Source organism: Nothobranchius furzeri, chromosome 13 (assembly GCF_043380555.1).
Source record: "Nothobranchius furzeri strain GRZ-AD chromosome 13, NfurGRZ-RIMD1, whole genome shotgun sequence".
NCBI lineage: Eukaryota > Metazoa > Chordata > Actinopteri > Cyprinodontiformes > Nothobranchiidae > Nothobranchius > Nothobranchius furzeri.
This window is the reverse complement of record NC_091753.1, coordinates 5,052,668-5,122,647: the sequence shown is the minus strand read 5'-3', so window position 1 is coordinate 5,122,647 and position 69,980 is coordinate 5,052,668.

Genomic DNA, 69,980 nt, shown 5'->3' with positions numbered 1-69,980 from the left:
CAAGTTGCGCCCAAAGGAGCGTCTTGCCACATGTAAACAATGGGTCTGACTCAGGGCCTCCAGGAGAGAAGCCCAAGCAAGACGCGCCCCGAGCAGCGTCTTGCCACATGTCAGCACTCGGTCTGACTGAGCGCCTCCAGGAGAGAGGCCCAAGCAAGACGCGCCCCGAGGAGCGTCTTGCCACATATCAACAATGGGTCTGACTGAGGGCCTCCATGAGAGAAGCCCAAGCAAGACGCGCCCCGAGGAGCGTCTTGCCACTTGTCACCACTGGGTCTGACTGAGCGCCTCCAGGAGAGAGGCCCAAGCAAGACGCGCCCCGAGGAGCGTCTTGCCACGTGTCAACACTGGGTCTGACTGAGCGTCTCCAGGAGAGAGGCCCAAGCAAGACGCGCCCCGAGGAGCGTCTTGCCACATGTAAGCACTGGGTCTGACTGAGCGCCTCCAGGAGAGAGGCCCAAGCAAGACGCGCCCCGAGGAGCGTCTTGCCACGTGTCAACACTGGGTCTGACTGAGCGCCTCCAGGAGAGAGGCCCAAGCAAGACGCGCCCCGAGGAGCGTCTTGCCACATGTAAGCACTGGGTCTGACTGAGCGCCTCCAGGAGAGAAGCCCCAGCAAGACGCGCCCCGAGGAGCGTCTTACCTCATGTCAGCACTGGGTCTGACTGAGCGCCTCCAGGAGAGAGGCCCCAGCAAGATGCGCCCCGAGGAGCGTCTTGCCACATGTGAACAATGGGTCTGACTGAGGGCCTCCAGGAGAGAAGCCCAAGCAAGACGCGCCCCGAGGAGCGTCTTGACACATGTCAACACTGGGGCTGACAGAGGGCCTCCAGGAGAGAGGCCCAAGCAAGATGCGCCCCAAGGAGCGTCTTGCCACATGTAAACAATGGGTCTGACTGAGTGCCTCCAGGAGAGAAGCCCAAGCAAGACGCGCCCCGAGGAGCGTCTTGCCACATGTCAGCACTCGGTCTGACTGAGCGCCTCCAGGAGAGAGGCCCAAGCAAGACGCGCCCCGAGGAGCGTCTTGCCACATATCAACAATGGGTCTGACTGAGGGCCTCCATGAGAGAAGCCCAAGCAAGACGCGCCCCGAGGAGCGTCTTGTCACGTGTCAACACTGGGTCTGACTGAGCATCTCCAGGAGAGAGGCTCAAGCAAGACGCGCCCCGAAGAGCGTCTTGCCACATGTCACCACTGGGTCTGACTGAGCGCCTCCAGGAGAGAGGCCCAAGCAAGACGCGCCCCGAGGAGCGTCTTGCCACATGTCAACAATGGGTCTGACTGAGGGCCTCCAAGAGAGAAGCCTAAGCAAGACGCGCCCCGAGGAGCGTCTTGCACCATGTCAACACTGGGTCTGACTGAGCACCTCCAGGAGAGAGGCCCAAGCAAGACTCGCCCCGAGGAGCGTCTTGCCACATATCAACAATGGGTCTGACTGAGCGCCTCCATGAGAGAAGCCCAAGCAAGACGCGCCCCGAGGAGCGTCTTGTCACGTGTCAACACTGGGTCTGACTGAGCGTCTCCAGGAGAGAGGCCCAAGCAAGACGCGCCCCGAGGAGCGTCTTGCCACATGTCACCACTCGGTCTGACTGAGCGCCTCCAGGAGAGAGGCCCAAGCAAGACGCGCCCCGAGGATCGTCTTGCCACATGTCAACAATGAGTCTGACTGAGGGCCTCCAGGAGAGAAGCCCAAGCAAGACATGTCCCGAGGAGTGTCTTGCCACATGTCAGCACTCGGTCTGAATGAGTGCCTCCAGGAGAGAGGCCCAAGCAAGACGCGCCCCGAGGAGCGTCTTGCCACATATCAACAATGGTTCTGACTGAGGGCCTCCATGAGAGAAGCCCAAGCAAGACGCGCCCCGAGGAGCGTCTTGTCACGTGTCAACACTGGGTCTGACTTAGCGTCTCCAGGAGAGAGGCCCAAGCAAGACGCGCCCTGAGGAGCTTCTTGCCACATGTCACCACTGGGTCTGACTGAGCGCCTCCAGGAGAGAGGCCCAAGCAAGACGCGCCCCGAGGAGCGTCTTGCCACATGTCAACAATGAGTCTGACTGAGGGCCTCCAGGAGAGAAGTCCAAGCAAGACGCGTCCCGAGGAGTGTCTTGCCACATGTCAGCACTCGGCCTGACTGAGCGCCTCCAGGAGAGAGGCCCAAGCAAGACGCGCCCCGAGGTTCGTCTTGCCACATATCAACAATGGGTCTGACTGAGGGCCTCCAGGAGAGAAGCCCAAGCAAGACGCGCCCCGAGGAGCGTCTTGCCACATGTCACCACTGGTTCGACTGAGCGCCTCCAGGAGAGAGGCCCAAGCAAGACACGCCCCGAGGAGCGTCTTGCCACGTGTCAACACTGGGTCTGACTGAGCGTCTTTAGGAGAGAGGCCCAAGCAAGACGCGCCCCGAGGAGCGTCTTGCCACATGTCACCACTGGGTCTGACTGAGCGCCTCCAGGAGAGAGGCCCAATCAAGACGCGCCCCGAGGAGCGTCTTGCCACATGTAAGCACTGGGTCTGACTGAGCGCCTCCAGGAGAGAAGCCCCAGCAAGACGCGCCCCGAGGAGCGTCTTACCACATGTCAGCACTCGGTCTGACTGAACGCCTCCAGGAGAGAAGCCCAAGCAAGACGCGCCCCGAGGAGCTTCTTGCCACATGTCAGCACTCGGTCTGAGTGAACGCCTCCAGGAGAGAAGCCCCAGCCAGACGCGCCCCGAGGAGCATCTTGCCACATGTAAGCACTGGGTCTGACTGAGCGCCTCCAGGAGAGAGGCCCCAGCAAGACGCGCCCCGAGGAGCGTCTTGACACATGTCAACACTGGGGCTGACATAGGGCCTCCAGGAGAGAGGCCCAAGCAAGATGCGCCCCGAGGAGCGTCTTGCCACATGTCAACAATGGGTCTGACTGAGGGCCTCCAGGAGAGAAGCCCAAGCAAGACGCGCCCCGAGGAGCGTCTTGCCACATGTCAGCACACTGTCTGACTGAGCGCCTCCAGGAGAGAGGCCCAAGCAAGATGCACCCCGAGGAGCGTCTTGACACATGTCAACACTGGGGCTGACAGAGGGCCTCCAGGAGAGAGGCCCAAGCAAGATGCACCCCAAGGAGCGTCTTGCCACATGTAAACAATGTGTCTGACTGAGGGCCTCCAGGAGAGAAGCCCAAGCAAGACGCGCCCCGAGGAGCGTCTTGCCACATGTAAGCACTCGGTCTGACTGAGCGCCTCCAGGAGAGAGGCCCAAGCAAGACGCGCCCCGAGGAGCGTCTTGCCACATATCAACAATGGGTCTGACTGAGGGCCTCCATGAGAGAAGCCCAAGCAAGACGCGCCCCGAGGAGCGTCTTGCCACTTGTCACCACTGGGTCTGACTGAGCGCCTCCAGGAGAGAGGCCCAAGCAAGACGCGCCCCGAGGAGCGTCTTGCCACGTGTCAACACTGGGTCTGACTGAGCGTCTCCAGGAGAGAGGCCCAAGCAAGACGCGCCCCGAGGAGCGTCTTGCCACATGTAAGCACTGGGTCTGACTGAGCGCCTCCAGGAGAGAGGCCCAAGCAAGACGCGCCCCGAGGAGCGTCTTGCCACGTGTCAACACTGGGTCTGACTGAGCGCCTCCAGGAGAGAGGCCCAAGCAAGACGCGCCCCGAGGAGCGTCTTGCCACATGTAAGCACTGGGTCTGACTGAGCGCCTCCAGGAGAGAAGCCCCAGCAAGACGCGCCCCGAGGAGCGTCTTACCTCATGTCAGCACTGGGTCTGACTGAGCGCCTCCAGGAGAGAGGCCCCAGCAAGACGCGCCCCGAGGAGCGTCTTGACACATGTCAACACTGGGGCTGACAGAGGGCCTCCAGGAGAGAGGCCCAAGCAAGATGCGCCCCGAGGAGCGTCTTGCCACATGTAAACAATGGGTCTGACTGAGGGCCTCCAGGAGAGAAGCACAAGCAAGACGCGCCCCGAGGAGCGTCTTGCCACATGTCAACAATGGGTCTGACTGATGGCCTCCAGGAGAGAAGCCCAAGCAAGACGCGCCCCGAGGAGCGTCTTGCCACATGTCAGCACTCGGTCTGACTGAGCGCCTCCAGGAGAGAGGCCCAAGCAAGACGCACCCCGAGGAGCGTCTTGACACATGTCAACACTGGGGATGAGAGAGGGCCTCCAGGAGAGAGGCCCAAGCAAGATGCGCCCCAAGGAGCGTCTTGCCACATGTAAACAATGGGTCTGACTGAGGGCCTCCAGGAGAGAAGCCCAAGCAAGACGCGCCCCGAGGAGCGTCGTGCCACATGTCAGCACTCGGTCTGACTGAGCGCCTCCAGGAGAGAGGCCCAAGCAAGACGCGCCCCGAGGAGCGTCTTGCCACATATCAACAATGGGTCTGACTGAGGGCCTCCATGAGAGAAGCCCAAGCAAGAAGCGCCCCGAGGAGCGTCTTGTCACTTGTCAACACTGGGTCTGACTGAGCATCTCCAGGAGAGAGGCTCAAGCAAGACGCGCCCCGAAGAGCGTCTTGCCACATGTCACCACTGGGTCTGACTGAGCGCCTCCAGGAGAGAGGCCCAAGCAAGACGCGCCCCGAGGAGCGTCTTGCCACATGTAAGCACTGGGTCTGACTGAGCGCCTCCAGGAGAGAGGCCCCAGCAAGACGCGCCCCGAGGAGCGTTTTGCCTTATGTCAGCACTCGGTCTGACTGAGCGCCTCCAGGAGAGAGGCCCAAGCAAGACGCGCCCCGAGGAGCGTCTTGCCACATGTCACCACTGGGTCTGACTGAGCGCCTCCAGGAGAGAGGCCCAAGCAATACACGCCCCGAGGAGCGTCTTGCCACGTGTCAACACTGGGTCTGACTGAGCGTCTCCAGGAGAGAGGCCCAAGCAAGACGCGCCCCGAGGAGCGTCTTGCCACATGTCACCACTGGGTCTGACTGAGCGCCTTCAGGAGAGAGGCCCAATCAAGACGCGCCCCGAGGAGCGTCTTGCCACATGTAAGCACTGGGTCTGACTGAGCGCCTCCAGGAGAGAAGCCCCAGCAAGACGCGCCCCGAGGAGCGTCTTACCACATGTCAGCACTCGGTCAGACTGAACGCCTCCAGGAGAGAAGCCCAAGCAAGACGCGCCCCGAGGAGCGTCTTGCCACATGTCAGCACTCGGTCTGACTGAACGCCTCCAGGAGAGAAGCCCCAGCAAGACGCGCCCCGAGGAGCGTCTTGCCACATGTAAGCACTGGGTTTGACTGAGTGCCTCCAGGAGAGAGGCCCCAGCAAGACGCGCCCCGAGGAGCGTCTTGCCACATGTAAACAATGGGTCTGACTGAGGGCCTCCAGGAGAGAGGCCCAAGCAAGACGCACCCCGAGGAGCGTCTTGACACATGTCAACACTGGGGCTGACAGAGGGCCTCCAGGAGAGAGGCCCAAGCAAGATGCGCCCCAAGGAGCGTCTTGCCACATGTAAACAATGTGTCTGACTGAGGGCCTCCAGGAGAGAAGCCCAAGCAAGACGCGCCCCGAGGAGCGTCTTGCCACATGTCAGCACTCGGTCTGACTGAGCGCCTCCAGGAGAGAGGCCCAAGCAAGACGCGCCCCGAGGAGCGTCTTGCCACATATCAACAATGGGTCTGACTGAGGGCCTCCATGAGAGAAGCCCAAGCAAGACGCGCCCCGAGGAGCGTCTTGTCACGTGTCAACACTGGGTCTGACTGAGCATCTCCAGGAGAGAGGCTCAAGCAAGACGCGCCCCGAAGAGCGTCTTGCCACATGTCACCACTGGGTCTGACTGAGCACCTCCAGGAGAGAGGCCCAAGCAAGACGCGCCCCGAGGAGCGTCTTGCCACATGTAAGCACTGGGTCTGACTGAGCGCCTCCAGGAGAGAGGCCCAAGCAAGACGCGCCCCGAGGAGCGTCTTGCCACATGTCAACAATGGGTCTGACTGAGGGCCTCCAGGAGAGAAGCCCAAGCAAGATGCGCCCAAAGGAGCGTCTTGCCACATGTAAACAATGGGTCTGACTCAGGGCCTCCAGGAGAGAAGCCCAAGCAAGACGCGCCCCGAGCAGCGTCTTGCTACATGTCAGCACTGGGTCTGACTGAGCGCCTCCAGGAGAGAGGCCCAAGCAATACACGCCCCGAGGAGCGTCTTGCCACGTGTCAACACTGGGTCTGACTGAGCGTCTCCAGGAGAGAGGCCCAAGCAAGACGCGCCCCGAGGAGCGTCTTGCCACATGTCACCACTGGGTCTGACTGAGCGCCTCCAGGAGAGAGGCCCAATCAAGACGCGCCCCGAGGAGCGTCTTGCCACATGTAAGCACTGGGTCTGACTGAGCGCCTCCAGGAGAGAAGCCCCAGCAAGACGCGCCCCGAGGAGCGTCTTACCACATGTCAGCACTCGGTCAGACTGAACGCCTCCAGGAGAGAAGCCCAAGCAAGACGCGCCCCGAGGAGCGTCTTGCCACATGTCAGCACTCGGTCTGACTGAACGCCTCCAGGAGAGAAGCCCCAGCAAGACGCGCCCCGAGGAGCGTCTTGCCACATGTAAGCACTGGGTTTGACTGAGTGCCTCCAGGAGAGAGGCCCCAGCAAGACGCGCCCCGAGGAGCGTCTTGCCACATGTAAACAATGGGTCTGACTGAGGGCCTCCAGGAGAGAAGCACAAGCAAGACGCGCCCCGAGGAGCGTCTTGCCACATGTCAGCACTCTGTCTGACTGAGCGCCTCCAGGAGAGAGGCCCAAGCAAGACGCACCCCGAGGAGCGTCTTGACACATGTCAACACTGGGGCTGACAGAGGGCCTCCAGGAGAGAGGCCCAAGCAAGATGCGCCCCAAGGAGCGTCTTGCCACATGTAAACAATGTGTCTGACTGAGGGCCTCCAGGAGAGAAGCCCAAGCAAGACGCGCCCCGAGGAGCGTCTTGCCACATGTCAGCACTCGGTCTGACTGAGCGCCTCCAGGAGAGAGGCCCAAGCAAGACGCGCCCCGAGGAGCGTCTTGCCACATATCAACAATGGGTCTGACTGAGGGCCTCCATGAGAGAAGCCCAAGCAAGACGCGCCCCGAGGAGCGTCTTGTCACGTGTCAACACTGGGTCTGACTGAGCATCTCCAGGAGAGAGGCTCAAGCAAGACGCGCCCCGAAGAGCGTCTTGCCACATGTCACCACTGGGTCTGACTGAGCGCCTCCAGGAGAGAGGCCCAAGCAAGACGCGCCCCGAGGAGCGTCTTGCCACATGTAAGCACTTGGTCTGACTGAGCGCCTCCAGGAGAGAGGCCCAAGCAAGACGCGCCCCGAGGAGCGTCTTGCCACATGTCAACAATGGGTCTGACTGAGGGCCTCCAGGAGAGAAGCCCAAGCAAGATGCGCCCAAAGGTGCGTCTTGCCACATGTAAACAATGGGTCTGACTCAGGGCCTCCAGGAGAGAAGCCCAAGCAAGACGCGCCCCGAGCAGCGTCTTGCCACATGTCAGCACTCGGTCTGACTGAGCGCCTCCAGGAGAGAGGCCCAAGCAAGACGCGCCCCGAGGAGCGTCTTGACACATATCAACAATGGGTCTGACTGAGGGCCTCCATGAGAGAAGCCCAAGCAAGACGCGCCCCGAGGAGCGTCTTGACACATGTCAACACTGGGGCTGACAGAGGGCCTCCAGGAGAGAGGCCCAAGCAAGATGCGCCCCGAGGAGCGTCTTGCCACATGTAAACAATGGGTCTGACTGAGGGCCTCCAGGAGAGAAGCACAAGCAAGACGCGCCCCGAGGAGCGTCTTGCCACATGTCAACAATGGGTCTGACTGATGGCCTCCAGGAGAGAAGCCCAAGCAAGACGCGCCCCGAGGAGCGTCTTGCCACATGTCAGCACTCGGTCTGACTGAGCGCCTCCAGGAGAGAGGCCCAAGCAAGACGCACCCCGAGGAGCGTCTTGACACATGTCAACACTGGGGATGAGAGAGGGCCTCCAGGAGAGAGGCCCAAGCAAGATGCGCCCCAAGGAGCGTCTTGCCACATGTAAACAATGGGTCTGACTGAGGGCCTCCAGGAGAGAAGCCCAAGCAAGACGCGCCCCGAGGAGCGTCGTGCCACATGTCAGCACTCGGTCTGACTGAGCGCCTCCAGGAGAGAGGCCCAAGCAAGACGCGCCCCGAGGAGCGTCTTGCCACATATCAACAATGGGTCTGACTGAGGGCCTCCATGAGAGAAGCCCAAGCAAGACGCGCCCCGAGGAGCGTCTTGTCACGTGTCAACACTGGGTCTGACTGAGCATCTCCAGGAGAGAGGCTCAAGCAAGACGCGCCCCGAAGAGCGTCTTGCCACATGTCACCACTGGGTCTGACTGAGCGCCTCCAGGAGAGAGGCCCAAGCAAGACGCGCCCCGAGGAGCGTCTTGCCACATGTAAGCACTGGGTCTGACTGAGCGCCTCCAGGAGAGAGGCCCCAGCAAGACGCGCCCCGAGGAGCGTCTTGCCTTATGTCAGCACTCGGTCTGACTGAGCACCTCCAGGAGAGAGGCCCAAGCAAGACGCGCCCCGAGGAGCGTCTTGCCACATGTCAACAATGGGTCTGACTGACGGCCTCCAGGAGAGAAGCCCAAGCAAGACGCGCCCCGAGGAGCGTCTTGCCACATGTCACCACTGGGTCTGACTGAGCGCCTCCAGGAGAGAGGCCCAAGCAATACACGCCCCGAGGAGCGTCTTGCCACGTGTCAACACTGGGTCTGACTGAGCGTCTCTAGGAGAGAGGCCCAAGCAAGACGCGCCCCGAGGAGCGTCTTGCCACATGTCACCACTGGGTCTGACTGAGCGCCTCCAGGAGAGAGGCCCAATCAAGACGCGCCCCGAGGAGCGTCTTGCCACATGTAAGCACTGGGTCTGACTGAGCGCCTCCAGGAGAGAAGCCCCAGCAAGACGCGCCCCGAGGAGCGTCTTACCACATGTCAGCACTCGGTCAGACTGAACGCCTCCAGGAGAGAAGCCCAAGCAAGACGCGCCCCGAGGAGCGTCTTGCCACATGTCAGCACTCGGTCTGACTGAACGCCTCCAGGAGAGAAGCCCCAGCAAGACGCGCCCCGAGGAGCGTCTTGCCACATGTAAACAATGGGTCTGACTGAGGGCCTCCAGGAGAGAAGCACAAGCAAGACGCGCCCCGAGGAGCGTCTTGCCACATGTCAGCACTCTGTCTGACTGAGCGCCTCCAGGAGAGAGGCCCAAGCAAGACGCACCCCGAGGAGCGTCTTGACACATGTCAACACTGGGGCTGACAGAGGGCCTCCAGGAGAGAGGCCCAAGCAAGATGCGCCCCAAGGAGCGTCTTGCCACATGTAAACAATGTGTCTGACTGAGGGCCTCCAGGAGAGAAGCCCAAGCAAGACGCGCCCCGAGGAGCGTCTTGCCACATGTCAGCACTCGGTCTGACTGAGCGCCTCCAGGAGAGAGGCCCAAGCAAGACGCGCCCCGAGGAGCGTCTTGCCACATATCAACAATGGGTCTGACTGAGGGCCTCCATGAGAGAAGCCCAAGCAAGACGCGCCCCGAGGAGCGTCTTGTCACGTGTCAACACTGGGTCTGACTGAGCATCTCCAGGAGAGAGGCTCAAGCAAGACGCGCCCCGAAGAGCGTCTTGCCACATGTCACCACTGGGTCTGACTGAGCGCCTCCAGGAGAGAGGCCCAAGCAAGACGCGCCCCGAGGAGCGTCTTGCCACATGTAAGCACTGGGTCTGACTGAGCGCCTCCAGGAGAGAGGCCCAAGCAAGACGCGCCCCGAGGAGCGTCTTGCCACATGTCAACAATGGGTCTGACTGAGGGCCTCCAGGAGAGAAGCCCAAGCAAGATGCGCCCAAAGGTGCGTCTTGCCACATGTAAACAATGGGTCTGACTCAGGGCCTCCAGGAGAGAAGCCCAAGCAAGACGCGCCCCGAGCAGCGTCTTGCCACATGTCAGCACTCGGTCTGACTGAGCGCCTCCAGGAGAGAGGCCCAAGCAAGACGCGCCCCGAGGAGCGTCTTGACACATATCAACAATGGGTCTGACTGAGGGCCTCCATGAGAGAAGCCCAAGCAAGACGCGCCCCGAGGAGCGTCTTGCCACATGTCACCACTGGGTCTGACTGAGCGCCTCCAGGAGAGAGGCCCAAGCAAGACGCGCCCCGAGGAGCGTCTTGCCACGTGTCAACACTGGGTCTGACTGAGCGTCTCCAGGAGAGAGGCCCAAGCAAGACGCTCCCCGAGGAGCGTCTTGCCACATGTCACCACTGGGTCTGACTGAGCGCCTCCAGGAGAGAGGCCCAAGCAAGATGCGCCCCGAGGAGCGTCTTGCCACATGTAAGCACTGGGTCTGACTGAGCGCCTCCAGGAGAGAAGCCCCAGCAAGACGCGCCCCGAGGAGCGTCTTACCACATGTCAGCACTGGGTCTGACTGAGCGCCTCCAGGAGAGAGGCCCCAGCAAGACGCGCCCCGAGGAGTGTCTTGACACATGTCAACACTGGGGCTGACAGAGGGCCTCCAGGAGAGAGGCCCAAGCAAGATGCGCCCCGAGGAGCGTCTTGCCACATGTAAACAATGGGTCTGACTGAGGGCCTCCAGGAGAGAAGCACAAGCAAGACGCGCCCCGAGGAGCGTCTTGCCACATGTCAACAATGGGTCTGACTGAGGGCCTCCAGGAGAGAAGCCCAAGCAAGACGCGCCCCGAGGAGCGTCTTGCCACATGTCAGCACTCGGTCTGACTGAGCGCCTCCAGGAGAGAGGCCCAAGCAAGACTCGCCCCGAGGAGCGTCTTGCCACATATCAACAATGGGTCTGACTGAGGGCCTCCATGAGAGAAGCCCAAGCAAGACGCGCCCCGAGGAGCGTCTTGCCACATGTCAGCACTCGGTCTGACTGAGCGCCTCCAGGAGAGAGGCCCAAGCAAGACGCGCCCCGAGGAGCGTCTTGCCACATATCAACAATGGGTCTGACTGAGGGCCTCCATGAGAGAAGCCCAAGCAAGACGCGCCCCGAGGAGCGTCTTGTCACGTGTCAACACTGGGTCTGACTGAGCGTCTCCAGGAGAGAGGCCCAAGCAAGACGCGCCCCGAGGAGCTTCTTGCCACATGTCACCACTCGGTCTGACTGAGTGCCTCCAGGAGAGAGGCCCAATTAAGACGCGCCCCGAGGAGCGTCTTGCCACATGTCAACAATGAAGGGCCTCCAGGAGAGAAGCCCAAGCAAGACGCGTCCCGAGGAGTGTCTTGCCACATGTCAGCACTCGGTCTGAATGAGCGCCTCCAGGAGAGAGGCCCAAGCAAGACGCGCCCCGAGGAGCGTCTTGCCACATATCAACAATGGGTCTGACTGAGGGCCTCCATGAGAGAAGCCCAAGCAAGACGCGCCCCGAGGAGCGTCTTGTCACGTGTCAACACTGGGTCTGACTGAGCGTCTCCAGGAGAGAGGCCCAAGCAAGACGCGCCCTGTTGAGCTTCTTGCCACATGTCACCACTGGGTCTGACTGAGCGCCTCCAGGAGAGAGGCCCAAGCAAGACGCGCCCCGAGGAGCGTCTTGCCACATGTCAACAATGAGTCTGACTGAGGGCCTCCAGGAGAGAAGCCCAAGCAAGACGCGTCCCGAGGAGTGTCTTGCCACATGTCAGCACTCGGCCTGACTGAGCGCCTCCAGGAGAGAGGCCCAAGCAAGACGCGCCCCGAGGAGCGTCTTGCCACATATCAACAATGGGTCTGACTGAGGGCCTCCATGAGAGAGGCCCAAGCAAGACGCGCCCCGAGGAGCGTCTTGTCACGTGTCAACACTGGGTCTGACTGAGCGTCTCCAGGAGAGAGGCCCAAGCAAGACGCGCCCCGAGGAGCGTCTTGCCACATGTCAACAATGGGTCTGACTGAGGGCCTCCAGGAGAGAAGCCCAAGCAAGACGCGTCCCGAGGAGCGTCTTGCCACATGTCAGCACTCGGTCTGACTGAACGCCTCCAGGAGAGAAGCCCCAGCAAGACGCGCCCCGAGGAGCGTCTTGCCACATGTAAGCACTGGGTCTGACTGAGCGCCTCCAGGAGAGAGGCCCAAGAAAGACGCACCCTGAGGAGCGTCTTGCCACATGTCAACAATGGGTCTGACTGAGGGCCACCAGGAGAGAAGCCCAAGCAAGATGCGCCCAAAGGAGCGTCTTGCCACATATAAACAATGGGTCTGACTGACGGCCTCCAGGAGAGAAGCCCAAGCAAGACGCGCCCCGAGGAGCGTCTTGCCACATGTCAGCACTCGGTCTGACTGAGCGCCTCCAGGAGAGAGGCCCAAGCAAGACGCGCCCCGAGGAGCGTCTTGCCACATGTCACCACTGGGTCTGACTGAGCGCCTCCAGGAGAGAGGCCCAAGCAAGACACGCCCCGAGGAGCGTCTTGCCACGTGTCAACACTGGGTCTGACTGAGCGTCTCCAGGAGAGAGGCCCAAGCAAGACGCGCCCCGAGGAGCGTCTTGCCACATGTCACCACTGGGTCTGACTGAGCGCCTCCAGGAGAGAGGCCCAATCAAGAAGCGCCCCGAGGAGCGTCTTGCCACATGTAAGCACTGTGTCTGACTGAGCGCCTCCAGGAGAGAAGCCCCAGCAAGACGCGCCCCGAGGAGCGTCTTACCACATGTCAGCACTCGGTCTGACTGAACGCCTCCAGGAGAGAAGCCCAAGCAAGACGCGCCCCGAGGAGCGTCTTGCCACTTGTCAGCACTCGGTCTGACTGAACGCCTCCAGGAGAGAAGCCCCAGCAAGACGCGCCCCGAGGAGCGTCTTGCCACATGTAAGCACTGGGTCTGACTGAGCGCCTCCAGCAGAGAGGCCCCAGCAAGACGCGCCCCGAGGAGCGTCTTGACACATGTCAACTCTGGGGCTGACATAGGGCCTCCAGGAGAGAGGCCCAAGCAAGATGCGCCCCGAGGAGCGTCTTGCCACATGTAAACAATGGGTCTGACTGAGGGCCTCCAGGAGAGAAGCACAAGCAAGACGCGCCCCGAGGAGCGTCTTGCCACATGTCAACAATGGGTCTGACTGAGGGCCTCCAGGAGAGAAGCCCAAGCAAGACGCGCCCCGAGGAGCGTCTTGCCACATGTCAGCTTTCGGTCTGACTGAGCGCCTCCAGGAGAGAGGCCCAAGCAAGACGCACCCCGAGGAGCGTCTTGACACATGTCAACACTGGGGCTGACAGAGGGCCTCCAGGAGAGAGGCCCAAGCAAGATGCGCCCCAAGGAGCGTTTTGCCACATGTAAACAATGGGTCTGACTGAGGGCCTCCAGGAGAGAAGCCCAAGCAAGAGGCGCCCCGAGGAGCGTCTTTCCACATGTCAGCACTCGGTCTGACTGAGCGCCTCCAGGAGAGAGGCCCAAGCAAGACGCGCCCCGAGGAGCGTCTTGCCACATATCAACAATGGGTCTGACTGAGGGCCTCCATGAGAGAAGCCCAAGCAAGACGCGCCCCGAGGAGCGTCTTGTCACGTGTCAACACTGGGTCTGACTGAGCATCTCCAGGAGAGAGGCTCAAGCAAGACGCGCCCCGAAGAGCGTCTTGCCACATGTCACCACTGGGTCTGACTGAGCGCCTCCAGGAGAGAGGCCCAAGCAAGACGCGCCCCGAGGAGCGTCTTGCCACATGTAAGCACTGGGTCTGACTGAGCGCCTCCAGGAGAGAGGCCCAAGCAAGACGCGCCCCGAGGAGCGTCTTGCCACATGTCAACAATGGGTCTGACTGAGGGCCTCCAGGAGAGAAGCCCAAGCAAGATGCGCCCAAAGGAGCGTCTTGCCACAGGTAAACAATGGGTCTGACTGAGGGCCTCCAGGAGAGAAGCCCAAGCAAGACGCGCCCCGAGGAGCGTCTTGCCACATGTCAGCACTCGGTCTGACTGAGCGCCTCCAGGAGAGAGGCCCAAGCAAGACGCGCCCCGAGGAGCGTCTTGCCACATATCAACAATGGGTCTGACTGAGCGCCTCCAGGAGAGAGGCCCAAGCAAGACACGCCCCGAGGAGCGTCTTGCCACGTGTCAACACTGGGTCTGACTGAGCGTCTCCAGGAGAGAGGCCCAAGCAAGACGCGCCCCGAGGAGCGTCTTGCCACATGTCACCACTGGGTCTGACTGAGCGCCTCCAGGAGAGAGGCCCAATCAAGAAGCGCCCCGAGGAGCGTCTTGCCACATGTAAGCACTGGGTCTGACTGAGCGCCTCCAGGAGAGAAGCCCCAGCAAGACGTGCCCCGAGGAGCGTCTTACCACATGTCAGCACTCGGTCTGACTGAACGCCTCCAGGAGAGAAGCCCAAGCAAGACGCGCCCCGAGGAGCGTCTTGCCACTTGTCAGCACTCGGTCTGACTGAACGCCTCCAGGAGAGAAGCCCCAGCAAGACGCGCCCCGAGGAGCGTCTTGCCACATGTAAGCACTGGGTCTGACTGAGCGCCTCCAGGAGAGAGGCCCCAGCAAGACGCGCCCCGAGGAGCGTCTTGACACATGTCAACACTGGGGCTGACATAGGGCCTCCAGGAGAGAGGCCCAAGCAAGATGCGCCCAGAGGAGCGTCTTGCCACATGTAAACAATGGGTCTGACTGAGGGCCTCCAGGAGAGAAGCACAAGCAAGACGCGCCCCGAGGAGCGTCTTGCCACATGTCAACAATGGGTCTGACTGAGGGCCTCCAGGAGAGAAGCCCAAGCAAGACGCGCCCCGAGGAGCGTCTTGCCACATGTCAGCACTCGGTCTGACTGAGCACCTCCAGGAGAGAGGCCCAAGCAAGACGCACCCCGAGGAGCGTCTTGCCACATATCAACAATGGGTCTGACTGAGGGCCTCCATGAGAGAAGCCCAAGCAAGACGCGCCCCGAGGAGCGTCTTGTCACGTGTCAACACTGGGTCTGACTGAGCATCTCCAGGAGAGAGGCTCAAGCAAGACGCGCCCCGAAGAGCGTCTTGCCACATGTCACCACTGGGTCTGACTGAGCGCCTCCAGGAGAGAGGCCCAAGCAAGACGCGCCCCGAGGAGCGTCTTGCCACATGTCAACAATGGGTCTGACTGAGGGCCTCCAGGAGAGAAGCCCAAGCAAGATGCGCCCAAAGGAGCGTCTTGCCACATGTAAACAATGGGTCTGACTCAGGGCCTCCAGGAGAGAAGCCCAAACAAGACGCGCCCCGAGCAGCGTCTTGCCACATGTCAGCACTCGGTCTGACTGAGCACCTCCAGGAGAGAGGCCCAAGCAAGACGCGCCCCGAGGAGCGTCTTGCCACATAACAACAATGGGTCTGACTGAGGGCCTCCATGAGAGAAGCCCAAGCAAGACGCGCCCCGAGGAGCGTCTTGCCACGTGTCAACACTGGGTCTGACTGAGCGCCTCCAGGAAAGAGGCCCAAGCAAGACGCGCCCCGAGGAGCGTCTTGCCACATGTAAGCACTGGGTCTGACTGAGCGCCTCCAGGAGAGAAGCCCCAGCAAGACGCGCCCCGAGGAGCGTCTTACCACATGTCAGCACTGGGTCTGACTGAGCGCCTACAGGAGAGAGGCCCCAGCAAGACGCGCCCCGAGGAGCGTCTTGACACATGTCAACACTGTGGCTGACAGAGGGCCTCCAGGAGAGAGGCCCAAGCAAGATGCACCCCGAGGAGCGTCTTGCCACATGTAAACAATGGGTCTGACTGAGGGCCTCCAGGAGAGAAGCAAAAGCAAGACGCGCCCCGAGGAGCGTCTTGCCACATGTCAACAATGGGTCTGACTGAGGGCCTCCAGGAGAGAAGCCCAAGCAAGACGCGCCCCGAGGAGCGTCTTGCCACATGTCAGCACTCGGTCTTACTGAGCGCCTCCAGGAGAGAGGCCCAAGCAAGACGCACCCCGAGGAGCGTCTTGACACATGTCAACACTGGGGATGACAGAGGGCCTCCAGGAGAGAGGCCCAAGCAAGATGCGCCCCAAGGAGCGTCTTGCCACATATCAACAATGGGTCTGACTGAGGGCCTCCATGAGAGAAGCCCAAGCAAGACGCGCCCCGAGGAGCGTCTTGCCACATGTCAGCACTCGGTCTTACTGAGCGCCTCCAGGAGAGAAGCCCAAGCAGGACGCGCCCCGAGGAGCGTCTTGCCACATGTCAGCACTCGGTCTGACTGAGCGCCTCCAGGAGAGAGGCCCAAGCAAGACGCGCCCCGAGGAGCGTCTTGCCACATATCAACAATGGGTCTGACTGAGGGCCTCCATGAGAGAAGCCCAAGCAAGATGCGCCCCGAGGAGCGTCTTGTCACGTGTCAACACTGGGTCTGACTGAGCATCTCCAGGAGAGAGGCTCAAGCAAGACGCGCCCCGAAGAGCGTCTTGCCACATGTCACCACTGGGTCTGACTGAGCGCCTCCAGGAGAGAGGCCCAAGCAAGACGCGCCCCGAGGAGCGTCTTGCCACATGTAAGCACTGGGTCTGACTGAGCGCCTCCAGGAGAGAGGCCCCAGCAAGACGCGCCCCGAGGAGCGTCTTGCCTTATGTCAGCACTCGGTCTGACTGAGCGCCTCCAGGAGAGAGGCCCAAGCAAGACGCGCCCCGAGGAGCGTCTTGCCACATGTAAACAATGGGTCTGACTGAGGGCCTCCAGGAGAGAAGCCCAAGCAAGACGCGCCCCGGGGAGCGTCTTGCCACATGTCAACAATGGGTCTGACTGAGGGCCTCCAAGAGAGAAGCCTAAGCAAGACGCGCCCCGAGGAGCGTCTTGCCACATGTCACCACTCGGTCTGACTGAGTGCCTCCAGGAGAGAGGCCCAAGCAAGACGCGCCCCGAGGAGCGTCTTGCCACATGTCAACAATGAGTTTGACTGAGGGCCTCCAGGAGAGAAGCCCAAGCAAGACGCGTCCCGAGGAGTGTCTTGCCACATGTCAGCACTCGGTCTGAATGAGCGCCTACAGGAGAGAGGCCCAAGCAAGACGCGCCCCGAGGAGCGTCTTGCCAAATATCAACAATGGGTCTGACTGAGGGCCTCCATGAGAGAAGCCCAAGCAAGACGCGCCCCGAGGAGCGTCTTGTCACGTGTCAACACTGGGTCTGACTGAGCGTCTCCAGGAGAGAGGCCCAAGCAAGACGCGCCCTGAGGAGCTTCTTGCCACATGTCACCACTGGGTCTGACTGAGCGCCTCCAGGAGAGAGGCCCAAGCAAGACGCGCCCCGAGGAGCGTCTTGCCACATGTCAACAATGAGTCTGACTGAGGGCCTCCAGGAGAGAAGCCCAAGCAAGACGCGTCCCGAGGAGTGTCTTGCCACATGTCAGCACTCGGCCTGACTGAGCGCCTCCAGGAGAGAGGCCCAAGCAAGACGCGCCCCGAGGAGCGTCTTGCCACATATCAACAATGGGTCTGACTGAGGGCCTCCATGAGAGAAGCCCAAGCAAGACGCGCCCCGAGGAGCGTCTTGTCACGTGTCAACACTGGGTCTGACTGAGCGTCTCCAGGAGAGAGGCCCAAGCAAGACGCGCCCCGAGGAGCGTCTTGCCACATGTCACCACTGGGTCTGACCGAGCGCCTCCAGGAGAGAAGCCCAAGCAAGACGCGCCCCGAGGAACGTCTTGCCACATGTCAACAATGAGTCTGACTGAGGGCCTCCAGGAGAGAAGCCCAAGCAAGACGCGTCCCGAGGAGTGTCTTGCCACATGTCAGCACTCGGTCTGACTGAACGCCTCCAGGAGAGAAGCCCCAGCAAGACGCGCCCCGAGGAGCGTCTTGCCACATGTAAGCACTGGGTCTGACTGAGCGCCTCCAGGAGAGAGGCCCCAGCAAGACGCGCCCCGAGGAGTGTCTTGCCTTATGTCAGCTCTCGGTCTGACTGAGCGCCTCCAGGAGAGAGTTCCAAGCAAGATGCGCCCCGAGGAGCGTCTTGCCACATGACAACAATGGGTCTGACTGAGGGCCTCCAGGAGAGAAGCCCAAGCAAGACGCGCCCCGAGGAGCGTCTTGCCACATGTCAGCACTCGGTCTGACTGAGCGCCTCCAGGAGAGAGGCCCAAGCAAGACGCACCCCGAGGAGCGTCTTGACACATGTCAACACTGGGGCTGACAGAGGGCCTCCAGGAGAGAGGCCCAAGCAAGATGCGCCCCGAGGAGCGTCTTGCCACATGTGAACAATGGGTCTGACTGAGGGCCTCCAGGAGAGAAGCCCAAGCAAGACGCGCCCCGAGGAGCGTCTTGACACATGTCAACACTGGGGCTGACAGAGGGCCTCCAGGAGAGAGGCCCAAGCAAGATGCGCCCCAAGGAGCGTCTTGCCACATGTAAACAATGGGTCTGACTGAGTGCCTCCAGGAGAGAAGCCCAAGCAAGACGCGCCCCGAGGAGCATCTTGCCACATGTCAGCACTCGGTCTGACTGAGCGCCTCCAGGAGAGAGGCCCAAGCAAGACGCGCCCCGAGGAGCGTCTTGCCACATATCAACAATGGGTCTGACTGAGGGCCTCCATGAGAGAAGCCCAAGCAAGACGCGCCCCGAGGAGCGTCTTGTCACGTGTCAACACTGGGTCTGACTGAGCATCTCCAGGAGAGAGGCTCTAGCAAGACGCGCCCCGAAGAGCGTCTTGCCACATGTCACCACTGGGTCTGACTGAGCGCCTCCAGGAGAGAGGCCCAAGCAAGACGCGCCCCGAGGAGCGTCTTGTCACATGTAAGCACTGGGTCTGACTGAGCGCCTCCAGGAGAGAGGCCTAAGCAAGACGCGCCCCGAGGAGCGTCTTGCACCATGTCAACTCTGGGTCTGACTGAGCACCTCCAGGAGAGAGGCCCAAGCAAGACTCGCCCCGAGGAGCGTCTTGCCACATATCAACAATGGGTCTGACTGAGCGCCTCCATGAGAGAAGCCCAAGCAAGACGCGCCCCGAGGAGCGTCTTGTCACGTGTCAACACTGGGTCTGACTGAGCGTCTCCAGGAGAGAGGCCCAAGCAAGACGCGCCCCGAGGAGCGTCTTGCCACATGTCACCACTCGGTCTGACTGAGCGCCTCCAGGAGAGAGGCCCAAGCAAGACGCGCCCCGAGGAGCGTCTTGCCACATGTCAACAATGAGTCTGACTGAGGGCCTCCAGGAGAGAAGCCCAAGCAAGACGCGTCCCGAGGAGTGTCTTGCCACATGTCAGCACTCGGTCTGAATGAGTGCCTCCAGGAGAGAGGCCCAAGCAAGACGCGCCCCGAGGAGCGTCTTGCCACATATCAACAATGGTTCTGACTGAGGGCCTCCATGAGAGAAGCCCAAGCAAGATGCGCCCCGAGGAGCGTCTTGTCACGTGTCAACACTGGGTCTGACTGAGCGTCTCCAGGAGAGAGGCCCAAGCAAGACGCGCCCTGAGGAGCTTCTTGCCACATGTCACCACTGGGTCTGACTGAGCGCCTCCAGGAGAGAGGCCCAAGCAAGACGCGCCCCGAGGAGCGTCTTGCCACATGTCAACAATGAGTCTGACTGAGGGCCTCCAGGAGAGAAGTCCAAGCAAGACGCGTCCCGAGGAGTGTCTTGCCACATGTCAGCACTCGGCCTGACTGAGCGCCTCCAGGAGAGAGGCCCAAGCAAGACGCGCCCCGAGGAGCGTCTTGCCACATATCAACAATGGGTCTGACTGAGGGCCTCCATGAGAGAAGCACAAGCAAGACGCGCCCCGAGGAGCGTCTTGTCACGTGTCAACACTGGGTCTGACTGAGCGTCTCCAGGAGAGAAGCCCAAGCAAGACGCGCCCCGAGGAGCGTCTTGCCACATGTCACCACTGGGTCTGACTGAGCGCCTCCAGGAGAGAAGCCCAAGCTAGACGCGCCCCGAGGAGCGTCTTGCCACACGTCAACAATGAGTCTGACTGAGGGCCTCCCGGAGAGAAGCCCAAGCAAGACGCGTCCCGAGGAGTGTCTTGCCACATGTCAGCACTCGGTCTGACTGAACGCCTCCAGGAGAGAAGCCCCAGCAAGACGCGCCCCGAGGAGCGTCATGCCACATGTAAGCACTGGGTCTGACTGAGCGCCTCCAGGAGAGAGGCCCCAGCAAGACGCGCCCCGAGGAGCGTCTTGCCTTATGTCAGCACTCGGTCTGACTGAGCGCCTCCAGGAGAGAGTTCCAAGCAAGACGCGCCCCAAGGAGCGTCTTGCCACATGACAACAATGGGTCTGACTGAGGGCCTCCAGGAGAGAAGCCCAAGCAAGACGCGCCCCGAGGAGCGTCTTGCCACATGTCAGCACTCGGTCTGACTGAGCGCCTCCAGGAGAGAGGCCCAAGCAAGACGCACCCCGAGGAGCGTCTTGACACATGTCAACACTGGGGCTGACAGAGGGCCTCCAGGAGAGAGGCCCAAGCAAGATGCGCCCCGAGGAGCGTCTTGCCACATGTGAACAATGGGTCTGACTGAGGGCCTCCAGGAGAGAAGCCCAAGCAAGACGCGCCCCGAGGAGCGTCTTGACACATGTCAACACTGGGGCTGACAGAGGGCCTCCAGGAGAGAGGCCCAAGCAAGATGCGCCCCAAGGAGCGTCTTGCCACATGTAAACAATGGGTCTGACTGAGTGCCTCCAGGAGAGAAGCCCAAGCAAGACGCGCCCCGAGGAGCATCTTGCCACATGTCAGCACTCGGTCTGACTGAGCGCCTCCAGGAGAGAGGCCCAAGCAAGACGCGCCCCGAGGAGCGTCTTGCCACATATCAACAATGGGTCTGACTGAGGGCCTCCATGAGAGAAGCCCAAGCAAGACGCGCCCCGAGGAGCGTCTTGTCACGTGTCAACACTGGGTCTGACTGAGCATCTCCAGGAGAGAGGCTCTAGCAAGACGCGCCCCGAAGAGCGTCTTGCCACATGTCACCACTGGGTCTGACTGAGCGCCTCCAGGAGAGAGGCCCAAGCAAGACGCGCCCCGAGGAGCGTCTTGTCACATGTAAGCACTGGGTCTGACTGAGCGCCTCCAGGAGAGAGGCCTAAGCAAGACGCGCCCCGAGGAGCGTCTTGCACCATGTCAACTCTGGGTCTGACTGAGCACCTCCAGGAGAGAGGCCCAAGCAAGACTCGCCCCGAGGAGCGTCTTGCCACATATCAACAATGGGTCTGACTGAGCGCCTCCATGAGAGAAGCCCAAGCAAGACGCGCCCCGAGGAGCGTCTTGTCACGTGTCAACACTGGGTCTGACTGAGCGTCTCCAGGAGAGAGGCCCAAGCAAGACGCGCCCCGAGGAGCGTCTTGCCACATGTCACCACTCGGTCTGACTGAGCGCCTCCAGGAGAGAGGCCCAAGCAAGACGCGCCCCGAGGAGCGTCTTGCCACATGTCAACAATGAGTCTGACTGAGGGCCTCCAGGAGAGAAGCCCAAGCAAGACGCGTCCCGAGGAGTGTCTTGCCACATGTCAGCACTCGGTCTGAATGAGTGCCTCCAGGAGAGAGGCCCAAGCAAGACGCGCCCCGAGGAGCGTCTTGCCACATATCAACAATGGTTCTGACTGAGGGCCTCCATGAGAGAAGCCCAAGCAAGATGCGCCCCGAGGAGCGTCTTGTCACGTGTCAACACTGGGTCTGACTGAGCGTCTCCAGGAGAGAGGCCCAAGCAAGACGCGCCCTGAGGAGCTTCTTGCCACATGTCACCACTGGGTCTGACTGAGCGCCTCCAGGAGAGAGGCCCAAGCAAGACGCGCCCCGAGGAGCGTCTTGCCACATGTCAACAATGAGTCTGACTGAGGGCCTCCAGGAGAGAAGTCCAAGCAAGACGCGTCCCGAGGAGTGTCTTGCCACATGTCAGCACTCGGCCTGACTGAGCGCCTCCAGGAGAGAGGCCCAAGCAAGACGCGCCCCGAGGAGCGTCTTGCCACATATCAACAATGGGTCTGACTGAGGGCCTCCATGAGAGAAGCACAAGCAAGACGCGCCCCGAGGAGCGTCTTGTCACGTGTCAACACTGGGTCTGACTGAGCGTCTCCAGGAGAGAAGCCCAAGCAAGACGCGCCCCGAGGAGCGTCTTGCCACATGTCACCACTGGGTCTGACTGAGCGCCTCCAGGAGAGAAGCCCAAGCTAGACGCGCCCCGAGGAGCGTCTTGCCACACGTCAACAATGAGTCTGACTGAGGGCCTCCCGGAGAGAAGCCCAAGCAAGACGCGTCCCGAGGAGTGTCTTGCCACATGTCAGCACTCGGTCTGACTGAACGCCTCCAGGAGAGAAGCCCCAGCAAGACGCGCCCCGAGGAGCGTCATGCCACATGTAAGCACTGGGTCTGACTGAGCGCCTCCAGGAGAGAGGCCCCAGCAAGACGCGCCCCGAGGAGCGTCTTGCCTTATGTCAGCACTCGGTCTGACTGAGCGCCTCCAGGAGAGAGTTCCAAGCAAGACGCGCCCCAAGGAGCGTCTTGCCACGTGTCAACAATGGGTCTGAGTGAGGGCCTCCAAGAGAGAAGCCTAAGCAAGACGCGCCCCGAGGAGCGTCTTGCCACATGTCAACAATGGGTCTGACTGAGATCCTCCAAGAGAGAAGCCCAAGCAAGATGCGCCCCGAGGAGCGTCTTGCCACATGTCACCACTGGGTCTGACTGAGCGCCTCCAGGAGAGAGGCCCAAGCAAGACGCACCCCGAGGAGCGTCTTGCCACATGTAAGCACTGGGTCTGACTGAGCGCCTCCAGGAGAGAGGCCCCAGCAAGACACGCCCCGAGGAGCGTCTTGCCTTATGTCAGCACTCGGTCTGACTGAGCGCCTCCAGGAGAGAGGCCCAAGCAAGACGCGCCCCGAGGAGCGTCTTGCCACATGTCAACAATGGGTCTGACTGAGGGCCTCCAGGAGAGAAGCCCAAGCAAGACACGCCCAGGGGAGCGTCTTGCCACATGTCAACAATGGGTCTGACTGAGGGCCTCCATGAGAGAAGCCCAAGCAAGACGCGCCCCGAGGAGCGTCTTGCCACATATCAACAATGGGTCTGACTGAGGGCCTCCATGAGAGAAGCCCAAGCAAGACGCGCCCCGAGGAGCGTCTTGCCACATGTCAGCACTCGGTCTAACTGAGCGCCTCCAGGAGAGAGGCCCAAGCAAGACGCGCCCCGAGGAGCGTCTTGCCACATATCAACAATGGGTCTGACTGAGGGCCTCCATGAGAGAAGCCCAAGCAAGACGCGCCCCGAGGAGCGTCTTGTCACATGTCACCACTGGGTCTGACTGAGCGCCTCCAGGAGAGAGGCTCAAGCAAGATGCGCCCCGAGGAGCGTCTTGCCACATGTCACCACTGGGTCTGACTGAGCGCCACCAGGAGAGAGGCCCAAGCAAAACGCGCCCCGAGGAGCGTCTTGCCACATGTCAACAATGAGTCTGACTGAGGGCCTCGAGGAGAGAAGCCCAAGCAAGACGCGTCCCGAGAAGCGTTTTGCCACATGTCGGCACTCGGTCTGACTGAACGCCTCTAGGAGAGAAGCCCCAGCAAGACGCGCCCCGAGGAGCGTCTTGCCACATATCAACAATGGGGCTGACAGAGGGCCTCCAGGAGAGAGGCCCAAGCAAGACGCTCCCCGAGGAGTGTCTTGCCACATGTCACCACTGGGTCTGACTGAGCGCCTCCAGGAGAGAGGCCCAAGCAAGACGCGCCCCGAGGAGCGTCATGCCACATGTCACTACTCAGTCTGACTGAGCGCCTCCAGGAGAGAGGCCCAAGCAAGACGCGCCCCGAGGAGCGGCTTACCACGTGTCAACACTGGGTCTGATTGAGGGCCTCCAGGAGAGAGGCCCAAGCAAGACGCGCCCCGAGGAGCGTCTTGCCACATGTCAACAATGGGTCTGACAGAGGCCCTTCAGGAGAGAGGACCAAGCAAGACGCGCCCCGAGGAGCGTCTTGCCACATGTCAGCACTCGGTCTGACTGAGCTCCTCCAGGAGAGAGGCCCAAGCAAGACGCGCCCCGAGGAGCGTCTTGCCACATATCAACAATGGATCTGACTGAGGGCCTCCATGAGAGAAGCCCAAGCAAGACGCGCCCCGAGGAGCGTCTTGCCACATGTCACCACTGGGTCTGACTGAGCGCCTCCAGGAGAGAGGCCCAAGCAAGATGCGCCCCGAGGAGCTTCTTGCCACATGTCAACAATGAGTCTGACTGAGGGCCTCCAGGAGAGAAGCCCAAGCAAGACGCGTCCCGAGGAGCGTCTTGCCACATGTCAGCACTCGGTCTGACTGAACGCCTCCAGAAGAGAAGCCCCAGCAAGACGCGCCCCGAGGAGCGTCTTGCCACATGTAAGCACTGGGTCTGACTGAGCGCCTCCAGGAGAGAGGCCCCAGCAAGACGCGCCTCGAGGAGCGTCTTGCCTTATGTCAGCACTCGGTCTGACTGAGCGCCTCCAGGAGAGAGGCCCAAGCAAGACGCGCCCCGAGGAGCGTCTTGCCACATGTCAACAATGGGTCTGACTGAGGTTCTCCAGGAGAGAAGCCCAAGCAAGATGCGCCCAAAGGAGCGTCTTGCCACATGTAAACAATGGGTCTGACTGAGGGCCTCCAGGAGAGAAGCCCAAGCAAGACGCGCCCCGAGGAGCGTCTTGCCACATATCAACAATGGGTCTGACTGAGGGCCTCCATGTGAGAAGCCCAAGCAAGACGCGCCCCGAGGAGCGTCTTGTCACGTGTCAACACTGGTTCTGACTGAGCGTCTCCAGGAGAGAGGCCCAAGCAAGACGCGCCCCGAGGAGCGTCTTGCCACATGTCACCACTGGGTCTGACTGAGCGCCTCCAGGAGAGAGGCCCAAGCAAGACGCGCCCCGAGGAGCGTCTTGCCACATGTAAGCACTGGGTCTGACTGAGCGCCTCCAGGAGAGATGCCCCAGCAAGACACGCCCCGAGGAGCGTCTTGCCTTATGTCAGCACTCGATCTGACTGAGCGCCTCCAGGAGAGAGGCCCAAGCAAGACGCGCCCCGAGGAGCGTCTTGCCACATGTCAACAATGGGTCTGACTGAGGGCCTCCAGGAGAGAAGCCCAAGCAAGACGCGCCCCGGGGAGCGTCTTGCCACATGTCAACAATGGGTCTGACTGAGTGCCTCCAAGAGAGAAGCCCAAGCAAGACGCGCCCCGAGGAGCGTCTTGCCACACGTCAACAATGAGTCTGACTGAGGGCCTCCCGGAGAGAAGCCCAAGCAAGACGCGTCCCGAGGAGTGTCTTGCCACATGTCAGCACTCGGTCTGACTGAACGCCTCCAGGAGAGAAGCCCCAGCAAGACGCGCCCCGAGGAGCGTCATGCCACATGTAAGCACTGGGTCTGACTGAGCGCCTCCAGGAGAGAGGCCCCAGCAAGACGCGCCCCGAGGAGCGTCTTGCCTTATGTCAGCACTCGGTCTGACTGAGCGCCTCCAGGAGAGAGTTCCAAGCAAGACGCGCCCCAAGGAGCGTCTTGCCACGTGTCAACAATGGGTCTGAGTGAGGGCCTCCAAGAGAGAAGCCTAAGCAAGACGCGCCCCGAGGAGCGTCTTGCCACATGTCAACAATGGGTCTGACTGAGATCCTCCAAGAGAGAAGCCCAAGCAAGATGCGCCCCGAGGAGCGTCTTGCCACATGTCACCACTGGGTCTGACTGAGCGCCTCCAGGAGAGAGGCCCAAGCAAGACGCACCCCGAGGAGCGTCTTGCCACATGTAAGCACTGGGTCTGACTGAGCGCCTCCAGGAGAGAGGCCCCAGCAAGACACGCCCCGAGGAGCGTCTTGCCTTATGTCAGCACTCGGTCTGACTGAGCGCCTCCAGGAGAGAGGCCCAAGCAAGACGCGCCCCGAGGAGCGTCTTGCCACATGTCAACAATGGGTCTGACTGAGGGCCTCCAGGAGAGAAGCCCAAGCAAGACACGCCCAGGGGAGCGTCTTGCCACATGTCAACAATGGGTCTGACTGAGGGCCTCCATGAGAGAAGCCCAAGCAAGACGCGCCCCGAGGAGCGTCTTGCCACATATCAACAATGGGTCTGACTGAGGGCCTCCATGAGAGAAGCCCAAGCAAGACGCGCCCCGAGGAGCGTCTTGCCACATGTCAGCACTCGGTCTAACTGAGCGCCTCCAGGAGAGAGGCCCAAGCAAGACGCGCCCCGAGGAGCGTCTTGCCACATATCAACAATGGGTCTGACTGAGGGCCTCCATGAGAGAAGCCCAAGCAAGACGCGCCCCGAGGAGCGTCTTGTCACATGTCACCACTGGGTCTGACTGAGCGCCTCCAGGAGAGAGGCTCAAGCAAGATGCGCCCCGAGGAGCGTCTTGCCACATGTCACCACTGGGTCTGACTGAGCGCCACCAGGAGAGAGGCCCAAGCAAAACGCGCCCCGAGGAGCGTCTTGCCACATGTCAACAATGAGTCTGACTGAGGGCCTCGAGGAGAGAAGCCCAAGCAAGACGCGTCCCGAGAAGCGTTTTGCCACATGTCGGCACTCGGTCTGACTGAACGCCTCTAGGAGAGAAGCCCCAGCAAGACGCGCCCCGAGGAGCGTCTTGCCACATATCAACAATGGGGCTGACAGAGGGCCTCCAGGAGAGAGGCCCAAGCAAGACGCTCCCCGAGGAGTGTCTTGCCACATGTCACCACTGGGTCTGACTGAGCGCCTCCAGGAGAGAGGCCCAAGCAAGACGCGCCCCGAGGAGCGTCATGCCACATGTCACTACTCAGTCTGACTGAGCGCCTCCAGGAGAGAGGCCCAAGCAAGACGCGCCCCGAGGAGCGGCTTACCACGTGTCAACACTGGGTCTGATTGAGGGCCTCCAGGAGAGAGGCCCAAGCAAGACGCGCCCCGAGGAGCGTCTTGCCACATGTCAACAATGGGTCTGACAGAGGCCCTTCAGGAGAGAGGACCAAGCAAGACGCGCCCCGAGGAGCGTCTTGCCACATGTCAGCACTCGGTCTGACTGAGCTCCTCCAGGAGAGAGGCCCAAGCAAGACGCGCCCCGAGGAGCGTCTTGCCACATATCAACAATGGATCTGACTGAGGGCCTCCATGAGAGAAGCCCAAGCAAGACGCGCCCCGAGGAGCGTCTTGCCACATGTCACCACTGGGTCTGACTGAGCGCCTCCAGGAGAGAGGCCCAAGCAAGATGCGCCCCGAGGAGCTTCTTGCCACATGTCAACAATGAGTCTGACTGAGGGCCTCCAGGAGAGAAGCCCAAGCAAGACGCGTCCCGAGGAGCGTCTTGCCACATGTCAGCACTCGGTCTGACTGAACGCCTCCAGAAGAGAAGCCCCAGCAAGACGCGCCCCGAGGAGCGTCTTGCCACATGTAAGCACTGGGTCTGACTGAGCGCCTCCAGGAGAGAGGCCCCAGCAAGACGCGCCTCGAGGAGCGTCTTGCCTTATGTCAGCACTCGGTCTGACTGAGCGCCTCCAGGAGAGAGGCCCAAGCAAGACGCGCCCCGAGGAGCGTCTTGCCACATGTCAACAATGGGTCTGACTGAGGGCCTCCAGGAGAGAAGCCCAAGCAAGATGCGCCCAAAGGAGCGTCTTGCCACATGTAAACAATGGGTCTGACTGAGGGCCTCCAGGAGAGAAGCCCAAGCAAGACGCGCCCCGAGGAGCGTCTTGCCACATATCAACAATGGGTCTGACTGAGGGCCTCCATGTGAGAAGCCCAAGCAAGACGCGCCCCGAGGAGCGTCTTGTCACGTGTCAACACTGGTTCTGACTGAGCGTCTCCAGGAGAGAGGCCCAAGCAAGACGCGCCCCGAGGAGCGTCTTGCCACATGTCACCACTGGGTCTGACTGAGCGCCTCCAGGAGAGAGGCCCAAGCAAGACGCGCCCCGAGGAGCGTCTTGCCACATGTAAGCACTGGGTCTGACTGAGCGCCTCCAGGAGAGATGCCCCAGCAAGACACGCCCCGAGGAGCGTCTTGCCTTATGTCAGCACTCGGTCTGACTGAGCGCCTCCAGGAGAGAGGCCCAAGCAAGACGCGCCCCGAGGAGCGTCTTGCCACATGTCAACAATGGGTCTGACTGAGGGCCTCCAGGAGAGAAGCCCAAGCAAGACGCGCCCCGGGGAGCGTCTTGCCACATGTCAACAATGGGTCTGACTGAGTGCCTCCAAGAGAGAAGCCCAAGCAAGACGCGCCCCGAGGAGCGTCTTGCACCATGTCAACACTGGGTCTGACTGAGCACCTCCAGGAGAGAGGCCCAAGCAAGACTCGCCCCGAGGAGCGTCTTGCCACATATCAACAATGGGTCTGACTGAGGGCCTCCATGAGAGAAGCCCAAGCAAGACGCGCCCCGAGGAGCGTCTTGCCACATGTCAGCACTCGGTCTGACTGAGCGCCTCCAGGAGAGAGGCCCAAGCAAGACGCGCCCCGAGGAGCGTCTAGCCACATATCAACAATGGGTCTGACTGAGGGCCTCCATGAGAGAAGCCCAAGCAAGACGCGCCCCGAGGAGCGTCTTGCCACATGTCAGCACTCGGTCTGACTGAGCGCCTCCAGGAGAGAGGCCCAAGCAAGACGCGCCCCAAGGAGCGTCTAGCCACATATCAACAATGGGTCTGACTGAGGGCCTCCATGAGAGAAGCCCAAGCAAGACGCTCCCCGAGGAGCGTCTTGTCACATGTCACCACTGGGTCTGACTGAGCGCCTCCAGGAGAGAGGCCCAAGCAAGATGCGCCCCAAGGAGCGTCTTGCCACATGTCACCACTGGGTCTGACTGAGCGCCACCAGGAGAGAGGCCCAAGCAAAACGCGCCCCGAGGAGCGTCTTGCCACATGTCAACAATGAGTCTGACTGAGGGCCTCGCGGAAAGAAGCCCAAGCAAGACGCGTCCCAAGAAGCGTCTTGCCACATGTCGGCACTCGGTCTGACTGAACGCCTCTAGGAGAGAAGCCCCAGCAAGACGCGCCCCGAGGAGCGTCTTGCCACATATCAACAATGGGGCTGACAGAGGGCCTCCAGGAGAGAGGCCCAAGCAAGACGCTCCCCGAGGAGTGTCTTGCCACATGTCACCACTGGGTCTGACTGAGCGCCTCCAGGAGAGAGGCCCAAGCAAGACGCGCCCCGAGGAGCGTCATGCCACATGTCACTACTCAGTCTGACTGAGCGCCTCCAGGAGAGAGGCCCAAGCAAGACGCGCCCCGAGGAGCGTCTTGCCACATGTCAACAATGGGTCTGACAGAGGGCCTTCAGGAGAGAGGACCAAGCAAGACGCGCCCCGAGGAGCGTCTTGCCACATGTCAGCACTCGGTCTGACTGAGCTCCTCCAGGAGAGAGGCCCAAGCAAGACGCACCCCGAGGAGCGTCTTGCCACATATCAACAATGGATCTGACTGAGGGCCTCCATGAGAGAAGCCCAAGCAAGACGCGCCCCGAGGAGCGTCTTGTCACATGTCACCACTGGGTCTGACTGAGCGCCTCCAGGAGAGAGGCCCAAGCAAGACGCGCCCCGAGGAGCGTCTTGCCACATGTCACCACTGGGTCTGACTGAGCGCCTCCAGGAGAGAGGCCCAAGCAAGACGTGCCCCGAGGAGCGTCTTGCCACATGTCAACAATGAGTCTGACTGAGGGCTTCCAGGAGAGAAGCCCAAGCAAGACGCTTCCCGAGGACCGTCTTGCCACATGTCAGCACTCGGTCTGACTGAACGCCTCCAGAAGAGAAGCCCCAGCAAGACGCGCCCCGAGGAGCGTCTTGCCACATGTAAGCACTGGGTCTGACTGAGCGCCTCCAGGAGAGAGGCCCCAGCAAGACGCACCCCGAGGAGCGTCTTGCCTTATGTCAGCACTCGGTCTGACTGAGCGCCTCCAGGAGAGAGGCCCAAGCAAGACGCGCCCCGAGGAGCGTCTTGCCACATGTCAACAATGGGTCTGACTGAGGGTCTCCAGGAGAGAAGCCCAAGCAAGATGCGCCCAAAGGAGCGTCTTGCCACATGTAAACAATGGGTCTGACTGAGGGCCTCCAGGAGAGAAGCCCAAGCAAGACGCGCCCCGAGGAGCGTCTTGCCACATGTAAGCACTGGGTCTGACTGAGCGCCTCCAGGAGAGAAGCCCCAGCAAGACGCGCCCCGAGGAGCGTCTTACCACATGTCAGCACTCGGTCTGACTGAACGCCTCCAGGAGAGAAGCCCAAGCAAGACGCGCCCCGAGGAGCGTCTTGCCACATGTCAGCACTCGGTCTGACTGAACGCCTCCAGGAGAGAAGCCCCAGCAAGACACGCCCCGAGGAGCGTCTTGCCACATGTAAGCACTGGGTCTGACTGAGCGCCTCCAGGAGAGAGGCCCCAGCAAGACGCGCCCCGAGGAGCGTCTTGCCTTATGTCAGCACTCGGTCTGACTGAGCGCCTCCAGGAGAGAGGCCCAAGCAAGACGCGCCCCGCGGAGCGTCTTGCCACATGTGTACAATGGGTCTGACTGATGGCCTCCAAGAGAGAAGCCCAAGCAAGACGTGCCCCGAGGAGCGTCTTGCACCATGTCAACACTGGGTCTGACTGAGCACCTCCAGGAGAGAGGCCCAAGCAAGACTCGCCCCGAGGAGCGTCTTGCCACATATCAACAATGGGTCTGACTGAGGGCCTCCATGAGAGAAGCCCAAGCAAGACGCGCCCCGAGGAGCATCTTGCCACATGTCAACAATGGGTCTGAACTTAGGGCCTCCAGGAGAGAAGCCCAAGCAAGACGCGCCCCGAGGAGCGTCTTGCCACATGTCAGCACTCTGTCTGTCTGTGCGCCTCCAGGAGAGAGGCCCAAGCAAGACGCGCCCCGAGGAGCGTCTTGCCACATGTCAACAATGAGTCTGACTGAGGGCCTCCAGGAGAGAAGCCCAAGCAAGACGCGCCCCCAGGAGCGTCTTGCCACATGTCAGCACTCGGTCTGACTGAACGCCTCCAGGAGAGAAGCCCCAGCAAGACGCGCCCCGAGGAGCGTCTTGTCACATGTCAACACTGGGTCTGACTGAGCGCCTCAAGGAGAGAAGCCCCAGCAAGACGCGCCCCGAGGAGCGTCTGGCCACATGTCAGCACTCTGTCTGACTGTGCGCCTCCAGGAGAGAGGCCCCAAGCAAGACGCGCCCCGAGGAGCGTCTTGCCACGTGTCAACACTGGGTCTGACTGAGCGTCTCCAGGAGAGAGGCCCAAGCAAGACGCGCCCCGAGGAGCGTCTGGCCACATGTCAGCACTCGGTCTGACTGAACGCCTCCAGGAGAGAAGCCCAAGCAAGACGCGCCCCGAGGAGCGTCTTGCCACTTGTCAGCACTCGGTCTGACTGAACGCCTCCAGGAGAGAAGCCCCAGCAAGACGCGCCCCGAGGAGCGTCTTGCCACATGTAAGCACTGGGTCTGACTGAGCGCCTCCAGGAGAGAGGCCCCAGCAAGACGCGCCCCGAGGAGCGTCTTGACACATGTCAACACTGGGGCTGACATAGGGCCTCCAGGAGAGAGGCCCAAGCAAGATGCGCCCCGAGGAGCGTCTTGCCACATGTAAACAATGGGTCTGACTGAGGGCCTCCAGGAGAGAAGCACAAGCAAGACGCGCCCCGAGGAGCGTCTTGCCACATGTCAACAATGGGTCTGACTGAGGGCCTCCAGGAGAGAAGCCCAAGCAAGACGCGCCCCGAGGAGCGTCTTGCCACATGTCAGCACTCGGTCTGACTGAGCGCCTCCAGGAGAGAGGCCCAAGCAAGACGCACCCCGAGGAGCGTCTTGACACATGTCAACACTGGGGCTGACAGAGGGCCTCCAGGAGAGAGGGCCAAGCAAGATGCGCCCCAAGGAGCGTCTTGCCACATGTAAACAATGGGTCTGACTGAGGGCCTCCAGGAGAGAAGCCCAAGCAAGACGCGCCCCGAGGAGCGTCTTGCCACATGTCAGCACTCGGTCTGACTGAGCGCCTCCAGGAGAGAGGCCCAAGCAAGACGCGCCCCGAGGAGCGTCTTGCCACATATCAACAATGGGTCTGACTGAGGGCCTCCATGAGAGAAGCCCAAGCAAGACGCGCCCCGAGGAGCGTCTTGTCGCGTGTCAACACTGGGTCTGACTGAGCATCTCCAGGAGAGAGGCTCAAGCAAGACGCGCCCCGAAGAGCGTCTTGCCACATGTCACCACTGGGTCTGACTGAGCGCCTCCAGGAGAGAGGCCCAAGCAAGACGCGCCCCGAGGAGCGTCTTGCCACATGTAAGCACTGGGTCTGACTGAGCGCCTCCAGGAGAGAGGCCCAAGCAAGACGCGCCCCGAGGAGCGTCTTGCCACATGTCAACAATGGGTCTGACTGAGGGCCTCCAGGAGAGAAGCCCAAGCAAGATGCGCCCAAAGGAGCGTCTTGCCACATGTAAACAATGGGTCTGACTCAGGGCCTCCAGGAGAGAAGCCCAAGCAAGACGCGCCCCGAGCAGCGTCTTGCCACATGTCAGCACTCGGTCTGACTGAGCACCTCCAGGAGAGAGGCCCAAGCAAGACGCGCCCCGAGGAGCGTCTTGCCACATATCAACAATGGGTCTGACTGAGGGCCTCCATGAGAGAAGCCCAAGCAAGACGCGCCCCGAGGAGCATCTTGCCACATGTCACCACTGGGTCTGACTGAGCGCCTCCAGGAGAGAGGCCCAAGCAAGACGCGCCCCGAGGAGCGTCTTGCCACGTGTCAACACTGGGTCTGACTGAGCGTCTCCAGGAGAGAGGCCCAAGCAAGACGCGCCCCGAGGAGCGTCTTGCCACATGTCACCACTGGGTCTGACTGAGCGCCTCCAGGAGAGAGGCCCAAGCAAGACGCGCCCCGAGGAGCGTCTTGCCACATGTAAGCACTGGGTCTGACTGAGCGCCTCCAGGAGAGAAGCCCCAGCAAGACGCGCCCCGAGGAGCGTCTTGACACATGTCAACACTGGGGCTGACAGAGGGCCTCCAGGAGAGAGGCCCAAGCAAGATGCACCCCGAGGAGCGTCTTGCCACATGTAAACAATGGGTCTGACTGAGGGCCTCCAGGAGAGAAGCCCAAGCAAGACGCGCCCCGAGGAGCGTCTTGCCACATGTCAGCACTCGGTCTGACTGAGCGCCTCCAGGAGAGAGGCCCAAGCAAGACGCACCCCGAGGAGCGTCTTGACACATGTCAACACTGGGGATGACAGAGGGCCTCCAGGAGAGAGGCCCAAGCAAGATGCGCCCCAAGGAGCGTCTTGCCACATGTAAACAATGGGTCTGACTGAGGGCCTCCAGGAGAGAAGCCCAAGCAAGACGCGCCCCGAGGAGCGTCTTGCCACATGTCAGCACTCGGTCTGACTGAGCGCCTCCAGGAGAGAGGCCCAAGCAAGACGCGCCCCGAGGAGCGTCTTGCCACATATCATCAATGGGTCTGACTGAGGGCCTCCATGAGAGAAGCCCAAGCAAGACGCGCCCCGAGGAGCGTCTTGTCACATGTCAACACTGGGTCTGACTGAGCATCTCCAGGAGAGAGGCTCAAGCAAGACGCGCCCCGAAGAGCGTCTTGCCACATGTCACCACTGGGTCTGACTGAGCGCCTCCAGGAGAGAGGCCCAAGCAAGACGCGCCCCGAGGAGCGTCTTGCCACATGTAAGCACTGGGTCTGACTGAGCACCTCCAGGAGAGAGGCCCCAGCAAGACGCGCCCCGAGGAGCGTCTTGCCTTATGTCAGCAATCGGTCTGACTGAGCGCCTCCAGGAGAGAGGCCCAAGCAAGACGCGCCCCGAGGAGCGTCTTGCCACATGTCAACAATGGGTCTGACTGAGGGCCTCCAGGAGAGAAGCCCAAGCAAGACGCGCCCCGAGGAGCGTCTTGCCACATGTCAACAATGGGTCTGACTGAGGGCCTCCAAGAGAGAAGCCTAAGCAAGACGCGCCCCGAGGAGCGTCTTGCACCATGTCAACACTGGGTCTGACTGAGCACCTCCAGGAGAGAGGCCCAAGCAAGACTCGCCCCGAGGAGCGTCTTGCCACATATCAACAATGGGTCTGACTGAGGGCCTCCATGAGAGAAGCCCAAGAAAGACGCGCCCCGAGGAGCGTCTTGTCACGTGTCAACACTTGGTCTGACTGAGCGTCTCCAGGAGAGAGGCCCAAGCAAGACGCGCCCCGAGGAGCGTCTTGCCACATGTCACCACTCGGTCTGACTGAGTGCCTCCAGGAGAGAGGCCTAAGCAAGACGCGCCCCGAGGAGCGTCTTGCCACATGTCAACAATGAGTCTGACTGAGGGCCTCCAGGAGAGAAGCCCAAGCAAGACGCGTCCCGAGGAGTGTCTTGCCACATGTCAGCACTCGGTCTGAATGAGCGCCTCCAGGAGAGAGGCCCAATCAAGACGCGCCCCGAGGAGCGTCTTGCCACATATCAACAATGGGTCTGACTGAGGGCCTCCATGAGAGAAGCCCAAGCAAGACGCGCCCCGAGGAGCGTCTTGCCACATGTCAACAATGAGTCTGACTGAGGGCCTCCAGGAGAGAAGCCCAAGCAAGACGCGTCCCGAGGAGTGTCTTGCCACATGTCAGCACTGGGTCTGACTGAGCGCCTCCAGGAGAGAAGCCCAAGCAAGACGCGCCCCGAGGAGCGTCTTGCCACATGTCAACAATGAGTCTGACTGAGGGCCTCCATGAGAGAAGCCCAAGCAAGACGCGCCCCGAGGAGCGTCTTGTCACGTGTCAACACTGGGTCTGACTGAGCATCTCCAGGAGAGAGGCTCAAGCAAGACGCGCCCCGAAGAGCGTCTTGCCACATGTCACCACTGGGTCTGACTGAGCGCCTCCAGGAGAGAGGCCCAAGCAAGACGCGCCCCGAGGAGCGTCTTGCCACATGTAAGCACTGGGTCTGACTGAGCACCTCCAGGAGAGAGGCCCCAGCAAGACGCGTCCCGAGGAGTGTCTTGCCACATGTCAGCACTCGGCCTGACTGAGCGCCTCCAGGAGAGAGGCCCAGGCAAGACGCGCCCCGAGGAGCGTCTTGCCACATATCAACAATGGGTCTGACTGAGGGCCTCCATGAGAGAAGCCCAAGCAAGACGCACCCCGAGGAGCGTCTTGTCACGTGTCAACACTGGGTCTGACTGAGCGTCTCCAGGAGAGAGGCCCAAGCAAGACGCGCCCCGAGGAGCGTCTTGCCAAATGTCACCACTGGGTCTGACTGAGCGCCTCCAGGAGAGAAGCCCAAGCAAGACGCGCCCCGAGGAGCGTCTTGCCACATGTCAACAATGAGTCTGACTGAGGGCCTCCAGGAGAGAAGCCCAAGCAAGACGCGTCCCGAGGAGTGTCTTGCCACATGTCAGCACTCGGTCTGACTGAACGCCTCCAGGAGAGAAGCCCCAGCAAGACGCGCCCCGAGGAGCGTCTTGCCACATGTAAGCACTGGGTCTGACTGAGCGCCTCCAGGAGAGAGGCCCCAGCAAGACGCGCCCCGAGGAGCGTCTTGCCTTATGTCAGCACTCGGTCTGACTGAGCGCCTCCAGGAGAGAGTTCCAAGCAAGACGCGCCCCGAGGAGCGTCTTGCCACATGACAACAATGGGTCTGACTGAGGGCCTCCAGGAAAGAAGCCCAAGCAAGACGCGCCCCGAGGAGCGTCTTGCCACATGTCAGCACTCGGTCTGACTGAACTCCTCCAGGAGAGAAGCCCCAGCAAGACGCGCCCCGAGGAGCGTCTTGACACATGTCAACACTGGGGCTGACAGAGGGCCTCCCGGAGAGAGGCCCAAGCAAGATTCGCCCCAAGGAGCGTCTTGCCACATGTAAACAATGGGTCTGACTGAGTGCCTCCAGGAGAGAAGCCCAAGCAAGACGCGCCCCGAGGAGCGTCTTGCCACATGTCAGCACTCGGTCTGACTGAGCGCCTCCAGGAGAGAGGCCCAAGCTAGACGCGCCCCGAGGAGCGTCTTGCCACATATCAACAATGGGTCTGACTGAGGGCCTCCATGAGAGAAGCCCAAGCAAGACGCGCCCCGAGGAGCGTCTTGTCACGTGTCAACACTGGGTCTGACTGAGCATCTCCAGGAGAGAGGCTCAAGCAAGACGCGCCCCGAAGAGCGCCTTGCCACATGTCACCACTGGGTCTGACTGAGCGCCTCCAGGAGAGAGGCCCAAGCAAGACGCGCCCCGAGGAGCGTCTTGCCACATGTCACCACTCGGTCTGACTGAGTGCCTCCAGGAGAGAGGCCCAAGCAAGAGGCGCCCCAGGAGCGTCTTGCCACATGTCAACAATGAGTCTGACTGAGGGCCTCCAGGAGAGAAGCCCAAGCAAGACGCGTCCCGAGGAGTGTCTTGCCACATGTCAGCACTCGGTCTGAATGAGCGCCTCCAGGAGAGAGGCCCAAGCAAGACGCGCCCCGAGGAGCGTCTTGCCACATATCAACAATGGGTCAGACTGAGGGCCTCCATGAGAGAAGCCCAATAAGACGTGCCCCGAGGAGCGTCTTGTCACGTGTCAACACTGGGTCTGACTGAGCGTCTCCAGGAGAGAGGCCCAAGCAAGACGCGCCCTGAGGAGCTTCTTGCCACATGTCACCACTGGGTCTGAATGAGCGCCTCCAGGAGAGAGGCCCAAGCAAGACGCGCCCCGAGGAGCGTCTTGCCACATGTCAACAATGAGTCTGACTGAGGGCCTCCAGGAGAGAAGCCCAAGCAAGACGTGTCCCGAGGAGTGTCTTGCCACATGTCAGCACTCGGCCTGACTGAGCGCCTCCAGGAGAGAGGCCCAACTAAGACGCGCCCCGAGGAGCGTCTTGCCACATATCATCAATGGGTCTGACTGAGGGCCTCCATGAGAGAAGCCAAAGCAAGACGCGCCCCGAGGAGCGTCTTGTCACGTGTCAACACTGGGTCTGACTGAGCGTCTCCAGGAGAGAGGCCCAAGCAAGACGCGAACCGAGGAGCGTCTTGCCACATGTCACCACTGGGTCTGACTGAGCGCCTCCAGGAGAGAAGCCCAAGCAAGACGCGCCCCGAGGAGTGTCTTGCCACATGTCAACAATGAGTCTGACTGAGGGCCTCCCGGAGAGAAGCCCAAGCAAGACGCGTCCCGAGGAGTGTCTTGCCACATTTCAGCACTCGGTCTGACTAAACGCCTCCAGGATGGAAGCCCCAGCAAGACGCGCCCCGAGGAGCGTCTTGCCACATGTAAGCACTGGGTCTGACTGAGCGCCTCCAGGAGAGAGGCCCCAGCAAGACGCGCCCCGAGGAGCGTCTTGCCTTATGTCAGCACTCGGTCTGACTGAGCGACTCCAGGAGAGAGTTCCAAGCAAGACGCGCCCCGAGGAGCGTCTTGCCACATGACAACAATTGGTCTGACTGAGGGCCTCCAGGAGAGAAGCCCAAGCAAGACGCACCCCGAGGAGCGTCTTGACACATGTGAACAATGGGTCTGACTGAGGGCCTCCAGGAGAGAAGCCCAAGCAAGACGCGCCCCGAGGAGCGTCTTGCCACATGTCAGCACTCGGTCTGACTGAGCGCCTCCAGGAGAGAGGCCCAAGCAAGAAGCGCCCCGAGGAGTGTCTTGCCACATATCAACAATGGGTCTGACTGAGGGCCTCCATGAGAGAAGCCCAAGCAAGACGCGCCCAGAGGAGCGTCTTGTCACGTGTCAACACTGGGTCTGACTGAGCGTCTCCAGGAGAGAGGCCCAAGCAAGACGCGCCCCGAGGAGTGGCTTGCCACATGTAAGCACTGGGTCTGACTGAGCGCCTCCAGGAGAGTGGCCCCAGCAAGACGCGCCCCGAGGAGCGTCTTGACTTATGTCAGCACTCGGTCTGACTGAGCGCCTCCAGGAGAGAGGCCCAAGCAAGACGCGCCCCGAGGAGCGTCTTGCCACATGTCAGCACTCGGTCTGACTGAACGCCTCCAGGAGAGAAGCCCCAGCAAGACGCGCCCCGAGGAGCGTCTTGCCACATGTAAGCACTGGGTCTGACTGAGCGCCTCCAGGAGAGAGGCCCCAGCAAGACGCGCCCCGAGGAGCGTCTTGACACATGTCAACACTGGGGCTGACATAGGGCCTCCAGGAGAGAGGCCCAAGCAAGTTGCGCCCCGAGGAGCGTCTTGCCACATGTAAACAATGGGTCTGACTGAGGGCCTCCAGGAGAGAAGCACAAGCAAGACGCGCCCCGAGGAGCGTCTTGCCACATGTCAACAATGGGTCTGACTGAGGGCCTCCAGGAGAGAAGCCCAAGCAAGACGCGCCCCGAGGAGCGTCTTGACACATGTCAGCACTCGGTCTGACTGAGCGCCTCCAGGAGAGAGGCCCAAGCAAGACTCGCCCCGAGGAGCGTCTTGCCACATATCAACAATGGGTCTGACTGAGGGCCTCCATGAGAGAAGCCCAAGCAAGACGCGCCCCGAGGAGCGTCTTGCCACATGTCAGCACTCGGTCTGACTGAGCGCCTCCAGGAGAGAGGCCCAAGCAAGACGCGCCCCGAGGAGCGTCTTGCCACATATCAACAATGGGTCTGACTGAGGGCCTCCATGAGTGAAGCCCAAGCAAGACGCGCCCCGAGGAGCGTCTTGTCACGTGTCAACACTGGGTCTGACTGAGCGTCTCCAGGAGAGAGGCCCAAGCAAGACGCGCCCCGAGGAGCGTCTTGCCACATGTCACCACTCGGTCTGACTGAGTGCCTCCAGGAGAGAGGCCCAAGCAAGAGGCGCCCCAGGAGCGTCTTGCCACATGTCAACAATGAGTCTTACTGAGGGCCTCCAGGAGAGAAGCCCAAGCAAGACGCGTCCCGAGGAGTGTCTTGCCACATGTCAGCACTCGGTCTGAATGAGAGCCTCCAGGAGAGAGGCCCAAGCAAGACGCGCCCCGAGGAGCGTCTTGCCACATATAAACAATGGGTCAGACTGAGGGCCTCCATGAGAGAAGCCCAAGCAAGACGTGCCCCGAGGAGCGTCTTGTCACGTGTCAACACTGGGTCTGACTGAGCGTCTCCAGGAGAGAGGCCCAAGCAAGACGCGCCCTGAGGAGCTTCTTGCCACATGTCACCACTGGGTCTGACTGAGCGCCTCCAGGAGAGAGGCCCAAGCAAGACGCGCCCCGAGGAGCGTCTTGCCACATGTGAACAATGGGTCTGACTGAGGGCCTCCAGGAGAGAAGCCCAAGCAAGACGCACCCCGAGGAGCGTCTTGCCACATGTCAGCACTCGGTCTGACTGAGCGCCTCCAGGAGAGAGGCCCAAGCAAGAAGCGCCCCGAGGAGCGTCTTGCCACATGTAGACAATGAGTCTGACTGAGGGCCTCCCGGAGAGAAGCCCAAGCAAGACGCGTCCCGAGGAGTGTCTTGCCACATTTCAGCACTCGGTCTGACTGAACGCCTCCAGGAGAGAAGCCCCAGCAAGACGCGCCCCGAGGAGCGTCTTGCCACATGTAAGCACTGGGTCTGACTGAGCGCCTCCAGGAGAGAGGCCCCAGCAAGACGCGCCCCGAGGAGCGTCTTGCCTTATGTCAGCACTCGGTCTGACTGAGCGACTCCAGGAGAGAGTTCCAAGCAAGACGCGCCCCGAGGAGCGTCTTGCCACATGACAACAATGGGTCTGACTGAGGGCCTCCAGGAGAGAAGCCCAAGCAAGACGCGCCCCGAGGAGCGTCTTGCCACATGTCAGCACTTGGTCTGACTGAGCGCCTCCAGGAGAGAGGCCCAAGCAAGACGCACCCCGAGGAGCGTCTTGACACATGTCAACACTGGGGCTGACAGAGGGCCTCCAGGAGAGAGGCCCAAGCAAGATGCGCCCCGAGGAGCGTCTTGCCACATGTGAACAATGGGTCTGACTGAGGGCCTCCAGGAGAGAAGCCCAAGCAAGACGCGCCCCGAGGAGCGTCTTGCCACATGTCAGCACTCGGTCTGACTGAGCGCCTCCAGGAGAGAGGCCCAAGCAAGAAGCGCCCCGAGGAGCGTCTTGCCACATATCAACAATGGGTCTGACTGAGGGCCTCCATGAGAGAAGCCCAAGCAAGACGCGCCCAGAGGAGCGTCTTGTCACGTGTCAACACTGGGTCTGACTGAGCGTCTCCAGGAGAGAGGCCCAAGCAAGACGCGCCCCGAGGAGTGTCTTGCCACATGTAAGCACTGGGTCTGACTGAGCGCCTCCAGGAGAGTGGCCCCAGCAAGACGCGCCCCGAGGAGCGTCTTGACTTATGTCAGCACTCGGTCTGACTGAGCGCCTCCAGGAGAGAGGCCCAAGCAAGACGCGCCCCGAGGAGCGTCTTGCCACATGTCAGCACTCGGTCTGACTGAACGCCTCCAGGAGAGAAGCCCCAGCAAGACGCGCCCCGAGGAGCGTCTTGCCACATGTAAGCACTGGGTCTGACTGAGCGCCTCCAGGAGAGAGGCCCCAGCAAGACGCGCCCCGAGGAGCGTCTTGACACATGTCAACACTGGGGCTGACATAGGGCCTCCAGGAGAGAGGCCCAAGCAAGATGCGCCCCGAGGAGCGTCTTGCCACATGTAAATAATGGGTCTGACTGAGGGCCTCCAGGAGAGAAGCACAAGCAAGACGCGCCCCGAGGAGCGTCTTGCCACATGTCAACAATGGGTCTGACTAAGGGCCTCCAGGAGAGAAGCCCAAGCAAGATGCGCCCCAAGGAGCGTCTTGCCACATGTAAACAATGTGTCTGACTGAGGGCCTCCAGGAGAGAAGCCCAAGCAAGACGCGCCCCGAGGAGCGTCTTGCCACATGTCAGCACTCGGTCTGACTGAGCGCCTCCAGGAGAGAGGCCCAAGCAAGACGCACCCCGAGGAGCGTCTTGACACATGTCAACACTGGGGCTGACAGAGCGCCTCCAGGAGAGAGGCCCAAGCAAGATGCGCCCCAAGGAGCGTCTTGCCACATGTAAACAATGTGTCTGACTGAGGGCCTCCAGGAGAGAAGCCCAAGCAAGACGCGCCCCGAGGAGCGTCTTGCCACATGTCAGCACTCGGTCTGACTGAGCGCCTCCAGGAGAGAGGCCCAAGCAAGACGCGCCCCGAGGAGCGTCTTGCCACATATCAACAATGGGTCTGACTGAGGGCCTCCATGAGAGAAGCCCAAGCAAGACGCGCCCCGAGGAGCGTCTTGTCACGTGTCAACACTGGGTCTGACTGAGCATCTCCAGGAGAGAGGCTCAAGCAAGACGCGGCCCGAAGAGCGTCTTGCCACATGTCACCACTGGGTCTGACTGAGCGCCTCCAGGAGAGAGGCCCAAGCAAGACGCGCCCCGAGGAGCGTCTTGCCACATGTAAGCACTGGGTCTGACTGAGCGCCTCCAGGAGAGAGGCCCAAGCAAGACGCGCCCCGAGGAGCGTCTTGCCACATGTCAACAATGGGTCTGACTGAGGGCCTCCAGGAGAGAAGCCCAAGCAAGATGCGCCCAAAGGAGCGTCTTGCCACATGTAAACAATGGGTCTGACTCAGGGCCTCCAGGAGAGAAGCCCAAGCAAGACGCGCCGCGAGCAGCGTCTTGCCACATGTCAGCACTCGGTCTGACTGAGCGCCTCCAGGAGAGAGGCCCAAGCAAGACGAGCCCCGAGGAGCGTCTTGCCACATATCAACAATGGGTCTGACTGAGGGCCTCCATGAGAGAAGCCCAAGCAAGACGCGCCCCGAGGAGCGTCTTGCCACATGTCACCACTGGGTCTGACTGAGCGCCTCCAGGAGAGAGGCCCAAGCAAGACGCGCCCCGAGGAGCGTCTTGCACCATGTCAACACTGGGTCTGACTGAGCACCTCCAGGAGAGAGGCCCAAGCAAGACTCGCCCCGAGGAGCGTCTTGCCACATATCAACAATGGGTCTGACTGAGGGCCTCCATGAGAGAAGCCCAAGCAAGACGCGCCCCGAGGAGCGTCTTGTCACGTGTCAACACTGGGTCTGACTGAGCGTCTCCAGGAGAGAGGCCCAAGCAAGACGCGCCCCGAGGAGCGTCTTGCCACATGTCACCACTCGGTCTGACTGAGTGCCTCCAGGAGAGAGGCCCAAGCAAGACGCGCCCCGAGGAGCGTCTTGCCACATGTCAACAATGAGTCTGACTGAGGGCCTCCAGGAGAGAAGCCCAAGCAAGACGCGTCCCGAGGAGTGTCTTGCCACATGTCAGCACTCGGCCTGACTGAGCGCCTCCAGGAGAGAGGCCCAGGCAAGACGCGCCCCGAGGAGCGTCTTGCCACATATCAACAATGGGTCTGACTGAGGGCCTCCATGAGAGAAGCCCAAGCAAGACGCACCCCGAGGAGCGTCTTGTCACGTGTCAACACTGGGGCTGACTGAGCGTCTCCAGGAGAGAGGCCCAAGCAAGACGCGCCCCGAGGAGCGTCTTGCCACATGTCACCACTGGGTCTGACTGAGCGCCTCCAGGAGAGAAGCCCAAGCAAGACGCGCCCCGAGGAGCGTCTTGCCACATGTCAACAATGAGTCTGACTGAGGGCCTCCAGGAGAGAAGCCCAAGCAAGACGCGTCCCGAGGAGTGTCTTGCCACATGTCAGCACTCGGTCTGACTGAACGCCTCCAGGAGAGAAGCCCCAGCAAGACGCGCCCCGAGGAGCGTCTTGCCGCATGTAAGCACTGGGTCTGACTGAGCGCCTCCAGGAGAGAGGCCCCAGCAAGACGCGCCCCGAGGAGCGTCTTGCCTTATGTCAGCACTCGGTCTGACTGAGCGCCTCCAGGAGAGAGTTCCAAGCAAGACGCGCCCCGAGGAGCGTCTTGCCACATGACAACAATGGGTCTGACTGAGGGCCTCCAGGAGAGAAGCCCAAGCAAGACACGCCCCGAGGAGCGTCTTGCCACATGTCAGCACTCGGTCTGACTGAGCGCCTCCAGGAGAGAGGCCCAAGCAAGACGCACCCCGAGGAGCGTCTTGACACATGTCAGCACTCGGTCTGACTGAGCGCCTCCAGGAGAGAGGCCCAAGCAAGACGCACCCCGAGGAGCGTCTTGACACATGTCAACACTGGGGCTGACAGAGGGCCTCCAGGAGAGAGGCCCAAGCAAGATGCGCCCCAAGGAGCGTCTTGCCACATGTAAACAATGTGTCTGACTGAGGGCCTCCAGGAGAGAAGCCCAAGCAAGACGCGCCCCGAGGAGCGTCTTGCCACATGTCAGCACTCGGTCTGACTGAGCGCCTCCAGGAGAGAGGCCCAAGCAAGACGCGCCCCGAGGAGCGTCTTGCCACATATCAACAATGGGTCTGACTGAGGGCCTCCATGAGAGAAGCCCAAGCAAGACGCGCCCCGAGGAGCGTCTTGTCACGTGTCAACACTGGGTCTGACTGAGCATCTCCAGGAGAGAGGCTCAAGCAAGACGCGCCCCGAAGAGCGTCTTGCCACATGTCACCACTGGGTCTGACTGAGCGCCTCCAGGAGAGAGGCCAAAGCAAGACGCGCCCCGAGGAGCGTCTTGCCACATGTAAGCACTGGGTCTGACTGAGCGCCTCCAGGAGAGAGGCCCAAGCAAGACGCGCCCCGAGGAGCGTCTTGCCACATGTCAACAATGGGTCTGACTGAGGGCCTCCAGGAGAGAAGCCCAAGCAAGATGCGCCCAAAGGAGCGTCTTGCCACATGTAAACAATGGGTCTTACTCAGGGCCTCCAGGAGAGAAGCCCAAGCAAGACGCGCCCCGAGCAGCGTCTTGCCACATGTCAGCACTCGGTCTGACTGAGCGCCTTCCAGGAGAGAGGCCCAAGCAAGACGAGCCCCGAGGAGCGTCTTGCCACATATCAACAATGGGTCTGACTGAGGGCCTCCATGAGAGAAGCCCAAGCAAGACGCGCCCCGAGGAGCGTCTTGCCACATGTCACCACTGGGTCTGACTGAGTGCCTCCAGGAGAGAGGCCCAAGCAAGACGCGCCCCGAGGAGCGTCTTGCCACGTGTCAACACTGGGTCTGACTGAGCGTCTCCAGGAGAGAGGCCCAAGCAAGACGCGCCCCGAGGAGCGTCTTGCCACATGTCACCACTGGGTCTGACTGAGCGCCTCCAGGAGAGAGGCCCAAGCAAGACGCGCCCCGAGGAGCGTCTTGCCACATGTAAGCACTGGGTCTGACTGAGCGCCTCCAGGAGAGAGGCCCAAGCAAGACGCGCCCCGAGGAGCGTCTTGCCACATGTAAGCACTGGGTCTGACTGAGCGCCTCCAGGAGAGAAGCCCCAGCAAGACGCGCCCCGAGGAGCGTCTTACCACATGTCAGCACTGGGTCTGACTGAGTGCCTCCAGGAGAGAGGCCCCAGCAAGACGCGCCCCGAGGAGCGTCTTGACACATGTCAACACTGGGGCTGACAGAGGGCCTCCAGGAGAGAGGCCCAAGCAAGATGCGCCCCGAGGAGCGTCTTGCCACATGTAAACAATGGGTCTGACTGAGGGCCTCCAGGAGAGAAGCCCAAGCAAGACGCGCCCCGAGGAGCGTCTTGCCACATGTCAACAATGGGTCTGACTGAGGGCCTCCAAGAGAGAAGCCTAAGCAAGACGCGCCCCGAGGAGCGTCTTGCACCATGTCAACACTGGGTCTGACTGAGCACCTCCAGGAGAGAGGCCAAAGCAAGACTCGCCCCGAGGAGCGTCTTGCCACATATCAACAATGGGTCTGACTGAGGGCCTCCATGAGAGAAGCCCAAGCAAGACGCGCCCCTAGGAGCGTCTTGCCACATGTCAGCACTCGGTCTGACTGAGCGCCTCCAGGAGAGAGGCCCAAGCAAGACGCGCCCCGAGGAGCGTCTTGCCACTTATCAACAATGGGTCTGCCTGAGGGCCTCCATGAGAGAAGCCCAAGCAAGACGCGCCCCGAGGAGCGTCTTGTCACGTGTCAACACTGGGTCTGACTGAGCGTCTCCAGGAGAGAGGCCCAAGCAAGACGCGCCCCGAGGAGCGTCTTGCCACATGTCACAACTCGGTCTGACTGAGTGCCTCCAGGAGAGAGGCCCAAGCAAGACGCGCCCCGAGGAGCGTCTTGCCACATGTCAACAATGAGTCTGACTGAGGGCCTCCAGGAGAGAAGCCCAAGCAAGACGCGTCCCGAGGAGTGTCTTGCCACATGTCAGCACTCGGTCTGAATGAGCGCCTCCAGGAGAGAGGCCCAAGCAAGAAGCGCCCCGAGGAGCGTCTTGCCACATATCAACAATGGGTCTGACTGAGGGCCTCCATGAGAGAAGCCCAAGCAAGACGCGCCCCGAGGAGCGTCTTGTCACGTGTCAACACTGGGTCTGACTGAGCGTCTCCAGGAGAGAGGCCCAAGCAAGACGCGCCCTGAGGAGCTTCTTGCCACATGTCACCACTGGGTCTGACTGAGCGCCTCCAGGAGAGAGGCCCAAGCAAGACGCGCCCCGAGGAGCGTCTTGCCACATGTCAACAATGAGTCTGACTGAGGGCCTCCAGGAGAGAAGCCCAAGCAAGACGCGTCCCGAGGAGTGTCTTGCCACATGTCAGCACTCGGCCTGACTGAGCGCCTCCAGGAGAGAGGCCCAAGCAAGACGCGCCCCGAGGAGCGTCTTGCCACATATCAACAATGGGTCTGACTGAGGGCCTCCATGAGAGAAGCCCAAGCAAGACGCGCCCCGAGGAGCGTCTTGTCACGTGTCAACACTGGGTCTGACTGAGCGTCTCCAGGAGAGAGGCCCAAGCAAGACGCGCCCTGAGGAGCTTCTTGCCACATGTCACCACTGGGTCTGACTGAGCGCCTCCAGGAGAGAGGCCCAAGCAAGACGCGCCCCGAGGAGCGTCTTGCCACATGTCAACAATGAGTCTGACTGAGGGCCTCCAGGAGAGAAGCCCAAGCAAGACGCGTCCCGAGGAGTGTCTTGCCACATGTCAGCACTCGGCCTGACTGAGCGCCTCCAGGAGAGAGGCCCAAGCAAGACGCGCCCCGAGGAGCGTCTTGCCACATATCAACAATGGGTCTGACTGAGGGCCTCCATGAGAGAAGCCCAAGCAAGACGCGCCCCGAGGAGCGTCTTGCCACATGTCAACAATGGGTCTGACTGAGGGCCTCCAGGAGAGAAGCCCAAGCAAGACGCGTCCCGAGGAGCGTCTTGCCACATGTCAGCACTCGGTCTGACTGAACGCCTCCAGGAGAGAAGCCCCAGCAAGACGCGCCCCGAGGAGCGTCTTGCCACATGTAAGCACTGGGTCTGACTGAGCGCCTCCAGGAGAGAGGCCCAAGCAAGACGCGCCCCGAGGAGCGTCTTGCCACATGTCAACAATGGGTCTGACTGAGGGCCTCCAGGAGAGAAGCCCAAGCAAGATGCGCCCAAAGGAGCGTCTTGCCACATGTAAACAATGGGTCTGACTGAGGGCCTCCAGGAGAGAGGCCCAAGCAAGACACGCCCCGAGGAGCGTCTTGCCACGTGTCAACACTGGGTCTGACTGAGCGTCTCCAGGAGAGAGGCCCAAGCAAGACGCGCCCCGAGGAGCGTCTTGCCACATGTCACCACTGGGTCTGACTGAGCGCCTCCAGGAGAGAGGCCCAAACAAGAAGCGCCCCGAGGAGCGTCTTACCACATGTCAGCACTCGGTCTGACTGAACGCCTCCAGGAGAGAAGCCCAAGCAAGACGCGCCCCGAGGAGCGTCTTGCCACTTGTCAGCACTCGGTCTGACTGAACGCCTCCAGGAGAGAAGCCCCAGCAAGACGCGCCCCGAGGAGCGTCTTGCCACATGTAAGCACTGGGTCTGACTGAGCGCCTCCAAGAGAGAGGCCCCAGCAAGACGCGCCCCGAGGAGCGTCTTGACACAAGTCAACACTGGGGCTGACATAGGGCCTCCAGGAGATAGGCCCAAGCAAGATGCGCCCCGAGGAGCGTCTTGCCACATGTAAACAATGGGTCTGACTGAGGGCCTCCAGGAGAGAAGCACAATCAAGACGCGCCCCGAGGAGCGTCTTGCCACATGTGAATAATGGGTCTGACTGAGGGCCTCCAGGAGAGAAGCCCAAGCAAGACGCGCCCCGAGGAGCGTCTTGCCACATGTCAGCACTCGGTCTGACTGAGCGCCTCCAGGAGAGAGGCCCAAGCAAGACGCACCCCGAGGAGCGTCTTGACACATGTCAACACTGGGGCTGACAGAGGGCCTCCAGGAGAGAGGCCCAAGCAAGATGCACCCCAAGGAGCGTCTTGCCACATGTAAACAATGGGTCTGACTGAGAGCCTCCAGGAGAGAAGCCCAAGCAAGACGCGCCCCGACGAGCGTCTTGCCACATATCAGCACTCGGTCTGACTGAGCGCCTCCAGGAGAGAGGCCCAAGCAAGACGCGCCCCGAGGAGATTCTTGCCACATATCAACAATGGGTCTGACTGAGGGCCTCCATGAGAGAAGCCCAAGCAAGACGCGCCCCGAGGAGCGTCTTGTCACGTGTCAACACTGGGTCTGACTGAGCATCTCCAGGAGAGAGGCTCAAGCAAGACGCGCCCCGAGGAGCGTCTTGCCACATGTAAGCACTGGGTCTGACTGAGCGCCTCCAGGAGAGAGGCCCAAGCAGGACGCGCCCCGAGGAGCGTCTTGCCACATGTCAACAATGGGTCTGACTGAGGGCCTCCAGGAGAGAAGCCCAAGCAAGATGCGCCCAAAGGAGCGTCTTGCCACATGTAAACAATGGGTCTGACTCAGGGCCTCCAGGAGAGAAGCCCAAGCAAGACGCGCCCCGAGCAGCGTCTTGCCACATGTCAGCACTCGGTCTGACTGAGCACCTCCAGGAGAGAGGCCCAAGCAAGACGCGCCCCGAGGAGCGTCTTGCCACATATCAACAATGGGTCTGACTGAGGGCCTCCATGAGAGAAGCCCAAGCAAGACGCGCCCCGAGGAGCGTCTTGCCACATGTCACCATTGGGTCTGACTGAGCACCTCCAGGAGAGAGGCCCAAGCAAGACGCGCCCCGAGGAGCGTCTTGCCACGTGTCAACACTGGGTCTGACTGAGCGTCTTGAGGAGAGAGGCCCAAGCAAGACGCGCCCCGAGGAGCGTCTTGCCACATGTCACCACTGGGTCTGACTGAGCGCCTCCAGGAGAGAGGCCCAAGCAAGACGCGCCCCGAGGAGCGTCTTGCCACATGTAAGCACTGGGTCTGACTGAGCGCCTCCAGGAGAGAAGCCCCAGCAAGACGCGCCCCGAGGAGCGTCTTACCACATGTCAGCACTGGGTCTGACTGAGCGCCTCCAGGAGAGAGGCCCCAGCAAGACGCGCCCCGAGGAGCGTCTTGACACATGACAACACTGGGGCTGACAGAGGGCCTCCAGGAGAGAGGCCCAAGCAAGATGCACCCCGAGGAGCGTCTTGCCACATGTAAACAATGGGTCTGACTGAGGGCCTCCAGGAGAGAAGCACAAGCAAGACGCGCCCCGAGGAGCGTCTTGCCACATGTCAACAATGGGTCTGACTGAGGGCCTCCAGGAGAGAAGCCCAAGCAAGACGCGCCCCGAGGAGCGTCTTGCCACATGTCAGCACTCGGTCTGACTGAGCGCCTCCAGGAGAGAGGCCCAAGCAAGACGCGCCCCGAGGAGCGTCTTGCCACATGTAAACAATGGGTCTGACTGAGGGCCTCCAGGAGAGAAGCCCAAGCAAGACGCGCCCCGAGGAGCATCTTGCCACATGTCAGCACTCGGTCTGACTGAGCGCCTCCAGGAGAGAGGCCCAAGCAAGACGCGCCCCGAGGAGCGTCTTGCCCCATATCAACAATGGGTCTGACTGAGGGCCTCCATGAGAGAAGCCCAAGCAAGACGCGCCCCGAGGAGCGTCTTGTCACGTGTCAACACTGTGTCTGACTGAGCATCTCCAGGAGAGAGGCTCAAGCAAGACGCGCCCCGAAGAGCGTCTTGCCACATGTCACCACTGGGTCTGACTGAGCGCCTCCAGGAGAGAGGCCCAAGCAAGACGCGCCCCGAGGAGCGTCATGCCACATGTAAGCACTGGGTCTGACTGAGCGCCTCCAGGAGAGAGGCCCCAGCAAGACGCGCCCCGAGGAGCGTCTTGCCTTATGTCAGCACTCGGTCTGACTGAGCGCCTCCAGGACAGAGGCCCAAGCAAGACGCGCCCCGAGGAGCGTCTTGCCACATGTCAACAATGGGTCTGACTGAGGGCCTCCAGGAGAGAAGCCCAAGCAAGACGCGGCCCGAGGAGCGTCTTGCCACATGTCAACAATGGGTCTGACTGAGGGCCTCCAAGAGAGAAGCCTAAGCAAGACGCGCCCCGAGGAGCGTCTTGCACCATGTCAATACTGGGTCTGACTGAGCACCTCCAGGAGAGAGGCCCAAGCAAGACTCGCCCCGAGGAGCGTCTTGCCACATATCAACAATGGGTCTGACTGAGGGCCTCCATGAGAGAAGCCCAAGCAAGACCCGCCCCGAGGAGCGTCTTGCCACATGTCAGCACTCGGTCTGACTGAGCGCCTCCAGGAGAGAGGCCCAAGCAAGACGCGCCCCGAGGAGCGTCTTGCCACATGTCAACAATGAGTCTGACTGAGGGCCTCCAGGAGAGAAGCCCAAGCAAGACGCGTCCCGAGGAGTGTCTTGCCACATGTCAGCACTCGGTCTGAATGAGCGCCTCCAGGAGAGAGGCCCAAGCAAGACGCGCCCCGAGGAGCGTCTTGCCACATATCAACAATGGGTCTGACTGAGGGCCTCCATGAGAGAAGCCCAAGCAAGACGCGCCCCGAGGAGCGTCTTGTCACGTGTCAACACTGGGTCTGACTGAGCGTCTCCAGGAGAGAGGCCCAAGCAAGACGCGCCCTGAGGAGCTTCTTGCCACATGTCACCACTGGGTCTGACTGAGCGCCTCCAGGAGAGAGGCCCAAGCAAGACGCGCCCCGAGGAGCGTCTTGCCACATGTCAACAATGAGTCTGACTGAGGGCCTCCAGGAGAGAAGCCCAAGCAAGACGCGTCCCGAGGAGTGTCTTGCCACATGTCAGCACTCGGCCTGCCTGAGCGCCTCCAGGAGAGAGGCCCAAGCAAGACGCGCCCCGAGGAGCGTCTTGCCATATATCAACAATGGGTCTGACTGAGGGCCTCCATGAGAGAAGCCCAAGCAAGACGCGTCCCGAGGAGTGTCTTACCACATGTCAGCACTCGGTCTGACATAACGCCTCCAGGAGAGAAGCCCCAGCAAGACGCGCCCCGAGGAGCGTCTTGCCACATGTAAGCACTGGGTCTGACTGAGCGCCTCCAGGAGAGAGGCCCCAGCAAGACGCGCCCCGAGGAGCGTCTTGCCTTATGTCAGCACTCGGTCTGACTGAGCGCCTCGAGGAGAGAGTTCCAAGCAAGACGCGCCCCGAGGAGAATCTTGCCACATGACAACAATGGGTCTGACTGAGGGCCTCCAGGAGAGAAGCCCAAGCAAGACGCGCCCCGAGGAGCGTCTTGCCACATGTCAGCACTCGGTCTGACTGAGCGCCTCCAGGAGAGAGGCCCAAGCAAGACGCACCCCGAGGAGCGTCTTGACACATGTCAACACTGGGGCTGACAGAGGGCCTCCAGGAGAGAGGCCCAAGCAAGATGCGCCCCGAGGAGCGTCTTGCCACATGTGAACAATGGGTCTGACTGAGGGCCTCCAGGAGAGAAGCCCAAGCAAGACGCGCCCCGAGGAGCGTCTTGCCACATGTCAACAATGGGTCTGACTGAGGGCCTCCAGGAGAGAAGCCCAAGCAAGACGCGCCCCGAGGAGCGTCTTGCCACATGTCAGCACTCGGTCTGACTGAGCGCCTCCAGGAGAGAGGCCCAAGCAAGACGCACCCCGAGGAGCGTCTTGACACATGTCAACACTAGGGCTGACAGAGAGCCTCCAGGAGAGAGGCCCAAGCAAGATGCGCCCCAAGGAGCGTCTTGCCACATGTAAACAATGGGTCTGACTGAGTGCCTCCAGGAGAGAAGCCCAAGCAAGACGCGCCCCGAGGAGCGTCTTGTCACGTTTCAACACTGGGTCTGACTGAGCATCTCCAGGAGAGAGGCTCAAGCAAGACGCGCCCCGAAGAGCGTCTTGCCACATGTCACCACTGGGTCTGACTGAGCGCCTCCAGGAGAGAGGCCCAAGCAAGACGCGCCCCGAGGAGCATCTTGCCACATGTAAGCACTGGGTCTGACTGAGCGCCTCCAGGAGAGAGGCCCCAGCAAGACGCGCCCCGAGGAGCGTCTTGCCTTATGTCAGCACTTGGTCTGACTGAGCGCCTCCAGGAGAGAGGCCCAAGCAAGACGCGCCCCGAGGAGCGTCTTGCCACATGTCAACAATGGGTCTGACTGAGGGCCTCCAGGAGAGAAGCCCAAGCAAGACGCGCCCCGAGGAGCGTCTTGCCACATGTCAACAATGGGTCTGACTGAGGGCCTCCAAGAGAGAAGCCTAAGCAAGACGCGCCCCGAGGAGCGTCTTGCACCATGTCAACACTGGGTCTGACTGAGCACCTCCAGGAGAGAGGCCCAAGCAAGACTCGCCCCGAGGAGCGTCTTGCCACATATCAACAATGGGTCTGACTGAGGGCCTCCATGAGAGAAGCACAAGCAAGACGCGCCCCGAGGAGCGTCTTACCACATGTCAGCACTCGGTCTGACTGAGCGCCTCCAGGAGAGAGGCCCAAGCAAGACGCGCCCCGAGGAGCGTCTTGCCACATATCAACAATGGGTCTGACTGAGGGCCTCCATGAGAGAAGCCCAAGCAAGACGCGCCCCGAGGAGCGTCTTGTCACGTGTCAACACTGGGTCTGACTGAGCGTCTCCAGGAGAGAGGCCCAAGCAAGACGCGCCCCGAGGAGCGTCTTGCCACATGTCACCACTCGGTCTGACTGAGTGCCTCCAGGAGAGAGGCCCAAGCAAGACGCGCCCCGAGGAGCGTCTTGCCACATGTCAACAATGAGTCTGACTGAGGGCCTCCAGGAGAGAAGCCCAAGCAAGACGCCTCCCGAGGAGTGTCTTGCCACATGTCAGCACTCGGCCTGACTGAGTGCCTCCAGGAGAGAGGCCGAAGCAAGACGCGCCCCGAGGAGCGTCTTGCCACATATCAACAATTGGTCTGACTGAGGGCCTCCATGAGAGAAGCCCAAGCAAGACGCGCCCCGAGGAGCGTCTTGTCACGTGTCAACACTGGGTCTGACTGAGCGTCTCCAGGAGAGAGGCCCAAGCAAGACGCGCCCCGAGGAGCGTCTTGCCACATGTCACCACTGGGTCTGACTGAGCGCCTCCAGGAGAGAAGCCCAAGCAAGACGCGCCCCGAGGAGCGTCTTGCCACATGTCAACAATGAGTCTGACTGAGGGCCTCCCGGAGAGAAGCCCAAGCAAGACGCGTCCCGAGGAGTGTCTTGCCACATGTCAGCACTCGGTCTGACTGAACGCCTCCAGGAGAGAAGCCCCAGCAAGACGCGCCCCGAGGAGCGTCTTGCCACATGTAAGCACTGGGTCTGACTGAGCGCCTCCAGGAGAGAGGCCCCAGCAAGACGCGCCCCGAGGAGCGTCTTGCCTTATGTCAGCACTCGGTCTGACTGAGCGACTCCAGGAGAGAGTTCCAAGCAAGACGCGCCCCGAGGAGCGTCTTGCCACATGACAACAATGGGTCTGACTGAGGGCCTCCAGGAGAGAAGCCCAAGCAAGACGCGCCCCGAGGAGCGTCTTGCCACATGTCAGCACTCGGTCTGACTGAGCGCCTCCAGGAGAGAGACCCAAGCAAGACGCACCCCGAGGAGCGTCTTGACACATGTCAACACTGGGGCTGACAGAGGGCCTCCAGGAGAGAGGCCCAAGCAAGATGCACCCCGAGGAGCGTCTTGCCACATGTGAACAATGGGTCTGACTGAGGGCCTCCAGGAGAGAAGCCCAAGCAAGACGCGCCCCGAGGAGCGTCTTGCCACATGTCAGCACTCGGTCTGACTGAGCGCCTCCAGGAGAGAGGCCCAAGCAAGAAGCGCCCCGAGGAGCGTCTTGCCACATATCAACAATCGGTCTGACTGAGGGCCTCCATGAGAGAAGCCCAAGCAAGACGCGCCCAGAGGAGCGTCTTGTCACGTGTCAACACTGGGTCTGACTGAGCTTCTCCAGGAGAGAGGCCCAAGCAAGACGCGCCCCGAGGAGTGTCTTGCCACATGTAAGCACTGGGTCTGACTGAGCGCCTCCAGGAGAGTGGCCCCAGCAAGACGCGCCCCGAGGAGCGTCTTTCCTTATGTCAGCACTCGGTCTGACTGAGCGCCTCCAGGAGAGAGGCCAAAGCAAGACGCGCCCCAAGGAGCGTCTTGCCACGTGTCAACAATGGGTCTGAGTGAGGGCCTCCAGGAGAGAAGCCTAAGCAAGACGCGCCCCGAGGAGCGTCTTGCCACATGTCAACAATGGGTCTGACTGAGATCCTCCAAGATAGAAGCCCAAGCAAGATGCGCCCCGAGGAGCGTCTTGCACCATGTCAACACTGGGTCTGACTGAGGGCCTCCATGAGAGAAGCCCAAGCAAGACGCGCCCCGAGGAGCGTCTTGTCACATGTCACCACTGGGTCTGACTGAGCACCTCCAGGAGAGAGGCCCAAGCAAGATGCGCCCCGAGGAGCGTCTTGCCACATATCAACAATGGGTCTGACTGAGGGCCTCCATGAGAGAAGCCCAAGCAAGACGCGCCCCGAGGAGCGTCTTGTCACATGTCACCACTGGGTCTGACTGAGCACCTCCAGGAGAGAGGCCCAAGCAAGATGCGCCCCGAGGAGCGTCTTGCCACATGTCACTACTGGGTCTGACTGAGCGCCACCAGGAGAGAAGCCCAAGCAAGACGCGTCCCGAGAAGCGTCTTGCCACATGTCGGCACTCGGTCTGACTGAACGCCTCTAGGAGAGAAGCCCCAGCAAGACTCGCCCCGAGGAGCGTCTTGCCACATATCAACAATGGGGCTGACAGAGGGCCTCCAGGAGAGAGGCCCAAGCAAGACGCTCCCCGAGGAGTGTCTTGCCACATGTCACCACTGGGTCTGACTGAGCGCCTCCAGGAGAGAGGCCTAAGCAAGACGCGCCCCGAGGAGCGTCTTGCCACATGTCAACAATGGGTCTGACAGAGGGCCTTCAGGAGAGAGGACCAAGCAAGACGCGCCCCGAGGAGCGTTTTGCCACATGTCAGCACTCGGTCTGACTGAGCTCCTCCAGGAGACAGGCCCAAGCAAGACGCGCCCCGAGGAGCGTCTTGCCACATATCAACAATGGATCTGACTGAGGGCCTCCATGAGAGAAGCCCAAGCAAGACGCGCCCCGAGGAGCGTCTTGTCACATGTCACCACTGGGTCTGACTGAGCGCCTCCAGGAGAGAGGCCCAAGCAAGACACGCCCCGAGGAGCGTCTTGCCACATGTCACCACTGGGTCTGACTGAGCGCCTCCAGGAGAGAGGCCCAAGCAAGACGCGCCCCGAGGAGCGTCTTGCCACATGTCAACAATGAGTCTGACTGAGGGCCTCCAGGAGAGAAGCCCAAGCAAGAAGCGTCCCGAGGAGCGTCTTGCCACATGTCAGCACTCGGTCTGACTGAACGCCTCCAGAAGAGAAGCCCCAGCAAGACGCGCCCCGAGGAGCGTCTTGCCACATGTAAGCACTGGGTCTGACTGAGCGCCTCCAGGAGAGAGGCCCCAGCAAGACGCGCCCCGAGGAGCGTCTTGCCTTATGTCAGCACTCGGTCTGACTGAGCGCCTCCAGGAGAGAGGCCCAAGCAAGACGCGCCCCGAGGAGCGTCTTGCCACATGTCAACAATGGGTCTGACTGAGGGCCTCCAGGAGAGAAGCCCAAGCAAGATGCGCCCAAAGGAGCGTCTTGCCACATGTAAACAATGGGTCTGACTGAGGGCCTCCAGGAGAGAAGCCCAAGCAAGACGCGCCCCGAGGAGCGTCTTGCCACATGTCAGCACTCGGTCTGACTGAGCGCCTCCAGGAGAGAGGCCCAAGCAAGACGCGCCCCGAGGAGCGTCTTGCCACATATCAGCAATGGGTCTGACTGAGGGCCTCCATGAGAGAAGCCCAAGCAAGACGCGCCCCGAGGAGCGTCTTGCCACATGTCACCACTGGGTCTGACTGAGCGCCTCCAGGAGAGAGGCCCAAGCAAGACGCGCCCCGAGGAGCGTCTTGCCACGTGTCAACACTGGGTCTGACTGAGCGCCTCCAGGAGAGAGGCCCCAGCAAGACGCGCCCCGAGGAGTGTCTTGCCTTATGTCAGCACTCGGTCTGACTGAGCGCCTCCAGGAGAGAGGCCCAAGCAAGACGCGCCCCGAGGAGCGTCTTGCCACATGTCAACAATGGGTCTGACTGAGGGCCTCCAGGAGAGAAGCCCAAGCAAGATGCGCCCAAAGGAGCGTCTTGCCACATGTAAACAATGGGTCTGACTGAGGGCCTCCAGGAGAGAAGCCCAAGCAAGACGCGCCCCGAGGAGCGTCTTGCCACATGTCAGCACTCGGTCTGACTGAGCGCCTCCAGGAGAGAGGCCCAAGCAAGACGCGCCCCAAGGAGCGTCTTGCCACGTGTCAACAATGGGTCTGAGTGAGGGCCTCCAGGAGAGAAGCCTAAGCAAGACGCGCCCCGAGGAGCGTCTTGCCACATGTCAAATATGGGTCTGACTGAGATCCTCCAAGAGAGAAGCCCAAGCAAGATGCGCCCCGAGGAGCGTCTTGCACCATGTCAACACTGGGTCTGACTGAGCACCTCCAGGAGAGAGGCCCAAGCAAGACTGGCCCCGAGGAGCGTCTTGCCACATATCAACAATGGCTCTGACTGAGGGCATCCATGAGAGAAGCCCAAGCAAGACGCGCCCCGAGGAGCGTCTTGCCACATGTCAGCACTCGGTCTGACTGAGCGCCTCCAGGAGAGAGGCCCAAGCAAGACGCGCCCCGAGGAGCGTCTTGCCACATATCAACAATGGGTCTGACTGAGGGCCTCCATGAGAGAAGCCCAAGCAAGACGCGCCCCGAGGAGCGTCTTGTCACGTGTCAACACTGGTTCTGACTGAGCGTCTCCAGGAGAGAGGCCCAAGCAAGACGCGCCCCGAGGAGCGTCTTGCCACATGTCACCACTGGGTCTGACTGAGCGCCTCCAGGAGAGAGGCCCAAGCAAGACGCGCCCCGAGGAGCGTCTTGCCACATGTCACCACTGGGTCTGACTGAGCGCCTCCAGGAGAGAGGCCCCAGCAAGACACGCCCCGAGGAGCGTCTTGCCTTATGTCAGCACTCGGTCTGACTGAGCGCCTCCAGGAGAGAGGCCCAAGCAAGACGCGCCCCGAGGAGCGTCTTGCCACATGTCAACAATGGGTCTGACTGAGGGCCTCCAGGAGAGAAGCCCAAGCAAGACGCGCCCCGGGGAGCGTCTTGCCACATGTCAACAATGGGTCTGACTGAGGGCCTCCAAGAGAGAAGCCCAAGCAAGACGCGCCCCGAGGAGCGTCTTGCACCATGTCAACACTGGGTCTGACTGAGCACCTCCAGGAGAGAGGCCCAAGCAAGACTCGCCCCGAGGAGCGTCTTGCCACATATCAACAATGGGTCTGACTGAGGGCCTCCATGAGAGAAGCCCAAGCAAGACGCGAACCGAGGAGCGTCTTGCCACATGTCAGCACTCGGTCTGACTGAGCGCCTCCAGGAGAGAGGCCCAAGCAAGACGCGCCCCGAGGAGCGTCTTGCCACATATCAACAATGGGTCTGACTGAGGGCCTCCATGAGAGAAGCCCAAGCAAGACGCGCCCCGAGGAGCGTCTTGTCACATGTCACCACTGGGTCTGACTGAGCGCCTCCAGGAGAGAGGCCCAAGCAAGATGCGCCCCGAGGAGCGTCTTGCCACATGTCACCACTGGGTCTGACTGAGCGCCACCAGGAGAGAGGCCCAAGCAAAACGCGCCCCGAGGAGCGTCTTGCCACATGTCAACAATGAGTCTGACTGAGGGCCTCGAGGAGAGAAGCCCAAGCAAGACGCGTCCCGAGAAGCGTCTTGCCACATGTCGGCACTCGGTCTGACTGAACGCCTCTAGGAGAGAAGCCCCAGCAAGACGCGCCCCGAGGAGCGTCTTGCCACATATCAACAATGGGGCTGACAGAGGGCCTCCAGGAGAGAGGCCCAAGCAAGACGCTCCCCGAGGAGTGTCTTGCCACATGTAACCACTGGGTCTGACTGAGCGCCTCCAGGAGAGAGGCCCAAGCAAGACGCGCCCCGAGGAGCGTCATGCCACATGTCACTACTCAGTCTGACTGAGCGCCTCCAGGAGAGAGGCCCAAGCAAGACGCGCCCCGAGGAGCGTCTTACCACGTGTCAACACTGGGTCTGATTGAGGGCCTCCAGGAGAGAGGCCCAAGCAAGACGCGCCCCGAGGAGCATCTTGCCACATGTCAACAATGGGTCTGACAGAGGGCCTTCAGGAGAGAGGACCAAGCAAGACGCGCCCCGAGGAGCGTCTTGCCACATGTCAGCACTCGGTCTGACTGAGCTCCTCCAGGAGAGAGGCCCAAGCAAGACGCGCCCCGAGGAGCGTCTTGCCACATATCAACAATGGATCTGACTGAGGGCCTCGAGGAGAGAAGCCCAAGCAAGACGCGTCCCGAGAAGCGTCTTGCCACAAGTCGGCACTCGGTCTGACTGAACGCCTCCAGAAGAGAAGCCCCAGCAAGACGCGCCCCGAGGAGCGTCTTGCCACATGTAAGCACTGGGTCTGACTGAGCGCCTCCAGGAGAGAGGCCCCAGCAAGACGCGCCCCGAGGAGCGTCTTGCCTTATGTCAGCACTCGGTCTGACTGAGCGCCTCCAGGAGAGAGGCCCAAGCAAGACGCGCCCCGAGGAGCGTCTTGCCACATGTCAACAATGGGTCTGACTGAGGGCCTCCAGGAGAGAAGCCCAAGCAAGACGCGCCCCGAGGAGCGTCTTGCCACATGTAAGCACTGGGTCTGACTGAGCGCCTCCAGGAGAGAAGCCCCAGCAAGACGCGCCCCGAGGAGCGTCTTACCACATGTCAGCACTCGGTCTGACTGAACGCCTCCAGGAGAGAAGCCCAAGGAAGACGCGCCCCGAGGAGCGTCTTGCCACATGTCAGCACTCGGTCTGACTGAACGCCTCCAGGAGAGAAGCCCCAGCAAGACACGCCCCGAGGAGCGTCTTGCCACATGTAAGCACTGGGTCTGACTGAGCGCCTCCAGGAGAGAGGCCCCAGCAAGACGCGCCCCGAGGAGCGTCTTGCCTTATGTCAGCACTCGGTCTGACTGAGCGCCTCCAGGAGAGAGGCCCAAGCAAGACGCGCCCCGCGGAGCGTCTTGCCACATGTCAACAATGGGTCTGACTGAGGGCCTCCAGGAGAGAAGCCCAAGCAAGACGCGCCCCGAGGAGCGTCTTGCCACATGTCAGCACTCGGTCTGACTGAGCGACTCCAGGAGAGAGGTCCAAGCAAGACGCACCCCGGGGAGCGTCTTGACACATGTCAACACTGGGGCTGACAGAGGGCCTCCAGGAGAGAGGCCCAAGCAAGATGCGCCCCGAGGAGCGTCTTGCCACATGTAAACAATGGGTCTGACTGAGGGCCTCCAAGAGAGAAGCCCAAGCAAGACGCGCCCCGAGGAGCGTCTTGCACCATGTCAACACTGGGTCTGACTGAGCACCTCCGGGAGAGAGGCCCAAGCAAGACTCGCCCCGAGGAGCGTCTTGCCACATATCAACAATGGGTCTGACTGAGGGCCTCCATGAGAGAAGCCCAAGCAAGACGCGCCCCGAGGAGCATCTTGCCACATGTCAACAATGGGTCTGACTGAGAGCCTCCAGGAGAGAAGCCCAAGCAAGACGCGCCCTGAGGAGCGTCTTGCTGCATGTCAGCACTTGGTCTGACTGAGCGCCTCCAGGAGAGAGGCCCAAGCAAGACGCGCCCCGAGGAGCATCTTGCCACATGTCAACAATGGGTATGAACTTTGGGCCTCCAGGAGAGAAGCCCAAGCAAGACGCGCCCCGAGGAGCGTCTTGCCACATGTCAGCACTCTGTCTGTCTGTGCGCCTCCAGGAGAAAGGCCCAAGCAAGACGCGCCCCGAGGAGCGTCTTGCCACATGTCAACAATGAGTCTGACTGAGGGCCTCCAGGAGAGAAGCCCAAGCAAGACGCGCCCCGAGGAGCGTCTTGCCACATGTCAGCACTCAGTCTGACTGAACGCCTCAGGGAGAGAAGCCCCAGCAAGACGCGCCCCGAGGAGCGTCTTGTCACATGTCAACACTGGGTCTGACTGAACGCCTCCAGGAGAGAAGCCCCAGCAAGACGCGCCCCGAGGAGCGTCTGGCCACATGTCAGCACTCTGTCTGACTGTGCGCCTCCAGGAGAGAGGCCCCAAGCAAGACGCGCCCCGAGGAGCGTCTTGCCACGTTTCAACACTGGGTCTGACTGAGCGTCTCCAGGAGAGAGGCCCAAGCAAGACGCGCCCCGAGGAGCGTCTTGCCACATGTCACCACTGGGTCTGACTGATCGCCTCCAGAAAAGAGGCCCAAGCAAGACGCGCCCAGAGGAGCGTCTTGCCACATGTAAGCACTGGGTCTGACTGAGCGCCTCCAGGAGAGAAACCCCAGCAAGACGCGCCCCGAGGAGCGTCTTACCACATGTCAGCACTCGGTCTGACTGAACGCCTCCAGGAGAGAAGCCCAAGCAAGACGCGCCCCGAGGAGCTCCTTGCCACATGTCAGCACTCGGTCTGACTGAACACCTCCAGGAGAGAAGCCCCAGCAAGACACAACCCGAGGAGCGTCTTGCCACATGTAAGCACTGGGTCTGACTGAGCGCCTCCAGGAGAGAGGCCCCAGCAAGACGCGCCCCGAGGAGCGTCTTGCGTTATGTCAGCACTCGGTCTGACTGAGCGCCTCCAGGAGAGAGGCCCAAGCAAGACGCGCCCCGAGGAGCGTCTTGCCACATGTCAACAATGGGTCTGACTGAGGGCCTCCAGGAGAGAAGCCCAAGCAAGACGCGCCCCGAGGAGCGTCTTGCCACATGTCAACAATGGGTCTGACTGAGGGCCTCCAAGAGAGAAGCCCAAGCAAGACGCGCCCCGAGGAGCTTCTTGCACCATGTCAACACTGGGTCTGACTGAGCACCTCCAGGAGAGAGGCCCAAGCAAGACTCGCCCCGAGGAGCGTCTTGACTCATGTCAACACTGGGGCTGACAGAGGGCCTCCAGGAGAGAGGCCCAAGCAAGATGCGCCCCGAGGAGCGTCTTGCCACATGTAAACAATGGGTCTGACTGAGCGCCTCCAGGAGAGAGGCCCAAGCAAGACGCGCCCCGAGGAGCGTCTTGCCACATGTAAGCACTGGGTCTGACTGAGCGCCTCCAGGAGAGAAACCCCAGCAAGACGCGCCCCGAGGAGCGTCTTACCACATGTCAGCACTCGGTCTGACTGAACGCCTCCAGGAGAGAAGCCCCAGCAAGACACACCCCGAGGAGCGTCTTGCCACATGTAAGCACTGGGTCTGACTGAGCGCCTCCAGGAGAGAGGCCCCAGCAAGACGCGCCCCGAGGAGCGTCTTGCGTTATGTCAGCATTCGGTCTGACTGAGCGCCTCCAGGAGAGAGGCCCAAGCAAGACGCGCCCCGAGGAGCGTCTTGCCACATGTCAACAATGGGTCTGACTGAGGGCCTCCAGGAGAGAAGCACAAGCAAGACGCGCCCCGAGGAGCGTCTTGCCACATGTCAACAATGGATCTGACTGAGGGCCTCCAAGAGAGAAGCCCAAGCAAGACGCGCCCCGAGCAGCTTCTTGCACCATGTCAACACTGGGTCTGACTGAGCACCTCCAGGAGAGAGGCCCAAGCAAGACTCGCCCCGAGGAGCGTCTTGACTCATGTCAACACTGGGGCTGACAGAGGGCCTCCAGGAGAGAGGCCCAAGCAAGATGCGCCCCGAGGAGCGTCTTGCCACATGTAAACAATGGGTCTGACTGAGGGCCTCCAGGAGAGAAGCCCAAGCAAGACGAGCCCCGAGGAGCGTCTTGCCACATGTCAGCACTCGGTCTGACTGAGCGCCTCCAGGAGAGAGGCCCCAGCAAGACGCGCCCCGAGGAGCGTCTGGCCACATGTCAGCACTCTGTCTGACTGTGCGCCTCCAGGAGAGAGGCCCCAATCAAGACGCGCCCCGAGGAGCGTCTTGCCACATATCAACAATGGATCTGACTGAGGGCCTCCATGAGAGAAGCCCAAGCAAGACGCGCCCCGAGGAGCGTCTTGTCACATGTCACCACTGGGTCTGACTGAGCGCCTCCAGGAGAGAAGCCCCAGCAAGACGCGCCCCGAGGAGCGTCTTACCACATGTCAGCACTCGGTCTGACTGAACGCCTCCAGGAGAGAAGCCCAAGCAAGACGCGCCCCGAGGAGCTCCTTGCCACATGTCAGCACTCGGTCTGACTGAGGGCCTCCAGGAGAGAAGCCCCAGCAAGACACACCCCGAGGAGCGTCTTGCCACATGTAAGCACTGGGTCTGACTGAGCGCCTCCAGGAGAGAGGCCCCAGCAAGACGCGCACCGAGGAGCGTCTTGCCTTATGTCAGCACTCGGTCTGACTGAGCGCCTCCAGGAGAGAGGCCCAAGCAAGACGCGCCCCGAGGAGCGTCTTGCCACATGTCAACAATGGGTCTGACTGAGGGCCTCCAGGAGAGAAGCCCAAGCAAGACGCGCCCCGAGGAGCGTCTTGCCACATGTCAACACTGGGTCTGACTGAGCACCTCCAGGAGAGAGGCCCAAGCAAGACTCGCCCCGAGGAGCGTCTTGACACGTGTCAACACTGGGGCTGACAGAGGGCCTCCAGGAGAGAGGCCCAAGCAAGATGCGCCCCGAGGAGCGTCTTGCCACATGTAAACAATGGGTCTGACTGAGGGCCTCCAGGAAAGAAGCCCAAGCAAGACGCGCCCCAAGGAGCGTCTTGCCACATGTCAGCACTCGGTCTGACAGAGCGCATCCAGGAGAGAGGCCCCAGCAAGACGCGCCCCGAGGAGCGTCTGGCCACATGTCAGCACTCTGTCTGACTGTGCGCCTCCAGGAGAGAGGCCCCAAGCAAGACGCGCCCAGAGGAGCATCTTGCCACATGTCAACAATGAGTCTGACTGAGGGCCTCCAGGAGAGAAGCCCAAGCAAGACGCGCCCCGAGGAGCGTCTTGCCACATGTCAGCACTCGGTCTGACTGAACGCCTCTAGGAGAGAAGCCCCAGCAAGACGCGCCCCGAGGAGCGTCTTGCCACATGTCAGCACTCGGTCTGACTGAACGCCTCCAGGAGAGAAGCCCCAGCAAGACACACCCCGAGGAGCGTCTTGCCACATGTAAGCACTGGGTCTGACTGAGCGCCTCCAGGAGAGAGGCCCCAGCAAGACGCGCACCGAGGAGCGTCTTACCACATGTCAGCACTCGGTCTGACTGAACGCCTCCAGGAGAGAAGCCCAAGCAAGACGCGCCCCGAGGAGCGTCTTGCCACATGTAAGCACTGGGTCTGACTGAGCGCCTCCAGGAGAGAGGCCCCAGCAAGACGCGCCCCGAGGAGCGTCTTGCGTTATGTCAGCATTCGGTCTGACTGAGCGCCTCCAGGAGAGAGGCCCAAGCAAGACGCGCCCCGAGGAGCGTCTTGCCACATGTCAACAATGGGTCTGACTGAGGGCCTCCAGGAGAGAAGCACAAGCAAGACGCGCCCCGAGGAGCGTCTTGCCACATGTCAACAATGGATCTGACTGAGGGCCTCCAAGAGAGAAGCCCAAGCAAGACGCGCCCCGAGCAGCTTCTTGCACCATGTCAACACTGGGTCTGACTGAGCACCTCCAGGAGAGAGGCCCAAGCAAGACTCGCCCCGAGGAGCGTCTTGACTCATGTCAACACTGGGGCTGACAGAGGGCCTCCAGGAGAGAGGCCCAAGCAAGATGCGCCCCGAGGAGCGTCTTGCCACATGTAAACAATGGGTCTGACTGAGGGCCTCCAGGAGAGAAGCCCAAGCAAGACGCGCCCCGAGGAGCGTCTTGCCACATGTCAGCACTCGGTCTGACTGAGCGCCTCCAGGAGAGAGGCCCCAGCAAGACGCGCCCCGAGGAGCGTCTGGCCACATGTCAGCACTCTGTCTGACTGTGCGCCTCCAGGAGAGAGGCCCCAATCAAGACGCGCCCCGAGGAGCGTCTTGCCACATATCAACAATGGATCTGACTGAGGGCCTCCATGAGAGAAGCCCAAGCAAGACGCGCCCCGAGGAGCGTCTTGTCACATGTCACCACTGGGTCTGACTGAGCGCCTCCAGGAGAGAAGCCCCAGCAAGACGCGCCCCGAGGAGCGTCTTACCACATGTCAGCACTCGGTCTGACTGAACGCCTCCAGGAGAGAAGCCCAAGCAAGACGCGCCCCGAGGAGCTCCTTGCCACATGTCAGCACTCGGTCTGACTGAGGGCCTCCAGGAGAGAAGCCCCAGCAAGACACACCCCGAGGAGCGTCTTGCCACATGTAAGCACTGGGTCTGACTGAGCGCCTCCAGGAGAGAGGCCCCAGCAAGACGCGCACCGAGGAGCGTCTTGCCTTATGTCAGCACTCGGTCTGACTGAGCGCCTCCAGGAGAGAGGCCCAAGCAAGACGCGCCCCGAGGAGCGTCTTGCCACATGTCAACAATGGGTCTGACTGAGGGCCTCCAGGAGAGAAGCCCAAGCAAGACGCGCCCCGAGGAGCGTCTTGCCACATGTCAACACTGGGTCTGACTGAGCACCTCCAGGAGAGAGGCCCAAGCAAGACTCGCCCCGAGGAGCGTCTTGACACGTGTCAACACTGGGGCTGACAGAGGGCCTCCAGGAGAGAGGCCCAAGCAAGATGCGCCCCGAGGAGCGTCTTGCCACATGTAAACAATGGGTCTGACTGAGGGCCTCCAGGAAAGAAGCCCAAGCAAGACGCGCCCCAAGGAGCGTCTTGCCACATGTCAGCACTCGGTCTGACAGAGCGCATCCAGGAGAGAGGCCCCAGCAAGACGCGCCCCGAGGAGCGTCTGGCCACATGTCAGCACTCTGTCTGACTGTGCGCCTCCAGGAGAGAGGCCCCAAGCAAGACGCGCCCAGAGGAGCATCTTGCCACATGTCAACAATGAGTCTGACTGAGGGCCTCCAGGAGAGAAGCCCAAGCAAGACGCGCCCCGAGGAGCGTCTTGCCACATGTCAGCACTCGGTCTGACTGAACGCCTCTAGGAGAGAAGCCCCAGCAAGACGCGCCCCGAGGAGCGTCTTGCCACATGTCAGCACTCGGTCTGACTGAACGCCTCCAGGAGAGAAGCCCCAGCAAGACACACCCCGAGGAGCGTCTTGCCACATGTAAGCACTGGGTCTGACTGAGCGCCTCCAGGAGAGAGGCCCCAGCAAGACGCGCACCGAGGAGCGTCTTACCACATGTCAGCACTCGGTCTGACTGAACGCCTCCAGGAGAGAAGCCCAAGCAAGACGCGCCCCGAGGAGCGTCTTGCCACATGTCAGCACTCGGTCTGACTGAACGCCTCCAGGAGAGAGGCCCAAGCAAGACGCGCCCCGAGGAGCTCCTTGCCACATGTCAGCACTCGGTCTGACTGAGGGCCTCCAGGAGAGAAGCCCAAGCAAGACGCGTCCCGAGGAGCGTCTTGCCACATGTCAGCACTCGGTCTGACTGAACGCCTCCAGGAGAGAAGCCCCAGCAAGACGCGCCCCGAGGAGCGTCTTGCCACATGTAAGCACTGGGTCTGACTGAGCGCCTCCAGGAGAGAGGCCCCAGCAAGACGCGCCCCGAGGAGCGTCTTGCCTTATGTCAGCACTCGGTCTGACTGAGCGCCTCCAGGAGAGAGGCCCAAGCAAGACGCGCCCCGAGGAGCGTCTTGCCACATGTCAACAATGGGTCTGACTGAGGGCCTCCAGGAGAGAAGCCCAAGCAAGATGCGCCCAAAGGAGCGTCTTGCCACATGTAAACAATGGGTCTGACTGAGGGCCTCCAGGAGAGAAGCCCAAGCAAGACGCGCCCCGAGGAGCGTCTTGCCACATGTCAGCACTCGGTCTGACTGAGTGCCTCCAGGAGAGAGGCCCAAGCAAGACGCGCCCCGAGGAGCGTCTTGCCACATATCAGCAATGGGTCTGACTGAGGGCCTCCATGAGAGAAGCCCAAGCAAGACACGCCCCAAGGAGCGTCTTACCACATGTCACCACTGGGTCTGACTGAGCGCCTCCAGGAGAGAGGCCCAAGTAAGACGCGCCCCGAGGAGCGTCTTGCCACGTGTCAACACTGGGTCTGACTGAGCGTCTCCAGGAGAGAGGCCCAAGCAAGACGCGCCCCGAGGAGCGTCTTGCCACATGTCAGCACTGGGTCTGACTGAGCGCCTCCAGGAGAGAGGCCCAAGCAAGACGCGCCCCGAGGAGCGTCTTGCCATATGTAAGCACTGGGTCTGACTGAGCGCCTCCAGGAGAGAAGCCCCAGCAAGACGCGCCCCGAGGAGCGTCTTACCACATGTCAGCACTCGGTCTGACTGAACGCCTCCAGGAGAGAAGCCCAAGCAAGACGCGCCCCGAGGAGCGTCTTGCCACATGTCAGCACTCGGTCTGACTGAACGCCTCCAGGAGAGAAGCCCCAGCAAGACACGCCCCGAGGAGCGTCTTGCCACAGGTAAGCACTGGGTCTGACTGAGCGCCTCCAGGAGAGAGGCCTCAGCAAGACGCGCCCCGAGGAGCGTCTTGCCTTATGTCAGCACTCGGTCTGACTGAGCGCCTCCAGGAGAGAGGCCCAAGCAAGACGCGCCCCGCGGAGCGTCTTGCCACATGTCAACAATGAGTCTGACTGAGGGCCTCCAGGAGAGAGGCCCAAGCAAGACGCACCCCGGGGAGCGTCTTGACACATGTCAACACTGGGGCTGACAGAGGGCCTCCAGGAGAGAGGCCCAATTAAGATGCGCCCCGAGGAGCGTCTTGCCACATGTAAACAATGGGTCTGACTGAGGGCCTCCAAGAGAGAAGCCCAAGCAAGACGCGCCCCGAGGAGCGTCTTGCACCATGTCAACACTGGGTCTGACTGAGCACCTCCAGGAGAGAGGCCCAAGCAAGACTCGCCCCGAGGAGCGTCTTGCCACATATCAACAATGGGTCTGACTGAGGGCCTCCATGAGAGAAGCCCAAGCAAGACGCGCCCCGAGGAGCATCTTGCCACATGTCAGCACTCGGTCTGACTGAGCGACTCCAGGAGAGAGGCCCAAGCAAGACGCACCCCGAGGAGCGTCTTGACACATGGCAACACTGGGGCTGACAGAGGGCCTCCAGGAGAGAGGCCCAAGCAAGATGCACCCCGAGGAGCGTCTTGCCACATGTCAACAATGGGTCTGACTGAGGGCCTCCAAGAGAGAAGCCCAAGCAAGACGCGCCCCGAGGAGCGTCTTGCACCATGTCAACACTGGGTCTGACTGAGCACCTCCAGGAGAGAGGCCCAAGCAAGACTCGCCCCGAGGAGCGTCTTGCCACATATCAACAATGGGTCTGACTGAGGGCCTCCATGAGAGAAGCCCAAGCAAGACGCGCCCCGAGGAGCGTCTTGTCACGTGTCAACACTGGGTCTGACTGAGCGTCTCCAGGAGAGAGGCCCAAGCAAGACGCGCCCCGAGGAGCGTCTTGCCACATGTCAGCACTCGGTCTGACTGAGCGCCTCCAGGAGAGAGGCCCAAGCAAGACGCGTCCCGAGGAGTGTCTTGCCACATGTCAACAATGAGTCTGACTGAGGGCCTCCAGGAGAGAAGCCCAAGCAAGACGCGTCCCGAGGAGTGTCTTGCCACATGTCAACAATGGGTTTGACTGAGGGCCTCCAGGAGAGAAGCCCAAGCAAGACGCGCCCCGAGGAGCGTCTTGCCACATGTCAGCACTCGGTCTGACTGAGCGCCTCCAGGAGAGAGGCCCAAGCAAGACGCACCCCGAGGAGCGTCTTGACACATGTCAACACTGGGGCTGACAGAGGAACTCCAGGAGAGAGGCCCAAGCAAGATGCGCCCCGAGGAGCGTCTTGCCACATGTAAACAATGGGTCTGACTGAGGGCCTCCAGGAGAGAAGCCCAAGCAAGACGCGCCCCGAGGAGCGTCTTGCCACATGTCAGCACTCGGTCTGACTGAGCGCCTCCAGGAGAGAGGCCCAAGCAAGACGCGCCCCGAGGAGCGTCTTGCCACATATCAACAATGGGTCTGACTGAGGGCCTCCATGAGAGAAGCCCAAGCAAGACGCGCCCCGAGGAGCGTCTTGCCACATGTAAGCACTGGGTCTGACTGAGCGCCTCCAGGAGAGAGGCCCCAGCAAGACGCGCCCCGAGGAGCGTCTTGCCTTATGTCAGCACTCGGTCTGACTGAGCGCCTCCAGGAGAGAGGCCCAAGCAAGACGCGTCCCGAGGAGTGTCTTGCCACATGTCAACAATGAGTCTGACTGAGGGCCTCCAGGAGAGAAGCCCAAGCAAGACGCGTCCCGAGGAGTGTCTTGCCACATGTCAACAATGGGTCTGACTGAGGGCCTCCAGGAGAGAAGCCCAAGCAAGACGCGCCCCGAGGAGCGTCTTGCCACATGTCAGCACTCGGTCTGACTGAGCGCCTCCAGGAGAGAGGCCCAAGCAAGACGCACCCCGAGGAGCGTCTTGACACATGTCAACACTGGGGCTGACAGAGGAACTCCAGGAGAGAGGCCCAAGCAAGATGCGCCCCGAGGAGCGTCTTGCCACATGTAAACAATGGGTCTGACTGAGGGCCTCCAGGAGAGAAGCCCAAGCAAGACGCGCCCCGAGGAGCGTCTTGTCACATGTCAGCACTCGGTCTGACTGAGCGCCTCCAGGAGAGAGGCCCAAGCAAGACGCGCCCCGAGGAGCGTCTTGCCACATATCAACAATGGGTCTGACTGAGGGCCTCCATGAGAGAAGCCCAAGCAAGACGCGCCCCGAGGAGCGTCTTGTCACGTGTCAACACTGGGTCTGACTGAGCGTCTCCAGGAGAGAGGCCCAAGCAAGACGCGCCCCGAGGAGCGTCTTGCCACATGTAAGCACTGGGTCTGACTGAGCGCCTCCAGGAGAGAGGCCCAAGCAAGACGCGCCCCGAGGAGCGTCTTGCCACATATCAACAATGGGTCTGACTGAGGGCCTCCATGAGAGAAGCCCAAGCAAGACGCGCCCCGAGGAGCGTCTTGTCACGTGTCAACACTGGGTCTGACTGAGCGTCTCCAGGAGAGAGGCCCAAGCAAAACGCGCCCCGAGGAGCGTCTTGCCACATGTAAGCACTGGGTCTGACTGAGCGCCTCCAGGAGAGAGGCCCCAGCAAGACGCGCCCCGAGGAGCGTCTTGCCTTATGTCAGCACTCGGTCTGACTGAGCGCCTCCAGGAGAGAGGCCCAAGCAAGACGCGCCCCGAGGAGCGTCTTGCCACATGTCAACAATGGGTCTGACTGAGGGCCTCCAGGAGAGAAGCCCAAGCAAGACGCGCCCCGAGGAGCGTCTTGCCACATGTCAACAATGGGTCTGACTGAGCGCCTCCAGGAGAGAGGCCCAAGCAAGACGCGCCCCGAGGAGCGTCTTGCCACATGTCACCACTGGGTCTGACTGAGCGCCTCCAGGAGAGAGGCCCAAGCAAGACGCGCCCCGAGGAGCGTCTTGCCACATGTCAACAATGGGTCTGACTGAGGGCCTCCAGGAGACAAGCCCAAGCAAGACGCGTCCCGAGGAGCGTCTTGCCACATGTCAGCACTCGGTCTGACTGAACGCCTCCAGGAGAGAAGCCCCAGCAAGACGCGCCCCGAGGAGCGTCTTGCCACATGTAAGCACTGGGTCTGACTGAGCGCCTCCAGGAGAGAAGCCCCAGCAAGACGCGCCCCGAGGAGCGTCTTGCCACATGTAAGCACTGGGTCTGACTGAGCGCCTCCAGGAGAGAGGCCCAAGCAAGACGCGCCCCGAGGAGCGTCTTGCCACATGTAAGCACTGGGTCTGACTGAGCGCCTCCAGGAGAGAAGCCCCAGCAAGACGCACCCCGAGGAGCGTCTTACCACATGTCAGCACTCGGTCTGACTGAACGCCTCCAGGAGAGAAGCCCAAGCAAGACGCGCCCCGAGGAGCGTCTTGCCACATGTCAGCACTCGGTCTGACTGAACGCCTCCAGGAGAGAAGCCCCAGCAAGACGCGCCCCGAGGAGCGTCTTGCCACATGTCAGCACTCGGTCTGACTGAGCTCCTCCAGGAGAGAGGCCAAAGCAAGACGCGTCCCGAGGAGCGTCTTGCCACATATCAACAATGGATATGACTGAGGGCCTCCATGAGAGAAGCCCAAGCAAGACGCGCCCCGAGGAGCGTCTTGTCACATGTCACCACTGGGTCTGACTGAGCGCCTCCAGGAGAGAAGCCCCAGCAAGACGCGCCCCGAGGAGCGTCTTACCACATGTCAGCACTCGGTCTGACTGAACGCCTCCAGGAGAGAAGCCCAAGCAAGACGCGCCCCGAGGAGCTCCTTGCCACATGTCAGCACTCGGTCTGACTGAACGCCTCCAGGAGAGAAGCCCCAGCAAGACACAACCCGAGGAGCGTCTTGCCACATGTAAGCACTGGGTCTGACTGAGCGCCTCCAGGAGAGAGGCCCCAGCAAGACGCGCACCGTGGAGCGTCTTGCCATATGTCAGCACTCGGTCTGACTGAGCGCCTCCAGGAGAGAGGCCCAAGCAAGACGCGCCCCGAGGAGCGTCTTGCCACATGTCAACAATGGGTCTGACTGAGGGCCTCCAGGAGAGAAGCCCAAGCAAGACGCGCCCCGAGGAGCGTCTTGCCACATGTCAACAATGGGTCTGACTGAGGGCCTCCAAGAGAGAAGCCCAAGCAAGATGCGCCCCGAGGAGCGTCTTGCAACATGTCAACACTGGGTCTGACTGAGCCCCTCCAGGAGAGACGCCCAAGCAAGACTCGCCCCGAGGAGCGTCTTGACACATGTCAACACTGGGGCTGACAGAGGGCCTCCAGGAGAGAGGCCCAAGCAAGATGCGCCCCGAGGAGCGTCTTGCCACATGTAAACAATGGGTCTGACTGAGGGCCTCCAGGAGAGAAGCCCAAGCAAGACGCGCCCCGAGGAGCGTCTTGCCACATGTCAGCACTCGGTCTGACAGAGCGCATCCAGGAGAGAGGCCCCAGCAAGACGCGCCCCGAGGAGCGTCTGGCCACATGTCAGCACTCTGTCTGACTGTGCGCCTCCAGGAGAGAGGCCCCAAGCAAGACGCGCCCCGAGGAGCATCTTGCCACATGTCAACAATGAGTCTGACTGAGGGCCTCCAGGAGAGAAGCCCAAGCAAGACGCGCCCCGAGGAGCGTCTTGCCACATGTCAGCACTCGGTATGACTGAACGCCTCTAGGAGA